Source organism: Xenopus laevis, chromosome 9_10L (genome assembly GCF_017654675.1).
Source record: "Xenopus laevis strain J_2021 chromosome 9_10L, Xenopus_laevis_v10.1, whole genome shotgun sequence".
NCBI lineage: Eukaryota > Metazoa > Chordata > Amphibia > Anura > Pipidae > Xenopus > Xenopus laevis.
Window position 1 is genome coordinate 43628816 of NC_054387.1, and position 60948 is coordinate 43689763.

A 60948-nucleotide genomic window follows, 5' to 3' on the forward strand; every position below is an offset into this window, starting at 1 on the left:
GGGCATTTTTTTAGCACTACGCTACCCGCCCCCAAGAGGGAGCTCCCGGTGCGAGCAGCCATGTCCATCATGCGCCCCAAATTGCTTGTTATACACATGCACTTGACATCACATGCGCGTTATGTGCATGCAAGTGACCAGACATGGTTGCGGGCACCGGGAGCTCCCTCCCGGTGCAGGTAGCGCACTGCTATCCCCAACCAGAATGAGGACTCTATTAGCCGGCACCTTTGGTTGGGGATAACATCCACATAGAGGCTACAAAATGGCCAATTTGGCATCCCTATGGACTATTTTCATGTTTGTGTTGCTCCCCGTTGGGGACCCCTGCTGCATCCAATGCTAGGAGCAGAGTGCAGGATCCGCAAGCACAAGGTAGCCTTGTAAATACAGCCTGGCACATGGTAGATGGAAAGTATAGGGCTCTGTTGTAGCCTGAAGCCATCAGTTCTCCCTAACTTGTGCATCTGAATGGTGGGCAAGTTAGGGAACTGAAGGGGAAAGTCACTATGCCCTTCCCCTGCTGGATGCAGGCAGCACTGTGTTGATGGGGTACACTCGGTTCTTTGTGCTATGGAGCTCAGGGACCTGCAGCATTTCAGATAAGTGCAGGGAGAAATGGAGGTAAGCAATTTGGGGCAATACAGGTAAGTTACATATTTACGTTGGGTTGAAAAAAATGGTGTACTTGTAAAGAGTAACCATGTCCTCTTGCAGCCATGACAGTCAACCCTCATCGTTTAAATCCCTTCCACCAGACGAGGTGAGGCCTTTACCAGGAAGATCAAAGAGGCAAAATTATGGCTGCACCCCTTAAATTAATGTTCCTTTTTATGCAAGTATTTTATATGCTTTAGTAGCCACTGACTGATGCTGCTTAGAATTGTTATTAACAAACATCCCCAACTTCTCTTCAATTAAAGATATCCCAACACACTACCATTTAGTATATAACTTGCAGTTTTCTTCATTATTAAATAACCCAGTGGCTTGCTCCCAATGTTTGTACTTTGCACCTGCCCTGCGGTCACGTTTGCACCCCACCCTCATGTTTGTGTCCCCTGTGTTTAAATTGTTTTGTATTTTAGTTATCCAAGTCTGCCCTTTCCCAGACTGATATGCCTGACATTGACCCCAGCAACCAATACACAGATCAGTTTCAATTATATTGTTGTTCTTATTTTTTATTGCTTCTTATTTATTTTCAGCCCCTCAACTAATTAACTTCCATTCTGAATTCCTAACTGCTGCCTGGTTGTTTGGGTAATTATTAAGTCTCAACTGAATGTTATTTAAAGATGTACTACCCTTAGGCACATATATGTAACTGGAAAGTATGGACATATGGCAAGTCGAATCCATTATGAAAGCATGTAAAACAGTGTGCTTGGCATTCCTTGTGTGTTTGTTCATGCGCTTGGAGGGCTCATATAAATGCGAGACTTTTGTTTTTACGTGTTTGCGTTACATTTGCTCTCCATCTGTTCTGGCTCAGAATTTATGAACATTTGAGGTGCATGTACAACGAATCTCCCGTCGGGAAACAATTGGTGCCAAATATAGTTTTTTGCTGCATCTAAAAAAACACCCAGTAATGTAGACACACTTGGAAATTGACTAAAACAGAATAACTACAGCGGCTATACAGAGTCCAGCCAATATTATCACAATACACATTTACTAATAACAGGAGAAATACCCCTTAAAGGGTTCTGGACTTAAAATGTAGTTGGGAGTTACAATATACTAGAGCCCCAGCTGTTGGTAAAGTAAATGTTATTGAACTGCAACTCCCAGCTGTCGTGAGATGGTTTAAATATTAGTTCAATAACAAAGAATGGGCTGCAAGATGAATATCCCTGAATAGGGGCCTGAATAGATGAGCAATAAAAAGCAATAACAATACATTTGTAGCCTTACAGAGCATTTGTTTTTGAGATGGGGTCCGTGACCCCCATTTGAAAGCTGAAATTAGTCAGAAGAAGAAGACCAATTATTAAAAAAATATAAAAAATAAATAATGACGGCCAATTGAAAAGTTGCTTATAATTAGCAATTCTATAATATACTAAAAGTTAACTTAAAGCTGGACCATTCCTTTAGTTATATAAATATATAATGATATTGGATTTGAGCTTTTGCCGGGAACATTTTCTATCTCAGGGCCGTCTTCATCTTCTTACCTGCTGTAGGTTATAAAATCGATTGCATTCCCTTAAAGGGCTCTTACAGATGAGCGTTTGAAGCTGCGCTCCCCTGCGTTCTGTTTTTATGCGTTCAGCCGCAGGGGAGCGCAGGAGTAGACGCATTCAGTTTTTTTCAATGGGGCTGTACTCACACAGGTGCATGTAGGCGCTGAACGCAGAAAAAATGCAGCATGTTGCTGCCCCACGCGCTCCCTTGCTGCTGGCCCTTGTCAGCGTGCATGGATGTGGGCCCGCTCCCTTGCTGCTGCGCCGGCGCGCATGCGCAGACGGTGCCTGCGCCAGCGCAGACAGCGAAGCGCGCCAGATAGTTTTTTTTTTTTTTAAATATCTCAGGACGGAAGGAGCTAGACTGCCGGCTTTGGTAAAGGAGATGGCGGGCGGTGCAGCCAATGGGTGGTAGGCGGCGCGGAGGCATAGGCAATAGATGTAGATGGATGTAGAGCGGGAAGGAGCTGGGTATATCACTGAGGGAGGTAGTGTGTGCCATTGGGGACAGCCAGATGGGAACGCTCTGGGGCCCGGGATTATCACTCTCCTTAAAGGGGGGCCCTGCTCTTTTGAAAAGTGCAGCACTGCCGGGCCCCCCTTCAGGCCCGGGCCCGGTACACTTGTACCCCCTGTGACCCCATGATGGCGGCCCTGTGTGTGAGTACAGCCCCATTGAAAAAAACTGAATGGTTCATAAGTATGGTTCCTCAACCCACCTTAATCCTACTGCAAACAATGCTGTTAGTAGTGCTTAGCAAATTGGAGACTCATGCTAGAATCAGCCAATTAGAGTAGATGAAATCTGTCAGTGACAGCATGAGTGTGTTGGCTGCAGCAGGAAACAAAAGGTTAGGTTGAAGAACTAAATACATGGACACATATAAAATTAAATGTAACAGAGGTTAATTAACACTTACTACAGTTTTTTTAAAGGCAACATTGAGAGGACATGTAACATACTTAGGGGGTTATTTATCAAAATCTGAATGTTTCTGAAAAAAGTTCAGACCAAACTAGAATCCACAACTTACCCTTATTTATCAATAAAAAAGTTTGTAAAAATATACTTTTTCGAATTGGCCCGCACAAATCCAGAAATTTTCAAGTTTGACGCCCGAAAACCACAAAAATTTTCAGCGTCAAACCCCCAAAAACTTCTAAAAACTTTTAGATGGAGTATTTTCAGATTCGGACTTGGAACAGCTTTAGGGCATAATAAATCATGAAAAACTCGTGTCTATTTTTCCAATACTTTTTAGAGTTTTTGGCATTAAAACTGACACTGCGAAAAAAAATCATGCCATAATAAATAACGGCCTTTATCTGCCCTAAAATTGTCTCCAAAGTTATATGCTGTAGTCTTATAGGAGACACCTGTATTTCTGCATCCTGTACATTCAGTAATAAAAATACCTTGTCAGATAAATGCCCCTGCTGTGCTTTTTATTAAATTAGTGACAGTGTGACAGGCAGCCTCCTCTATGAATATCCTTTGATATCTGAGTATTCTATTTTAGATTTAATCTGAAGCAAAACAGACCTAAAGCACCAGGATTAGAGTAACATTTTTGTGAGGCGCTGGGGCAGCACAATTAGTAGCACCTCTGTATACAGACAGCCCCTGGTATCCTATGCATGCTAATCTACAACAACTGTATCTTTTGTACTCATTTTACCACCGGCTTCAGGAATCTGGGCATGTGCTGCTGTTTGTCAAAATAACCCTTGGGAGACGGCAGGGGATTTAGCATCTCTGGCTGTGCCTCTGGAGACATTCAGCCCCACTGATTGGACACCCAGCCTAGAGATATAACCACAAGGTTCAGAGATTAGCCTTGTAGCAATTTGTCTTCAGAGGATTATTTGCAAGAAAGTGCCGGGATCCTGGTGTCAGGACTTTCAGCTCCATTCTAAAGGCCCCTATACATGGGCCGATAAAAGCTGCAGATAGACAGAGTCGGTCGCTTATTGGCCCAAGTGGGGCCATCCAATGGGCTTCCCCGATCGATATCTGGCCGAAAGCCAGCCAGATATCGATTTCGATCGGCAGGTTAAAAAATCCCGGCGGATTGCGGCCGCATCTGTGCATGTATCCGCTCGCCCGTATCGGACGCATTATGATCCGATCGTTGGGCCCTAGGGCCCATAATCGGATCAGCCGATATCGCCCACTTCAATGTGGGCATATCACATACCTCCCAACTGTCCCGTTTTTAGAGGGACAGTCCCTCTTTTGACAGCTCAACCTACAGTCCTTCATTTGTATCGGAAAGTCCCGTTTTTCGCTGCACTAAACAGCCAGAAAAAGAAACAAAGTTTCTAACTTAATTGGCTTTTGGCAGAGAGCCCAGAACAGCCACAGCTGCAGATAAGATAATTTTGTAACAATTTCTAGTTAAGCAAATAAGTAATTGTAACAATAAAGATAACAGGTCCCTTGGGAAAAGTTAGGCTCACAGCTTAAAGGGCAATTCACTTTCATTAGCAAAACTGTAATAACTGAAAAAAAACACAGAAATATGTTCATAACCTGCCAAATTTTGTGAAATGCTCGGCTTCATTTTTGTCCCTCTTTTTATTTACAAAATGTTGGGAGGTATGATATCGGGGAGAGATCCACTCGTTTGGCGACATCGCTAAACGAGCAGATCTCTACGTCTATGGCCACCTTTAGCTGCCAAATATTGAGAAATATCATCAAAACGTCTAGGAAATCCTTTTAGAAGGGCTGCTGTGATTTCATTTAAAAGACAAGGAAAACCATTTGTACCTCCTTTGTCCTCTGGAGAGGGACAGTCCACCTCCCAAACTACACAACCTATACTTCCCAATATTGTCCCTTTTAATAAAAGGCCAAGTTAATAGGCAGCAATCACTGACCAGGAGAATGTGGAGCTTGTCAGCACCAGATGCTTCTAGCTGCCGGAGGGGCTGGACAGCGAGTTAGAGTCTGGTTCTGGTCCAGGCTTAAAAACCCCAACCCAAACCTGCACCTGGATCTGCAACCTGCAGGATTTTTTTTATTGAAAAAATCCCACATTTAATAAAGAATTAGTGGTCTCATATTGCAAACAGGATACCACAGTGCGCTGACCAAGACATGTTGTTGGTGACTGCTTTCACCTCTGCGTTAACCTTGTGCCGCTACAATGTCCTTACCTAAACATTACTAATCCAGGATCACATTTCTAAGAACAAGCAGACAAAGCTATGACACCTGTTCAGGGAGAGACAGCTATAAAAACAGGGAGAATATATAATTGGGTATTTATTATCACATTTCAGTCATTGTCTATGAATCTGTGTTGCTAGAAAACAATTCTGCCTTTCATATGTCTTAGTAGCCTTAGTAATGTTCTCCACTACAGAAAGCCTTCTTATGCATAAAATCCTGGGTTGCAAGCATCATGTCTATAGATCCTACATATGTATGGATATGGGATCTATTATCAAGAAAGCACTGGACCTGGGGTCTTCCAGATAATGTAGAGCACTATACTTTATACATTCAAAATTCAGCTGGAGTGTTTTGCCATGATGCTAACTTAGTTAGTATATTTCCCGATTGTCATCTCATTCCCAACCCAAAGGGATTAATATGAGGTTTCTCCTCCCTTTGCTGCTACAACTGCCTCTACTCATCTGGGAAGGTTCCCACTAGATGTTGGACCATCGTTGCTGGGATTTGTTTACATTCAGCTACAAGAGATTTAATGAGGTTAGCAACTATTGTTGGGGATCATGCCTGGCTCACAGTCAGGGCTTCAGCTGGGTTGAGTTCAGGGCTCTGTACAGGCCAATCAAGTTCTTCCACTCCCATATCAGTAAACCCATTCTGTGCAGACCTCACTTCATGCACAGATATATGACCAGCTTTGGGAATTGTTGGGACTTGTGTGGCTGCACACCTGATTTGTTATTTTACTTTCTTAAACCAGTGATCCCCAACCATTAGCTCATCATCAACAAGTTGCTCTCCAACCCTTTAGACGTTGCTCTCAGTGGCCTCAAAGCAGGTGCTTTTTTATGAATTCCAAGCTTGGAGGCAAGTTTTGGTTGTATAAAAACCAGGTGCATTGCCAAACAGTGCCTCAATGTAGGTTGACAATCCAATCACAGCACTTATTTGGCACCACAGGTACTTTTTTCATGTTAGTGTTGCTCCCCAACTCCTTTTTCTTATGAATATTGCTCACGGGTTCAAAAGGTTGGGGATCCCTGCCTTAAATCCACAGATTATAGTAATGTATATTTTCTGTGCATTTCTGGCATCCACTAAAGACTCCATCAGACTACTAGGTAGTGAAGCACAATTTAACACTCCAGAGAATGTGCTTCCACTTCTACAAAGTCCAGTGGCAGCTTTCTTCCATTCATTTTAGCTGTTGCCCTTATAAGTGTTTCCTTCTCCTCTCCTTTGGTCCTCAGATCTTCCCCTAGTTGACCTTCATGGCTGTCCATATTAAAAGAAAACACCTGCTGAAGCATTATGATTACCATTACATGGTAGATCAACTATCAGCCAAAACAAATGAATCAAGAGTGGCCATGTCATGTCAAATGTTTTAGGAACACCCCATCTATGGCCAATTTAAATCTCAATCTGGCCAAAAAGATTGGCCTGAAGGCAGGTAATCCCCACAAATATGGTACCACTGCTTTAAAGCATATGGAAAATAAAACATTTCTATTACATAAACATGCATTGCTCCTGCATTGTGATATAAGCAAACAAAAGATTACTTGCATTCTTTTTTGGGCGAGACATAGGATCACAGGTCACATAGCTAGAACCTCATGACCGGAAACCAGTAGATAAGCAGGAAAATGGTGCAAGGGGAAATAAAGCTACTTTTGAGAAAGACAAATCTAATTCTGTGTATCCTTTTGCCATCCTCCTAGAGATAAACATAACACAATCCCTGAAGCAAACACAAAGTAATGGCAGTTGTCTGTACCATCTGGTGATTGACATGGGTCTTTAAACATGATTAGTGGAGTTTTTCCAACCCCCCTTGGCTTTCTTGTTCAAGTGTATTCTTAAAATATGAAGCCCTATACTTAGTGCAGGAATTCCTTTGCTGCTTCTCTAAGCCATGTCACAGTTCCTTGTAGTTACCCTCTACCAGCCTTCATCTACTGTATAGACACAGAACGTGGGCCTGGAAGCTTGTAGTTTAAAAATTAGACAAACGCACAGTGGCATAACTAATCAGAGCTGCTTATACCCCTTCAAAAACGTATTTGGGGGGCCGACTCGCAAATTTAAACATGAATTCCTTCCTCTTTGTTTCCGTCTCTCTTCCATCCACTTACTTGGCGCTCATAAATTTGTAGATGGTTGAGAAGATCAGAGGTAGGACATGTGGAGGAAGAACCATACAGCAGACCCTGCAACCATACGGGGACCCCTGTTTCCCGGACCCCAACCCCTTGGTTGCTGGGTCTGTTGTATGATAGTTATGCCACTGCTAAAGCCTAATTACTCTTTAGAAATCAGGGTGAATGTCCACCACCTGGAGTGCATCTTAGTAACGTAACTAAAGCCCTATGGGGCCGAGTCCAAAATTTACACCTGTATGTGCACCCACCACCCTCCTTACTTCGGTTTACAGCAAGCAGTCGTATTTTTGACAGGCCCTTTGGGAGAGGGGTTCATTCACACAATTTATCTGGTCTGGCTTTTTGGGGCAAAAACTAGAATTTGTCAAGGAAAAAAAAACTTAAATTTTTAGAGATGTATTATACCACGATGCTGCAAAAAGTCCCGAATTCGAAAATTCACCATCTCAGACCTGTCGAGGTCCTGTATAAATCATTGGGAGAGGTACCAATCTCAATTTGAAGTCATTGTGGTTTGCGCTGAATTTAGCCCGGTGGTTTTCAGATTTTTTTTTTTCCTGATCCGATTAATTTGAGTTATTTTATTAATAAATAAGGTCAAATCGGGCGTGGTAGTTTGGTTGTGGTTTTTTAAAATAAAATAATGAGATAGATTCGCAGTTTAGTAAGTAACCCCCCAAAAAGTCAGAAGACAGCAGCTGTGTGCAAAAAAAAAAATGACCCCTATGGTGTCAGAGTTGTCAAATACTGAACCAAGGAATCCATATGCATCCCTTATCTACCAGCCTTCTAGAACTCAGCCACTCCATATACATCAGCTTAAATCACAAACTGCTCTGTGTCGCCCAATGCTCTCTCCCCGTCCTGCTGTCCTTGTCTCTCATAATGTCATCATGGCTTCTCCCTCACTATGTCCTATCTGTGGAATTCCATGCCCTACTTAATTAGCTTCACTCAAAGATTTCAATGCTTTAAACTTTTATAGGTGTTTCCCCTTCCCAGGGCTTAAGGGCAGAGACACACGCTCAGATTCGGGGAGATTAGTCGCGCGGCAACAAATCTCCTCTTCTTCGGGGCGTCTAATCTCTCCGAACTGCCTCCCCGCCAGCTAGAATGGATGGCACTCAAAGCTCTTTGTTTTCCAAAGTTGCCCAAAGTAAGAAAACTAAGCACTCCGAGCGCCATCCAGCTGGCGATTTACATTCTAGCTGGCAAGGAGGCAGTTCAGAGAGATTAGTCGCCCCGAAGAAGAGGAGATTCGTCGCCGGGCAACTAATCTTCCCGAATCTGAGCGTGTGTCTCTGCCCTAAATAACCTGTCTTGTGAATCATTCTGCCAGCTGAAATAATATTCCCATTTTATAAAGGGACAAAATCCAAAGGGATTAAGGTTTAGTGCTGAGCCAGTGTTCAGGTGTCTAGTTGGACACTATGGCCCCACTATCAAACAGAGGTAGAACCTACTCATATTTCACAGCGAGCATCTGTTCCAGCAGGGGAGTCATTTTCCCAAACACTCGTTTAACTATATCCTTGATGCTGTGTCGGCAGGGTGCGGACAGACAGACTGCACTGTAGGCTATTTATAATAACAACAGATATGATTCTGGCTACGGAGTATCTGGAACAGTATTGGGCATTTATATAAAACAGTGAAAAAGACCATATATACAGTACCTATTCAGCTTTATCCACAAGTCAAGCACATTAACATATCTATCTGCTTCGTCAATTCATCAATACTTTCATGATTGTTGCTGGTTAAAGATTGAACTCCTGGTAATACTTCTTAATTCCCAAGTGGGTAGTCTACCTTTAAATTTTAGCATAATACAGTAATAATACAGTAATACAGTACAGTACAGTACAGTAATAATCAGACAATATGTAATTTTTCTTCATGTTGTAAATTTATATTTGCTTTAATGGTTTTTCAACAGCTTTTTAATTTAGATAGCTTTTATTTCAACAGCTATCTGGTTGCTAGAATCAGGGCCACCCCTACCATGAGGCAAGGGGTATCTTTTTTTAAACGGAAATTCGGCTCTGCTAGTACAGAGATGGTCACCCTTGGCTCACTCCAACATCAAGGGGCAGATTTATCAAGGGTCGAAGTGAAAATTCAAATTTAGAATTCAAATTTAGAGGGGTTTTTTTATAAGTGAAATTCAACTAGGGAATAGTTAAAATTCGATTGAAAATGAAAAAATTTGATTGTTTAAGTTTTTATTAAAAATTTAATTCGATTTTTGAACTGGGCCTTTAAGAATTTAACAATTCGACTATTCCCCAGCTTAAACCTGGTGAACTGCTGTTTTATCCTATGGGGGACATCCTGGGATCAATTTGTAGTTGAAAAAAATTTGAATTCGATTCGAATTATATTCAAAATTTGATTTGAGTTTGCCGGTTGATCCTATTCACCCGAGTTTGAAAAATTTATATTTTTTTCATATATTGCAGTTGGTCAACTTTTGGTCAAATTTCGAGTTCATGGTAGTTTATGGGAGTTTAAAAAACCTCCCATGAACTCTAAATTCGCCCCTTGATAAATCTGCCCCCAAGAGATAAGCATGGAGTGGGTGGTAAGGATGCATTTGGGCTGCTGCCTCAGGATCGGCGCTGGCTAAAATTCCATTTATTATTGCAGCCAGGCAGTGGTTAGAATGAGAGACTAAAATATAATCAGCAGAGGGAATGGCCAGAGAGATAAAAGTAACACTAACAATAAAAGTGCAGCTCCGCAGAGGAGTAGTTTTTGGAAAAAAGCAGAAAAGGAAGACAAATAATAAAAAAACTATACAAAAGGACAAACTCAGAAGTTGCTAAAAATAGGACATTCTACAGCATACTTGCTCAAATGTACACTACCCCTTTAATAAATGTAGGCTGTGAGTGTAGATTAGGGTTATTCAGAGTTGTTTGTTTTTGGGGAATCTAGTCTAGTCTTTCTACTTTTTTAGGTTTTTTATTTTATATAAATAATTAAAAACATTCCTAACAAGTGCATATTCTATACGTTTTTTAAGCGTAACGAGTGTAACTAATAAATACCAACCTTCCTATGTCGGTTAGCTTTCCTGGGGATTGTGCAGTGATCACATTTTCCTGTGTGATATCCACTAGATCCAAAAATAAAAATATTTTTTGAAAAAAAGGGTAATGGTGAGCTGGAGTGGGGAGGTGGAATTGGAGCGGATCAGAAGCATAACAACTAGGGATTATAAATTTATGAGCAAGTACATTACCAGTTAATTTGTAATAGCAGTCCCAGCCCTAGCTGGTATCGTAGCCGGCTACGCCAGTGAAACACCAGGCAGGTGGCAACCCTATCTGCTTCCTCTGTAGTTACAACACTGCCTGGGTAACACAGTTGCCATATTGTACATCTTTCACTTACTAAAAGGATCAAAATGGCTCTTCTTTGATCCTATCTGCTACACTACGGTATATTCCCTGCATGATATAAATTAAATAGGCATCAATACCATAAATCCATGCGTCATAGACATTACAAGCCACTTCAAGTTAAATAATAAATCAATTGACATATAATTAAAAACAAATCTTGGTTCTTATACATTATATTAAATACATTTCCCCAGATTCTTCAATTATAATGAGAGTTTTAGTCAATCTATACCTTCATTTCTTACTATTAGTAGTACTAACTGCTATGCCTGCAAACAATATATATTGTGTAAAACAATAAAAAAAAAAGAATCATTTAAAAAAAGAATAAAAAAGATTTAAAAACATTAAAACAATAATACCATTCCTATGGTTGTGCCATTAGATTGTAAGCTCATGAGTTATAATATCTCTCATGCATGAACACTGTATATACTCTCTCTCTCTCTCTCTCTCTCTCTCTATATATATCTAAATAAAACAAAAAACTGTTTTTGTGCAGCAGGACTGATCCTTTATAGTTGGTGACATGTTACATGTTAGTCCCAGCCCCAGTGGAGCTTACAGTCTAAAGTCTCATAACTGAGGTTATACTGTAATATCTCTGATGCATGAAAACTGTAAATATATATATATATATATATATATATATATATATATATATATATATATATATATATATATAACGAAAACCAGCACCAAGGGTCTTGCTACTACAAAGTAATCATGTATTAGTATGTACAATGACCTTTTCGAACCCCGTTGGGACCTTTGAGAGAGAGAGAGAAAGAAAGAAAAATATGTAAAAAAAATAGCATTTCCTATAGTAGTGCCATTAGATCGTAAGCTCCTAATCCTTTATAGTTTATGAAATGTTACATGTTAGTCCCTGCCCCAGTGGAGCTTACAGTCTAAAGTCTCTTGTGTTTATAATATCTCTCATGCATGAACACTGTATCTCTCTCTCTCTTCCCCCCCCTCTCTCTCTCTCTCTCTCTCTCTCTCTCTCTCTCTCTCTCTCTCTCTCTCTATATATATATAGAAAGAGAGAGACACAAAAATATATAATGTATAATTTTCTAGACAATATATATATAGTGTGAGCGAGCCCATCCTTTAGTGTGGTGCCTTCTGTGCAGTTTGAGGAGTAAAAATAACTTGCACAGTTAGGAGATAACGTCGGAGTTTCCCTTTTGTGTCGCTCTGAACGGAGTGGCCAATGGAACTGTATGGATCTGACACATGGGAATTTCTGACATATCTGCCCTCTGCCATGACCTTCAGCTACACAATAAAAAGCGGCTTCTGTGTATCCCACCCACAGTTTCTCAGTCCTGTAGCAAGGTCGGTAGTGTTGTGTTTTGTCTGTATGTAACTTACTAACTCCAGCCAGCCCTTACCATAACCCCCAATATTAACCCAAGGATAGTACCCATAGAGTTCTTATACTGTATAAATGCAGTGTTATAAGTGGCATCACTTGTATCATGTATTCATTAGAGAAGGTTTCTCACGCTTTTTGTTTGTCAATATTTTATTCAATATAACCTGAAAACATTTTTGAAAAACGTACAGCTATTCCTTACCTTGTTTAGCCCTTTACTTTGTTACTTTTGACAATTTATTTCAATAGTGATAATATGTCCATATCCATAAATATCAGTGCTCCATAAATTCCCCATTATATTGCGCTATGAAACAATTCTGTTGGACAGCTTTTGTTTACCTATCTACCCTATCCTTTTGTTTCATACATCTCCTAATTGTCAGTATCCCCCCAATATAACTTCTCCTATGTCTTATTCTACTCATATTAACCTTTTTGATAATTCAACACCTTTTCTATAACCTGAACTGTACAGTTTTTTTTCCGTGTACCATTTTCTTCTAACTCTTCCTCCTCCTTCCTATTGCCCTCTGTAACCACTTTCTCCTATTCCATATCTATATTAGAAATAACATAGAAATAATATTGAAATGATTTATATTTAAGGTATAACATTGTTTGTATTTCTTTATATCTATAAAGGAGATAAAATGTTTGTTTTCATGGATTCTGGACATTCAGCTGCCTGGGAAACAATATCTTGCAGTTAATCTCCAGATTTCTCAAGAGATTTCACTTGTGAAAACAAGAGATCAGTTTTTTTTTCTCAGGCACTTGAATGGAGCTCTGTGTTTAAAAAGGATAAGTACCTTTCCTTGGGCGTGAAATGTCATCAAAGATATTGTAATTCTATGTGGCAGTGGTCAGCCCATTCGCAGACATGTGAAATTGTGAAACGTAAATATTTTATACATCAATATTAAATGGGAATATAAAATAGAGGGTAGAGAAAATAAATATAATAATAATTATAATTTAAAGTACAGAGTGAACATTGTTAAAGTCATTTCAAACCCTGAATGAGATGCTATTTAATGATCGTGACGTCAGTTTTATATATTTTTATAAGCAAAACTTGCAACTGAACTTACATTAGCCAACATGTTTAATAGTACAGGTATGGGATCTGTTATCCAGAAACCCATTATCCAGAAAGCCCAGAATTACGGAAAGGCTGTCTCCCTTATAAACAAATAATCGAGATTTTTTAAAATTAGTTTTCTTTCTCTCTGTAGTAATCAAACAGTATCTTGTACTTGATCCCAACTAAGATAGAATTAATCCTTATTGGAAGCAAAACCAGCCTATTGGGTTTATTTAATGTTTACATGATTTTCTAGTAGATTTAAAGAATGAGGATCGAAATTACAGAAAGATCCGTTATCCGGAAAACCCCAGGTCCCGAGCATTCTGGATAACAGGTCCCGTACCTGTATTTAGATGCAGTTTTAACACTAATATATTTCACAATGATTTTACGGAATAAAAAATGTAGCAATTATTTTCTTAAAAAGCAATATTACATTTGTTCTGTACTGTTAAATATTTGTTTGGGTCTGGTAATGATGAGCCTAGTGCTCTGGTTCTGTTTAATCCATGGAATAGAACTTATTCTTTCTAGAATAAGGTTTTTAAGCTTTGAAATGTGATAATAATCAGTATCCTTTCTCTTCAAGTCTTTGTTTTGAAAATAAGAATAACTTTTGAAATGTAATTGCATTAATTCTTTTTTTCAGCATTGTATTAAGTAAATCCAGGAATTTTTATTCCCATAAAAATAATATTATTGACATTATTCTGCAGATCAAATAAATCACACAGTGCAATATTTTCTTTCTAGGTATATTGATATTTTTATGCAGTAGTACAATACAGGTATGGGACCTGTTATCCAGAATGCTTGGGGCCTGGGGTTTCCATAATTTGGATCTATATACCTTAATTCAACAAAAAAAATCATTTTAACATTAAGGGGGTTATTTATTATAAGTCCAAATGCCAAAAACTAAAAAAAATATTTTTTTTACTAGAAAGCCCACATTTTTAGAGGACAAAAACCTCAAACTTTTCATGATTTATTATACCCGAGACCGAATTTGAAAAATACTCCATCTCCAAGCTGTCGGGGTCCTGTAGAATGGCAAAGGTCCCATTTCAAATTTTTGAAGATATCATGATCTGTGCTGAGTTTCGGTCAAAAATCTGAAACATTTGGGGGACTTTGAGCGACTTCATGAAAAATTTGAGCGTTTTGGGCATAAAACTCAAAAAATTCAGGGATTCTTTTTGTAAATGTTTTGGGGGTTTTTTTAACCGATTTTATCAAGTTTTTTCAATGATAAATAAGGTCAAATCATGGATTCTAGTTTGTTCAGACTTAATTTTACTGAAAAAATTGGATTTTGATAAATAAGCCCCTAAATAACCCCACTAGGATTGTTTTGCTTCCAGTAAGGATAAATTCTATCTTAGTTTGAAATATGTTTCAGAATGTCGAATGATATGCTTAAAATGGAGTCTATGGGAGATGACCTTCTCGTAATTCAGAGCTTTCTGGATAATAGGTTTCCAGCTAATGATCCCATACCTGTATAAATTCTTATTTTGAAAATATGACAAAACTTTATTTTTACAAAATACTGGTTTTTCTTCCTAAGATTCTATTGTGCTTAAAATTCTTACATTTTGCTGATTTAAAGCTCCCAATTCACTCCCAAGAAGATCTATCATTAACCATATATCCTGATTTGACATGAATAATTCAAACTTAGAAAGTCCAGAATTTCATTATCTTTTTCTTTATTTCTTTATTTTTTTTGGAACAGTCGCTCCAGGAAGGACAGATTGCATAGAAACTTACTTTCTATATTCTGTCATTTCAATTCAGTTATTCAACAATATGAAAGATATTACTGTGCATCTGGGAAATTATTTCATGGTTTTAAAAAAATCAATCCAAAGAAACTTGAATCAGAATTGTTGCAAGTTTTAGGAAGCAGACATTTGTCATCTTTTCTGTTTGTTTAAGTAGGATGTTTTAGGTAAACATGATTCACGGCTGCTTCCTAATGACTTAGATTTAGGGGCAAATTGACTTATGGTAGAATATCGAGGGTTAATTAACCCTCGATATTCGACTGTCGAAGTTAAATCCTTCGACTTCGAATATCGAAGTCAAAGGATTTACCGCAATTCGTTTGATCGAACGATTAAATCCTTCGAATCGTTCCATTCGAAGGATTTTAATCCATCGATTGAACGATTTTTCTTCGACCAAAAAAAGATTGCAATACCTTCCCCATAGGCTAACATTGACTTCGGTAGATTTTAGGTGGCGAACTAGGGGGTCGAAGTTTTTTTTAAAGAGACAGTACTTCGACTATCGAATGGTCGAATAGTTGAACGATTTTTAGTTTGAATCATTCGATTTGAAGTCAAAGTCGTAGTCGAAGGTCGAAGTAACCAATTCCTTCATTCGAACAAAGTAAATGGGCCCCTTAGTTTTGTAACATTTGATGGCTCTTTTTTAACCTAGCCTAGATATTCCGTTGTTCCTATTATTAGGAGGATAAAGGAACATGCAACTATGAAAAAATGATTAATACATGCAATTGAACTAAGCTTTTATGTCTTTCATCTGCTTTTCCATACACAAGCCCTGACATATTGTGAGCATTTTGTACAATTAGTGATGGGCGAATTTGGGGCGTCTCGGTTTGCTGAAAAATTTGTGAATTTCCCATGAAATTCGCGAAACGGCGAAAAATTAGCGAAACGGCACCGGCATCTCGTCTTTGACGCTGGCATCCGTTTTTTTTTATGCCAGCAGTTTCGCAAATTTATTGGCCGGCAGCGAATTGCGGGAATTCGCTGCAAATCCGCGCCTGGCGAATAAATTCGCCCAGCACTTTGTACAATCTTTGCAGTATTTTAAATAGCAATGGTAATATCTGTATGCGATGTCTAGGGGGTATTGTTGGATTGGAATCTATGGATTATACCAAGATTAATTTCATTTGAAATACAGGTATGGGACCTGTTATCCAGAATGCTCAGGATTTGGGGTATTCCGGATAAATCTATTAATTTGGACTACCTTACTTTTATGTCTACGAGTAAATAATTTAACCATTAAATACACCAAATGGGATTGTTTTGCTTCAAATGAGGATGGGGTCAAGTACAAAGCACTGTTTAATTAACACAGAGAAAAAGGAAATTGTTTTTAAAAATTTGGATTATTTGATTATAATGGAGTCTATGGGAGACAACCTTTCCATAATCCTGAGCTTTCTGTATAACGTGTTTCTAGATAACTGATCCCATACAGTACAGGTATGGGACCTGTTATCCAGAATGCTCGGGACCTGGGGCTTTCCAGAAAACAGATTTATCTTGAAAAAAAATAAAGTAGAGATAAATGTTATTTACTGTAACACAGTCTCCCCTCTGCAGTTGATGAAACACGATTCCTTCAGTTCTGCTTATTGCAGATTTATACAGTGGGTTACTTTGCTGAGCTCCGTACAATGAAATTCCCCTCGCTGAGCTTAAAGCCTTCTCTATTAATACTCAGCCCAGCCTTGCATGGCCACGCGCTTTCCTAGTGACATTGGTCATTCCATAAACATCTTTGAACTGTACATACCAAGCTGGGTTTAACACGAGTCAGTCTAGGGGCTGTTTGTAACCCGCTGCCCTTACTGAAGTTAACTTGTACTTGCACGCCCTTGTTTAATGGAATAAATCTGCTTTGTGACAGTATAAGGGCTCATTGCCCCCCAGTTGCTCTAGTTATTATTAGAAATAATGGGAATTGTTTACATTTTCGAGTCTTATTGAACCTGCCCTCTGCCAGACAGGGTTTGTAAAGAGAGGCAGCTGTCCCTAGCATTAAATGCGTGACATGGCGAAACCAATTATAGGCAAAGTAGTCCTTCATTTCAGTTTTTAAAACGAATCTCCCACTCACCCCGTATAATAGAGAATGAACACATTGTTATCTATCTTCAAATTTATATTTGTAAATAAAGGTCAAGCAGATGCAGTAGAAAGTGTGGGTTTGCCCAGCTTTTTTAGGCATGTCTTACTTGAAATCACAGTGTAAAGAAGTAGTTAACATATTCTTTGTACCTCTGTAGTCCAGAGTATGGACTCACACTTGCCTAAATCCTTATTTGTCAGCTGGACTGAGTTGGAAACCCTTCCTGACGTGTGACTTCAAAGTGCAGAATATATTGTTGTTTAAAGGTTATGTAGCCTTGCTAATTGTGATAACATTTAAATAAAGACAGGTGGGTTGAGGGGAATTGTTTGTAAGTAATTTTGACTTAAGCTCCCCATAGACGCGATGATTCTTTTTGCAGAACGACCGATTTTAGGGAAGTCCGACCAATCCTTCGAAATTATCGTGCGGTTAGTGGGATTCGAACGATCGTACATCTTATGATTTTTCGGCCGACATCTGTCAGGAAATTGATCAGCCAGGTCAAAAAATCTTTGTCGGTCCCAGTGCAATCTATCCATGTTTTCAGGGCCAAGCAGGCAGCTCCCCTTTGTTTTCCTGGCAAATTGGTCTTTTTAGTTGATGGTAAATACGTAAGATCGTACGATCGTTCCGAGAAGATCATGGTCTCACGATCAGGATCTGATCTTTTAAAAATCTCAACATCTATGGCCAGCTTTAGCCAATTGCAAAGTATATGATAAAGTGCATTTCTAAAGGCCCCCATACACGGGCTGATAAAAGACCGATGTCGGTCAGATGTCAACCGGGCAGGGTAAAAAATCCTGTTGGATCATGGCTGCATCTGTTCCTTGATGAAGTCCCGCGATCTGACCGCCCGTATTGCCTCCATTCTGATCCGATCGTTGGACCCTAAGGCCCACGATCGGATCAGCCCACCTCAATGTGGGCATATCGAGGAGAGATCCACCAAACAAGTGTATATCTCCCTGTTTATGGCCACCTTAAGCCGTATTTTTAATTCAAGCTTTCCAAATTGACCTCTTACTGAATGGAAAGCTTGGTCATTGACATCCCCTAAGGAATATATTTAGGACAGGGTGAGAGAGCACCTGTTGGGTGCAGCCCAGTGTCACACACAACAGTCTGTGTAAAGCTAAGACGAGGTCAGGCCAAGAATGAGCAGAATCTGTGGTGGACACAAACAATGAGTTTAACCTCAGGGCAATGCGTGGTTAGCTTTGCAAACGGCAGGTCACATTACATTATTAAGAACCTGTCAAGGGTAACAGGTCCTTTAAGAGGTTGTTGGTTTAAATGGTAGAATTTACAGGCTTTACATAAACTATCTATCATTATTGAATTTGTTTTCTAACTTGTTTGCTTTGATTTAGTCTTAAAAGCCTGAAAAGACAAAAAACTGTAAATAATTTTATATTGATGTAAACATTAGATCTGCTCTACCAAGATATGCAAATAAAATAAACGTTCTGCTTTGATAAAGAAAGGTTTTCATCAGGGGTGTAACTATAGAGGAAGCAGACCCCGCGGCTGCAGGGGGGACCCAGGAGGTATGGGAGCCCCATGAGGCCCTAATTTATATACAGTTTCAATAAATATTGGTAAAACAAGTCAATCACTAAACATTTTGGTTACGCCACTCGTTTTCATCCTTTGGGTGTGTTGAGTCCACAAATAACTTGGACGACCATCTATCACAACTGAAAAGCCAGCTGAGCATTTCTACTTATAATTTTTAAGTCAACCCAAACATACTCCCTATTCCTGTATTTTACTGACATCAATAGAAAGAATGATGATTGTGTGCTCTCTTAAATGGTATCAGCCTCCCAATAACCTGCTATTTGCTACCAGTTTAAGCATAGCCTCTATGATAAAATGGCATGGTCATCGCAGATGTCATTTATTTTGAGCACCCTTTTCAGACATCAGCAATTGCTTCTGCCCTTAGGAGGACTGAAATGCATTTGTGCAGGTCAATCAACTTAAAAACCTGGATTATTTCCTGGGACAGAAAGTCAAATATAGGCATCTTCCCTGGCAATTACTGGCTGTTGGTCTGTACGCACTGAAGGGAACATAAATAGAAGCATAATGTTATTTTTAAATGCTAGACATCATTTCGGTATGTCATGTCAACTGCACTACTGAATACCTGGTCTGTTAAGTTGGAGTCTACCTTAACATATGACCTGACTGTTTTATTTAAATTGCACAAAACATGTAAACTGAAATAAAATGTATGTAAAATAATGAATTTTCCCTGGAACAGCACATTGTGATAGTGCCCTCAACCCAAAAACTCCACTTTAGAAACTGATTATAACTTTTTTTCCCCATTTTTATAGAGTTCACAAGTTTCCTGGGCAACTTTGGTCCTTGCTGTTGGCTTACATCTAGTAAGCTGCCACCATGAGTTCTCTTTTGGACATGACTGAATTTGGGGAGGCTGCTGATTATCTGCGGAAAAGTGCTCATGAGATTATGAAGTTGCAGACCATCGCCTTTGATGGTAAGCTTCCCACTTTCCTAGCCTAAGATTCCAAAAAGATAAGGCACACTCTGATATCGAGTCCAGTAAAACGAATTTTTTGATTGTTGTCTCACCTGAGTGCGTGCACCTCTAGCATGAAGGTAACCTGGGAATCAAGTCATTATTAGTCTTCAGTGTTTTAGCTCCATAGATAGCAATGCAGATGGCAGTTCCTACAAGTTAGCCAAAGCATTCACTCACTAACAAATTTATTATGTTAAACCAGCTGAATGTGAATCCAGAGTTCATTGTAATCCTAAATAATCGGCCTCTATACATTTCCAAGATGATTTGTTTTTTTCTTGAAGGCAAGAAAAAAGCCTGGATTCCAGATGATAAGGAAGCTTACATTGAAATAGAAATCAAGGACTCGAATGGTGGCCAAGTCAACGTGGAGACTAAAGATAAAAAGGTATAGACACTGTTTCAACCCCTTATTTTATTTGTATTTTTCACCTCAACTAAACATATTAAAAAACTTGAATGTCTACTTATTAAAAGATCCAAATATAAAAAGCACAAAGTAATAGAAATGAGGAAAGAATCTGAATAAGTAGAATAAGTAGAACATTAAGTTCTATATGACTTTGCCAACTTTTAGATGGCATCGTTTTACATGAGAGTTTTTCATGGGTTTTTGCACTTAATAAATATAGAAAATGTTGTGTTTTAAAACCATTTTTCACAAGCAAGATTTTTAGAGCTAAAAAGTTTGAATTGTGAAAAAAAAGTACATTTATAAATTGCCCCCCTAATATACAGAAGTACAGAATACATTGCAAAGCTGGAATGGTTAATAGGAATCAGCCCTTGAGTACAAATGTAATATTTGCACAATAGTGATGTTGACCCGAAACTCATGGTGACTCAAGGGTTGACCATCAGTTCGAGTTGGTTTGGGTTACGGTTAAAATTGGGCCATCCATTGGGGGTAAGGTATGGGTCAGACTGGGGAAGTATACTCCTCCACTGCACCTGAAGATTTCTGATGAAGTCTTGGAACCAGCGGTGGGCACAGAAGTAAAATATAAAGAGAACAGATGAGGGTACAGCTTGGGAGCAGTTCCTACAATGGCAACATATTGCGAGTTAGGGTCGGCAGGGCCCACACTAACCAATTATAAAGGAGACAGTGGCAAATGGCATAGAGAATAGGTCTGTTTATGTTGGCAATACAAAAAGGCTGATGGGGTTTGTCTATACTGGGGCTTACTAGGGCCTGTGCCCACTAGAAGATACTCTGGCAGGTCAATCCGACCCTAAACCAGTTCGCCAGGACAACGTTCTTGTTTAATTACTCAATAAACTATTTCAGAGTTGATGACTTTCTGAATTATTTCTTGTCAGTTACTTACTGTAAAGGAAGATGACCTCCAGCCGATGAACCCCCCAAAATTCGATATGCTTGAAGATATGGCCATGCTAACTCATCTGAACGAAGCGTCTGTTCTTTCCAATCTGAAAAGACGTTATGCAAACTGGATGATTTATGTGAGTGGGCTATTTGTGCTTGGGCTCTGGTATTGTCCTCTGTTGTTACTGAAACTTCCTCTCTGAATCTGAATGGTAACATATACTGTCATGGAATAGTTCAAAAAAACAAAATGTAGGGGGACTTTCAAATATTATTTGAACTTAGTTACAGTGTGAATAATGACTTATCTTCAATTGTTTTGTTCTTAAATCAAGAACAGTAAAAATTACCGATAGTGCTTATTTGGAGATTAGAAGTCTCCACATATCCAATCATGGTAGCCATTTTTGAAGGTTTAGATTATAAGGATAATGATGTTTAAATGGGTGCTATAAATTATAAAATCGAGGGTGTTAGCTCTATACCAAGTTCGATCTTACATTTCCAGGTTTCCCTTTTATCTATGTTTAGCAGATGTGATGAAGGATTAAGGCAAGACGTGTAATAATAATTACTGTTTAAACTATTTTATTTTATCTTTAAGCCCAAGATACGTTGTCTGTTTGTACTAGCTGAGAATGATATGCAGTAGATACCTTTATATGAAATAGTAAAAAGTAATTTGCATTTTTGCATTTCTTTTCCAATTGACAGACCTACTCTGGTTTGTTTTGTGTTACCGTCAACCCCTACAAATGGCTGCCAGTCTACACAGCAACTGTCGTAGCTGCCTACAAGGGCAAGAGGCGCTCAGAAGCTCCACCCCATATCTACTCAATTGCGGACAATGCATATAATGACATGGTGCGCAGTAAGTATCCATAGAATGCTAAGGACAAGATGAAACAGTTGCTCCTTAAAAGTCAAGGAAAGGCTTATGGCCTAACTAAGCACCTCACCATTATATTCATGCTCCATAGAGTTCAAATGGGGAAATTCAATTAGAAGAAGAATATTAGACTTTTTCATTGAATGTAATCTCTCTTATGGTGTTATACACACGGACAGCAAAATACTACTGTCCCATTATCACAGATTTTTAGCCCTCATCATACCTGAGAGGAATTGAGGAGAAACTACTTCTTCCACCAGTGCACCAAAATTTTAGTTTGCAGAGACAATTGTGATCCAATAGGATTGAACTATGGTCTGTCAAAATTTCCCCCCATGTTTCGCAAATCTGGATTGCATGGCCAGTTTAAAGTCCATTCTTGGACAAAGGACTGGTAATTAATTAAACAATATTTTCAGGTTAACCAGAGGTTTCACTGAGAAGCAAGCAGAGTTGTAGATTAGTCCCATGCAGCCTGACGCTACCCTCATACTCAATACTGATTTTGCTTCTTAAAGATACTTATGGGGACTTTTTGTCACCCCTGGTAAAGTTTCACTCATTGTTGCCTAAGGCATGGATCTCACGGTGCCTCATTGCAGAAATGTTAACGCAAGCAAAACCTGATTGACGTGTTTACTTATATAATCCTTTGTGTTCCTAAGTGCCTCTTTCATTTCCTTTCTTATAGATCGGGAAAATCAATCAATGCTTATCACGTAAGTAACCTTTAAGGTTTTGCTTGGTAACTGTTGATATTGTCATTGTAATGCCATGTTTCTAATAGCTTGATTAGCTTGTAAAGGTGGCCATCCATGGGCAGATTTAATCTGCTGACTCTGGCCCGATTCCGATAGATTTGGCAGTTTATCAGCCAGATATTGATTGGGCAGGTTTGATATACCAGACTGCATTGGTTAATTGAAGCATTGATGGCTCAATGGAAAGATCTGCTCATTTGATGACCTCACTAAACGAGCAGATATTATAGTGTGTGGCCACCTTAAGATCTTTTTCCGGGTGCTTTGTACCAATTATTTATGGCTGGATTCAAGTCATTTGCCACTTATTTGGTTCATTCCATATAAAAATTATGTAATAATCAGAACCAGTTGCATGAGGGCATTTTTTTTAAAAGTCCTCATGCATCAATACAAATCTTTTCCAGGCATTTCAGGTGCAGTCACTACATTGGCATCTAGCGTCAGTGTTTGGCAACTGCTGCTCTTAGGGAGTAATTAGGTGCCAACAACCATTACAATTACCTTAATCCTTTCGGAGACTAGTGCATGGCCTGTTAGCATTATATTTCACGCGTCTTTTAGAAGGCATTATAGTAAGTGTGTCAAGAAGTATATTCACTTGCAAATCATCAATTCTTCCTCTTGCTTATTTGCAGTGGATAACAGGCTGTAAAATAAACCTAGCTAGCTAGCTATATTCCCCATATTATTTAATGCCTTATGAAGAGACCTTGGCACTGATATATTACATGGTCCAACATAAGGTTATATACGGTATACTGTAGAAATGACTGTATATAAATTCAGTCATCAGCTCCAGCACTTTATGGTTTTACCTTCTGTCATTTTCCAAAAGCTTTCCTCCGTTGCAAAGAAACTGTATGATGCTATGACTGATTGTCTGCACAGTCAGGAGGCTGATGTTTAGATGAGCAATTCATTCATCGTGATCCTCATGTATATAATGTAAATATCAGTTGTCTGTATTGGCCACATTCCTAAATAAAAATATGTTAATAGACTTTGAAGAAGAGTAGATCATCTTAGTTACCAGGATCAGAAGAAGACTGTGTCTCTGGCTACAAATATGCATATCCTGGCCTATTATAAAGATTGCAGACCATATTCCTATCATCATCTCAAAAAATAACCTAACTAAGAAGGTGGATTTGCCCTAAAACGCCAGGGAGACTACAGCTAAATTAAGAATTCAGGTCTCATTTAGTTTCCAGCCTTATTAGGTAAAGCAGGGGGTACGGAATTAAAACGCTTGGCTATTATCGTTCTACAGCTATTTCCCTATCAATGTCTGTGCCCTTTGTTATCTGGGATTGGTGTGCAATGTCTGCTATGCTATTTTTAGGGGTGAAATCACCCAGGAACAATGGGCAGACAGGGTTGGGATATAGAGCCCTATGGTTTATCTTCATTGTCAGTGGCAGTAACTCTACACTCACATAGAGCTTTGTCTGCAGAGTGTCAGTGCATTTTCCAGACGCATTAGAGCAGACGCCCAATCTAGAAGATTAGTGGATTATTTTGGCAACATGTCGCTACTGTGAAAGTGTTTTTTTAATCCTGTTGCTATAGTATATGTGGTCATATTGTTTATTATATTTATATACACTGGGGTGATATTCTGTGTAGGAGACTCTTTATGAATAGTGATGTCTGCCTGCCCAAGGAATTATACATTAAGGGGGTTATTTACTTGGGCTTTTTGGGGCAAATTTTTGTTTTGTTTTTTTTAAACTAAAATTTTTTGAGATTTATTAAAGGAGAATTCAACCCCTTATTAAAAAAAACCCTACCCCCATCCCTATATAGACCCCCCTCCCTCCTCCCCCCAGCCTAGCTGCTATCCCTGGTAAATGCCCCTAAATTTTTACTTACTCCTCAGTGCAAATTCAGGGCATCGGAGTTTACGGCAGCCATCTTCTTCAGTAATCATCAGGTCTTCTTGTGCCAATTCGGCAATTTCCGTGACTTTCGGTGCATGCGCAGTTGTTCGGGACAGGCAGACAGCTCCAACTGTGCATGCACTGATACGGCACTTACTTCCCGAAGATTACTGACGAGAAGAAGATGATACCCGTGAACTCCGCTGGACAGAATCTGCACAGAGGGGTAAGTAAAAATTAAGGGGCATTTACAGGGGGTAGCAGCTAAGCTGGAGGGGAGGAGGTCTATGTAGGGGAGGGGGTAGGGGTTTTTCTAATAAAGGGTTGAATTCTCCTATAAAGCATGATGCAGCAAAAAGCCAGAATCCTAAAATCCGCCCTCTCAGACCTGCTGAGGTTGTGTATAAGTCAATGGCAGAGGGGTCCCTATCCTATTTTGAAGTGTCTGCGGTCTATGCTGGAATTAAAAAAAATTCCAGCTGAAAAAGGTCCAAAAATTCAAACAATTCTGGCAAAAACTGTCTCAATTTTAATTGAGTTTTTACCGGAACAGATTAAATCAAGCTTTTTTAATAATAAATAAGGTCAAATCGGGTATTAGAGTTTGGTCGTGTTTTTTTTATTTAAAAAATTAGATAAATTCGGATTTTAGTGAAAAACCTCACCATATTTTTTTTACGCTTCCGACACAATTTCATATATTGTTTAAACAACTCTTCCCTAGGAGATAATTTTATCCAGTATCCCCTAAGGCTAAAACATATATATTAAGGGACACTGGATTCCACCATAAAAAAAATGACAATACCTAATTTGGGTGGAAAACCACTTTCAGTAATAGTGCTGCTGAATTGCTGGGATTTTCATTGTTCAGTGGGTGTTGAAGGTGTTGAAAAAGCTCTTGGGAACAGACCGAAACATTGACCCTCTTTTTAAATATATTAAATAAAAATTATGTATTTTATGTAAAGGTTCCCTGAGAGCACCTTAATTTTAAGGTGTGTATATATATATATATATATATATATATATATATATATATATATATATATATATATATATATTTGTCTGAAATAGTAAACCAATTTATTCACAAACAACAGTGAGTGCTGATCCTCCATTGAAGTATTACAATACCATTGATCTTGCACCGCTGGTTTCACTGGTTCGAGTGCGGGCACTTTTTCTTTTAATGTCATTTGCAACTTTGTAGTAAATAATATGATGAAATGCTGCTATTGCACATTGGAAAAGGAGAGCTATGACTAAAATGAGCCTTAAACATTTATTTATAGTATACACCTATATTAGCAGGGATGAATCAGAAAAGATTTGGGGCAGGGCAATGCAGGGATTCTTATGAACCCAACTTTAGATAATATCTATTAAGCTTCACTCATTGTGTTTCCTTATATATATTAAGGTGAATAAGTTATGGCCCTATTCTTCCCATGATGCCTACATTTTGTTTGGCTACTTAGATGCCCATCGATGCAGGTTACATTACATGCATGCCCATAGTCAGACCTTCCTGGCAACCCAAAATACTGCCCACTTCCCAACCACTTCCCCCAGATTCAGATTATGCACATGAGTGAGCCAAAAAGTATGTGGGAGAGAATGGCCAGGTCCATATAGTCATTATGCTACTGAAGCTGGGAAGCAACACCATAGTCTAATGCCATGTAGCAATTATATTGGAGCAAACATTGTTGGGGGTAATATTTCTGATTAAAATCAGGGATGTCCAACTTGCAGCACACCTTATACACAGTATCGGACTGAGACACCAGGGGCCCACCAATTAATCTTAGACAAAGGGCCCACTTTTAGTATTATTATTCTTCCTCTCCTATTCTCTTAGTCTCTTTTCTTTACATACTATAATCTGTTATTCCATCTATTTAGCCACTTTGTTCTCATAGAAATAAGGAATGGCCATGAAATAGGCTAAATGTTTAGCAGCATGAGGGCCACCTGGACTTTTCCTGGTATCCCAGTGGGCCAGTCCGACACTGCATATACACAGATAAAAAAATAATTTGCAACAATGTGATACTGATGTAATTCCCAGTTTGAATCCAGTCCTGTACATGTGAATGACTACATACACACAAGTCTCTTTTGCATAATGTGCCTGTCTTTCCTTCACTCCACTCATCGTCTTCTGTGGCCCCAAGCGGAGAATCCGGCGCGGGCAAAACTGTAAACACGAAACGTGTTATTCAGTACTTTGCTATTGTGGCTGCTCTTGGGGAAGGGCCCGGGAAGAAGAGCGTAAGAACCAACGTTGCCCTTGCCGTGACTCTTTTTGATTTCAGCTTTTTTCCCTTCAAAAATCCAGAAGCATACCCATGGCTTTTTTTCTTGTTTTTACTTCTTTTCTTCCTTCTTTTAATGTGTTTTTTTCCCCTTTTTAACTTTTACTTGTTTTGTTGCGCTATAACATTCCAGCTGGTATATGGGGCCTGGTTATTTATTAAATATTTTCTTTCTTTCCATAAAATACGATTTCCACCTCTTTTTCTTACTGAATAATTGGGACATTTTTTTCTAAAACTCACTGAGGCCAATGTACCTATTAGTGTGTGGCATAAGAAACACAATATTGTCCCAATTCATATAGATATTTTATTCACCAGCACAACAGCATTTTACATTCACTGAACTAAAAAAAATACAAATTAAAAAAAATCTGATAGTATTCCAGAAATTTCCCCAATTGTACTTACTCCCCCTACATTATTATCATCATTATTATTATTAATAATAATAATAATAATAATAATAATAATAATTATTATTATTATTATTATTATTATTATTATTGTTGTTGCTGTTATTATTATTATTATTATTACGATTTTCACTTTTGGTCTATATTATACTGTCCAAATATTTTTGGGTGACTAAACTCATGGTCCAGTGTGGATCAGTACTGAATTTAGATGAACCCTGGCACTTAATGCTGGATTTCAATCAGGCCCAATCCCAAGGAGCTTATTTACTATTATTATTATTATTAATCAATTGTTGGATAGGGTAATTTTATTTGTAATTGAGTGCAATTTTCCCTGCAATCACAGAGCTTTTTATTTTTTTTTATTTTTTTTGAAGGAAAAATGCAAGCAATTTAAACAAACACAACTGTGATAACGAGCATGCTTTCATTCTCAATAATAAACATTATTGAGCAAATGGAGCATACTTGTATTTGTTTTTTGGAAAAAAATATCAGTTAACATCATTATTCAATTTAAAAAAAGCATGGAAGCTTTTTTTTCTGGATTTTTATGAAGAAAAAAGAGATAATGGAAAAAATGCAAAAAGCAATGTAAACAAACACGAAGAAGAAAAAAGATCACGTATTTCTTTTAAGCATTACCCCACCCTTAGAGTCTATTAATAATAAATTGTCCACCTTAGTATTCAATTGAAAGAAATCGGAATCCTTGTCATGTGAATGGAGCAAAATTATTGTTCACAAATCATGGATTTTTTTTTTAATTTGCAAATTTGAATATAAATATTAGAGTCCAGATTCAGTATAGTGTTTGTGGGGCGTTTAGTATACAGATGAATTAAACAGTTAGGGATTTGGTACATCCCTTGTTTACAGTGGAGAACCAAACCCTTTTTATTAAAATCCTTACCCCAGGCCATTGCCCTACATAGACCCCCTCCCTGCTTTCCCCCCAGCCTAGGTGTTACCCTGGTTAAATGCCCCAAACTCTTTACTTACCCCTTGTTGCAGATTCAGGGCATCGAAGTTCAGGGGCACCATATTCTTCTCTTCGGTAATCTTCGGATCTTCTTCCGGCACTTCATCAATTTCCATGGTTTTCGGCATATGCAAAGTTGTTTGGGACTGGCAGATTACCAAAGAGAAGAAGAACTCCGATGCCCTGAATCTGCAACGTGGAGTAAGTAAAGAGTTAGGGGCATTTACCGAGGTAACACCTAGGCTGGGGGGGAGCAGGGAGGGGGGTCTATGTAGGTTAGGGGGTAGGGGATTTAAATAAAGGGGCAATATTATTACTATATATTAATATTCTTTGGGGCATGCAATAACCCTTCTGGTTCCTTATTCACCAGTATTACAATTGCCATTTAGAAGGAGTTTTAGATGGCTTTTTCGTCTTCCTTTAAAACCTAAATTTGAGTGCAGCCTTGAACCTGCTGGACGTGAATATTTTATGCCCAGTCCATGTTACTATATTTAGGTAGTGGGGTTAGTACAGTGTGGGCAGGAGGCCTTTATGTAAATGTTGTCATGGATATATATAGACTATAGATATGTTTGAAAACATCTGATCTAACTGACTGGGTTACATTTACCTTTCAATAAACCAGAATCATAGATGTGTAGATCTTCCCATCATATTAACTGCATTTACAAAATGGTGTCAAATTTGGTTGCCTGGCTGCAGCCCAGAGGAACATTGCCAGGAGATTTTCAATTGGAACATAAAGGGACACCAACGACATTTTGAAAATTCTGAAGCTTCTTGAAACTTTTATTCAGAGTGTCCTGTTTTGAGTACAACAGTCGCTTCCCCTCAAATTTCTAGGCCTCAGCCAGTAAAACTGTCCATAGACATGAGAGTGAGTTTGGCAAGGGATTTGGGCTGTTGTTGCCCTCAAATTATGACATTTTGGAAAATTCTGTTTTTGTGGATGGCAGAGAAAAAAAATCTATTCAAATTCAAGAAAGTTCATATGGCCCTGAAAGAGTTTAAGACACATTACATTATAGTGAGATTTCTTTTGTCCCACACCAAAAGTACACAGAATACCAGTTTTTTTTTTTTTACTTAAATACACTAAACTCTATTTTTAAATTTTTTTTCTTTGTTTTCTTTTTTTTCTTGCAACCATTCTTGATTAATTTGTAATTTCTCCATTGTGCAAATCCTAATTTCATCCACCACATGCGTTTTCCATTGTTTTTAACTGAAGATACATCCATTTTCCCCTTGTCGTTCTTTTTCATATTTAATAAGCACCCTCTGCGCTAGCTATTTTATGAATTATTCCATTAACAGTTTTAATTTTGCGGATACAGCTTTTCTTTTTTGCTTAGTGGTACTAAGGGCTGTTTTTATATCATTTTCTTGCAGTAAATGCTTTTTTTCCCTTTGAAATAACTGTTTTTTTTATTAAATCATTGAATCATACTTGCTTTCCTTTTACCAATATTTATTTTCCTATCATAATGTGCATTTTATAAAACTTTGCTTTTTTTGCAGTTTTCATTTTACCCTCTTTTAAAGTGCTTTAATAAAATTCTATTGTGCTTTTGGCCATATTATTTTGACTTACTTTAAAACATTGTATACATATATTTGTTGCTTATATCCTTGCTATATTTTTATTCCTTGCTATTTTATATTATTTACTGGCATATTTATCCTTCATTTAACTTTCCCCTTTTGTGACAGCTTTAAAAACAATGGCTTGGAATTTGAACTTGGAATGGGCATTTTAAACTTAATGCAGCTTTTTGGATTTTAATAAATTAATTAGTGTTATGAAATGAAATTCTGACAACTAATTATCTTTCCTGTTTGTTTACAGCTAGCCCCTGCTACAAAAACTGGGGTAAGTTGTTTAGTAGTAATGTTTATTTTCTATTGGCTGGATATAGGGTAGGGTATCTCACAGGGGCGTAACTATAGAGGAAGCAGACCCTGTGGCTGCAGGGGGGCCCAGGAGATATAGGGGCCCCACCAGGCCCTAATTCATATACAATTTCAATAAATATTGGAGAAACAAGTCAACCTCTAAACATATTGGAAGCCTGAAAAATAATTTGCTGTGGGGCCCAGTAATATCTAGTTACGTCACTGGTATCTCACCAGAGAAATCAATAAATTCTAGCCTCCAGCCCCCTGGCTGTTGCTGAAGTGCCAAATCTCTTTTGGTTCTCATGCTGGCAGTTGAATGTCAACAACTAGAACAACTAGAACCTCCAACAACTAGAAGTTTCAAGTTGGGCATCTGTGACTTATGTACTTTTCCCCCCTTTAGACTTAGGCCACGGCCTTCGTGTGTTGCCAGATGCCCTCTCTTGCCTAACCATAGCCAACCAATAGAATCAATTTTCCCACAAAGTACGTTAATTCATCTGCATAATACCAGCTGCCAGATACATAAAAGTTAATGCAGCTCTCTCTTTCCAACTCCCTTGGCTTTTATTCTGGGAGCTGTATGTTAACAACAGCTAGAGGGTGCAGGTTGGGCATCTGTGATTTACATACTTTATCACCCTTCAGATATGGCCACAGCCTTCCTCAAGCCCTCTCTTGTGTTCATTTCCAGGGCACCTTAGAAGACCAAATCATTGAAGCTAATCCAGCTATGGAATCATTCGGCAATGCCAAAACATTGAGGAATGATAATTCTTCTCGTTTTGTAAGTAGGCTATGTATTCATTTTAAAATGCAGTCATGGGAACATATTCCTGTTAAATAATGTTTATAATAATTAAAGTTAACGTAACTAGCTCAAAGACAGAATGGTCACACAACCCTTCTAACGTCTGAAATTGGACTTAAGACTTGTTTCTGATTTCCAGGGAAAATTTATACGAATCCATTTTGGACCAACTGGCAAACTGGCTTCTGCCGACATTGACATCTGTAAGTAACCAGGCAAGGTTGATCCATGCAGTTTCTGCAAGGATGGAAACACAACCATTTTACTTTTTGCTGTATTTCAGACCTCTTGGAAAAATCAAGAGTGATTTTCCAACAACCAGGGGAGAGAAGTTACCATATCTACTACCAAATTCTTTCTGGGAAGAAGCCAGAACTTCAAGGTGAGTCAAAATGATTAGCACATTATTATACGAAGCAGATGCACTGATTTGCAAACTGAACATATTTCAGCCAGTGACTATTAATCTAAGACAGAGATGTCCAACTGGAGGAGAGACCTCTAGCTGGATGTGGTCCCCAGACTGCTCCATTGACCTCTCTGGATGGCATAATTTTTATATAATATAGCCCCTGAATATGTTGTACGTCTATATGGAGACCTTAAGACAGCACTGATCTAAGAGATCAATATTTAATAATAATGTGCACAATTTATATAATTAAAATAAATCTATGAAATTTATGTTTAATGAACAAATATTATAAACATTTGGGGGGTTATTTACTAAAATCCGATTTTATCTCATTGTCCCAATAAGAAAAAGTTCTGCCAAACTCCTATCCCCGATTTTGTTTTATTTATTAATAAAAAACCTTGAATAAATCGGATTGGTAAAAAACACACAATAAACTCAAGCAAAAACCTAAATCATATGATTTTTTTTCCTGAATCACTTGATTTTTTTCGGATTATTGTCCGAAAACCCTGTGTTTTTCGCATTATCAGGCTAAACCCAGCGCAGACCACAATATCTTCAAATTGGGATGGGGATATCTCCCATTAACTTATACATGACCTCAACAGGTTTGAGATGTTGGGTTTTTGAATTTGGACTTTCTGCAGCATTGGGATAATACATTTTGAAAAATTCGAGTTGAGTTTTTGCCCCAAAAAAACAGACCAGAAAAAAACAAGGTTTAGTATATAACTTCCTTAGATGCAGAAATTAAGGGGATAATTTATCAAAGGTCAAGTTGTTTTTTCCCAAAAAATTCTAGTTTTTCAAGGCTTGTTTTCAGTTAAAACTCAAATTTGTGGATTAAAATAAACTAGATTGTTTTGGGGTTTTATAAAAAAAAACTAAAAATGTTTTCAAGTTTTGATAAAAAAAACTCTACATTTTTGACATTTATTATACCCTGAAGCTGAAAATAGCACAACTCTGAAAATACTCCAGCTAAAACCTGTTGAGGCCATGACAATGGATTCAATGACAGAGCTCCCTTGAACAAGTTTGAAGATGTTCATAGTCTTTTTGATGTTCGGCTTCAGTGGGCTTCACTTGAAAATTTGATTAATTCGAGCGATTCAAGTTTTTTCCAGTGGAAAACTCGATTAATCCGAGTTTTTGTCTTTTTAACCCTGAATTCACTGATTCAAGTTTTTTTCCATTCAAGTTTTTTTTCAAATTAGAAAACATTCGAGTTCTGTCTTTGGTACTTTTTATATTCAGAAAGGATTCTGTGCAACCAATCTCTTGAGTGAAAGAACAGTTCAATCAAATGTCACCCATGGAACAAGCCAATTAACTAATAGACCATTCGTCTATTGGCTAGGTTATGAAAATTATACTGCATTAAAATATATGGAGTTGTTTAGCTAACTCGGGCCACAGGGAATGTATTTGGCTTGTGGATCTTCAGTTAAACAAGTTTGTAGTAGAAGCTCGTTTGCAAAACCAATTATTTTAAAAGACAATTTTGCTAGGACATTTACTGCACTTTAAACTGGCGGTGTTGCAAGGGCATTCACAGAACTCAACTTCCAGGCCCGGATTTCCTTATTTGGCCCCACTAGGCCACCATGTTGTATAGCCCGCCAGCTTTCACGCCCCCCCCCCCCCGCAAGCACTCATGCATGTGCTGGATCGCTGGGGAACTCCCCAAATGGCAGGGTGTCATGCGGCCCCTGAAATTTTGCTGCCCTAGGCCCGGGCCTTTCTGTCCTTGCCACAAATCCGGGCCTGTCAACATCATAAGCCTCCATATATATTAATATATAATGTGCACTATAATGTATACTATATATCAGGGTTCCCCAACTTTTTTACCTGTGAGCCACATTCAAATGTATAAAGAGTTGGGGAGCAACACAAGCATGAAAAAGTCCCTTGGGGTGCCAAATAAGGACCGTGATTGGCTCTTTGGTAGCCCCTATGTGGACTGGCAGCATGCAGGAGGCTCTGCTTGGCACTATACTTAGTTTTTATGCAATTAAATCTTGCCTCCAAGCCTGGAATTCAAAAATAATCACCTGGTTTGAGGACACTGAGAGCAACATCCAAGGGGTTGGAGAGCAACATGTTGCTCATGACTACTGGTTGGGGATCACTGCTATAGATGTATTTAATTCCTCTTAATAGTCACCTATTTCCAACTAGTTCTTCAGCTTAAAACTACACATAAAAGGCATGAAAATTGAAATAAAGAGCCATAAATATGGCTTTGCCAGGCTGTTGACAGCTGCTCGTATAATTACAAAAGGCTAAACAATCTACGGTGTTCACACCTGTTCTACTTATGAATGTAATTAATGGACATTTTGTAGACTAATTTAAAAAATCAGTTAACATGTTGTTTGAATTTCGATTACTGAAGTTTAACACTTGAGTTTGGAATGCTCCATTACAGATATGCTGTTACTGTCCACCAACCCGTACGATTATCACTTCTGCTCGCAAGGCGTGACCACCGTAGACAACTTGGATGATGGTGAAGAACTCATGGCAACAGATGTATGAGTTATTTATTGACGCAAAATTAAATAACTATATGTTTGACCATGCTTATATGTACAGTATCATATGATAACGTGGCTAAAGTTGGGGTGTACTGTAGATCTGCTGGTTAAGAAATCGACTGTTCTATTCCCATGCTATTTCCTTGTATCATTATTTCCATCTGATACATTAAGCAGTGTGTTTTTCTCTTTGTGAAATGTGCGGCTTTATGTAAAAATAAAGATCTCTTGATATGATAGGGGGTATTTGTAAAAAAAGAAAGTAGGTGATAAAGGTGGCCATAGACGCAAAGATCCGCTTGTTTGGTGACATCGCCAAACGAGCCAGTCTTTCCCCGATATGCCACTAACGGGCATGGCTATATCGGGGGTAATTACGATGAGAGCGCAATGGTCTCCAGCGGGACGGTCTGGACAAAACCAAACCTGTCCGAACAACCTATCTCCACCGGACAAAAAATGTCGGGACTTTCCACACAAGATAGGATCTTTGCGTCTATGGCCACCTTAAGACTCTAATGATTTATGGTCCAGATAAAATGGCATTGTAGTATAATCATAAACTCATAGTACAAAGACCAGTGAGACAATCGAATGTTTGTTTAAATTGGATTAACCACACCAGATTAAGCTATTTACCGATTGCTCACAATAGAATTGAAATCCCGTCATTATATAGAATAAACTTGCAGGAGTCACTCAACAAGCCACACATGATGTGGGTGATATCATGGAGGAAAATGAATTAAACACAGAGGAACCCTATTTCTTTTGTGATCCTTCTTTATATGTTATTCAACTACATTTCATTTAAATATATATGATGGTATCGTCTAATTGCTTGCGCTTTGTTCTACAGCATGCCATGGACATTCTTGGCTTTAGTCAAGAAGAGAAGACGGGCAGCTATAAAATAGTTGGAGCCGTCATGCACTTTGGAAACATGAAATTCAAGCAAAAGCAGCGAGAGGAGCAGGCCGAGACGGATGGCACTGAAAGTAAGCAAGTCCCACTAAACCGGTGCTGTTGGGACCATTGCAGTTTATGCCTTTTGTTTTTATTGGCTGCTGGTTGTGATCAAATAATGATCATTTTTAAGGAAAGAACAATTGGTAGGAAGGATATTAGCATTTCTCTTTGTAGAAAAAGGAGGAGGAAAGATCCACCACAAGACGTTAAATATACTGGAAACCATAACCAAAGGCATGAAAACTGTGGATAGGATAGAAATGTTATTAAAAGATATGCAATAAAATGTGCGGCATTCTAGTATAATGAAATGGATCTATTCCAGATGAATACGAATCACAACAGCAATGGGCAATAAAGTTTAGAAGGGAGGCTTAAGAGTAAAGAATAATTCTTTACTAATAGATAAGGGGATGTTTGGGACTCGGTTTCCCCATTGGCAGTGGATCAAGATTTGCAAGTAAATGTAAACATTTTAAAGGGGAAGTAAAGTCTAAAATAGAACAAGGCTAGAAATGCTGTGTTTTGTATACTAAACATAAACATGAACTTACTGCACCACAAGCCTAATCAAACAAATGATTTATGCTTTCAAAGTTGGCCACAGGGGATCACCATCTTGTAACTTTGTTAAACATCTTTGCAAGACCAAGACTGTGCACATGCTCAGTGCGGTCTGGGCTGCTTAGGGATCGTCATAAATTATCAAAACAGCACAAGTCAAATAATATCTGCCAGAAGCCGATGCAGCAAGACTGATTAATAATCAGAATATACAGACTGCACTGGGCCCTGTGTTGTCATGTAATCTAATGTGGATTTTATAGTTTTTGTATTGTTTAATACAAACTTTCTACAATTCTGTAGAACCAGTGGCTGCAGCAAAATAATCCTCCAAATAGAATCCCAGTTTATCTGTTTAACTCTGGCTCCATGATCTTTGTCCCTGCTGCTGGAGTTGGAAACAGTAAAGGGGATGTAAAGGGAAAAATAAAATCCAATACAAATCTCTATACAGTCGCCGACTGCTCTACAGGGAAACAAACAAAGTTGCTTGAGTTCTCTATGGCTGGGGAGTAACGTGAGGGCTCCCCCTGCTGTTCATAAGTATGATTGTTTCCCTGAAGAGCAGTTAGGGACCGTCTGACAATTTCTATCCACAGCAGTAAATGAAGGGAGAATTTCACTGCATACAGTCAGGTTTCTTATAAAAACGGTACACATTTTTTTTATTAAAGTATATTAGAGATAGGTTTCTTTTTCATTAAAGAAAGTAAAAATGGGATTTTATTTGTTTGCCTTTTAAGCGTTTTCTAAGAGTTCACAAGGGTTTTTTTTACAGTGAGAGCTGTGAAGATGTGGAATTCCCTCCCTTAATCAGTAGTACAGGCTGATACATTAGATAGCTTTAAGAAGGGGTTGGATGACTTTTTAGCAAGAGAGGGAATACAGGGTTATGGAAGATAGTAGTACAAGTTGATCCAGGGACTAGTCTAATTGCCATTTTGGAGTCAGGAAGGAATTTTTTCCCCCTCTGAAGCAAATTGGAGAGACTTCAAATGTTTTTTTTTTGCCTTCCTCTGGATCAACTGACAGTTAGGCAGGTTAAAAAAAAGTTAAAAGGTTGAACTTGATGGATGTGTGTCTTTTTTCAACCTAACTTACTATGTTACTATGTTACATGAACAAACAATGAAGTTGTTTTTAAAACACATACGTTTGTAGCTTTCTGTGCTCCTTGCGTGTGTTTGTTGATGACTTCCTGATATCTACAGGTGCGGACAAGTCTGCCTACCTGATGGGAATCAGCTCAGCAGATCTCATTAAAGGTTTACTCCACCCCAGGGTCAAGGTCGGGAATGAATATGTGACCAAAGGTCAAAATGTGGAGCAGGTACGTCCTCACAGCTGCAGGTTCCCCAGTGGAAAATAAATATTTTTTTGCTAACAAATACATATTGTGGATCATTAACTAAACTAATCAGTAATAGGTTTGCTATCAATGCCACAGTAATAGGTTTGCTATCAAAAACAGTTATAGTTCACTGGGTGGTACCAAAACTCAGCAGTCAACATTCACAAGCTTGTGCTTGGCAAAAGTGTTATTGGGGCACCATGTTTTGGGCTTCTTAAAAAGGCAGTGCTCAAAACCCCCATAAGTTGCATTTGCCGGATCAAATCCTTACAATTTCATAGAATAAAATGCAATGTTACATGTCTGATAATTTTCATTAAAATAGTTCAACCAAATACACACAGATTTTTTCCCTTATTTATCAATCCATTTTTCCGAAAAATTTCCTGTGCGGGAAAAAATTCTATAAAATCGTGTAGAAAATCGAATCGTACACATTTGTGTGAATTAGACACCGGAAAACGTCGATTTTTTCGTATTTTTGCCCAGGGCCAGATTTACATAACAGGTGCCCCTAGGCCTGCTGCCGTTCATTGCCCCCATCCCGTCCCCTTCCTTTGAGTACATGTGCAAAATTTGCAGGCTCAGGTTCGGAGTACTGGGGATTGGTGCACAGGAATTTTTAAAAAACGATTGTATCTTTTGTGAATACTCAGTGCTTTCGAACCAATGCCGGTGTGGTTGAACAGCAGGCCGCCCCCCTAAAATCCTGCCACCCTAGGCCCGGGCCTTTGTGGCCTTTCCACAAATCCGGGCCTGTTTTTGCCTGAAAAACACAAAATCTTCAAAACCCAATGCAGATCAGGATATGTTCAAGACTTCTCCCATTGACTTCTACATTTGGACTTTTAACACGCTTGGGGTTAAATCAGTTCTGAAAAAATTTTAGGTTTTTTTCCCCAGTAAAAATTCGGATTTTATAGTTAAAGAAACTCGAATTCTAAGAGTTTTTTGCATTCGGACTTTGATAAATAACCCCCTTACTGTTGCACCTTCCCCATGTGACATTACTTTAATAAAATCCCAATCTCACTACCCAAAGAAGAGTTTATAATTGTGTTTTCTTCATGCGTTGTTGGACAGGTGGTATTTGCTGTTGGTGCACTGGCCAAAGCAACTTACGATCGAATGTTCAAGTGGCTCGTTAGCCGAATCAACAAGACACTGGACACTAAATTGGCAAGACAGTTCTTCATAGGAGTCCTGGATATTGCTGGATTTGAAATATTTGAGGTAAATTCACAGCAGAGCATTTTTTATGTTTTTATAGGGCTGGAATCAAAATGTATACAAGACAATTAATCAAGACAAAAAGAGTAGTAATATTGTAGTGCTACACAATCTTATTGGTGTGTGTATGACCACCTCACCTTAGCTTTCAGTTTTACTGATGTTTAAGCTGCTATTGTCTTAGGCTGACTGGTTACAGCCTTTCCTACCACTCTCCTTAGTTCCCCATACAGTAAACTGTATTGATCACTAACCCCCCCAACAAATACATGAGTAATGCCCACAACTTTGTGTGTTTTCTCTCTTGCAGTACAATAGTTTTGAGCAACTTTGCATTAACTTTACCAATGAGAAACTGCAACAGTTTTTCAACCACCACATGTTCGTCCTGGAACAGGAAGAATACAAGAAAGAAGGGATTGAGTGGGTGTTTATTGACTTTGGCCTAGATCTTCAGCCTTGTATTGACCTGATTGAAAAGGTAAAGATTTGTAAAGAAAAATGAATGGTGCAGTTTGCCATTTTAATGACAGGGTAAAATTAGGATTAAAAGCTTTAATAACCCTATTCATGCAAAGCCCAGTGCAAAGCAGATTTTGTGGGATCCCGGTAAGCAAGATTGTGCAAACTCTGACCCTTTATCTGTTATTGCACTAGACTATAGTTGTAGCTCAGCAATGGCTAAAGGGTTGACGTTACTATAGACACCATCTCTCCCTACTATACCTGCTATCCCACAGTCACACTCCCTTCCCAGAGACTATTATCCCACTGTTACTATAGACACCATCTCTCCCTACTATACCTGCTATCCTACAGTCACACTCCCTTCCCAGAGACTATTATCCCACTTTACTATAGACACCATCTCTCCCTACGTATACCTGCTATCCCACAGTCACAGTCCCTTCCCCAGAGACTATTATCCCACTGTTACTATAGGCACTATTCTCTCCCTACTATACCTGCTATCCCACAGTCACAGTCCCTTCCAGAGACTATTATCCCACTGTTACTATAGGCACCATCTCTCCCTACTATACCTGCTATCCCACAGTCACAGTCCCTTCCCAGAGACTATTATCCCACTGTTACTATAGGCACTATCTCTCCCTACTATACCTGCTATCCCACAGTCACACTCCCTTCCCAGAGACTATTATCCCACTGTTACTATAGACACCATCTCTCCCTACTATACCTGCTATCCCACAGTTACACTCCATTCCCAGAGACTATTATTCCACTGCTACTATAGGCACCATCTCTCCCTACTATACCTGCTATCCCACAGTCACAATCCCTTCCCAGAGACTATTATCCCACTGTTACTATAGGCACCATCTCTCCCTACTATACCTGCTATCCCACAACCACAGTCCCTTCCCAGAGACTATTATCCCACTGTTACTATAGGCACCATCTCTCCCTACCATACCTGCTATCCCACAGTTACACTCCGTTCCCAGAGACTATTATTCCACTGCTACTATAGGTACCATCTCTCCCTACTATACCTGCTATCCCACAGTCACAGTCCCTTCCCAGAGACTATTATCCCACTGCTACTATAGGCACCATCCTCCCACTATACCTGCTATCCCACAGCCACAAGTCCCTTACCAAGAGCGAAGATCCCACTGTTACTATAGGCACCATCTCCTCCCTACGTATACCTGCTATCCCAAGCCACGTCCCTTCCAGAGACTATTATCCCACTGTTACTATAGGCACCATCTCTCCCTACTATACCTGCTATCCCAGTCACAGTCCCTTCCCAGAGACTATTATCCCACTGTTACTATAGGCACCATCTCTCCCTACTATACCTGCTATCCCACAGCCACAGAGACTATTATCCCACTGTTACTATAGGCACCATCTCTCCCTACTATACCTGCTATCCCACAGCCACAGAGACTATTATCCCACTGTTACTATAGGCACCATCTCTCCCTACTATACCTGCTATCCCACAGTCACACTCCCTTCCCAGAGACTATTATCCCACTGTTACTATAGGCACCATCTCTCCCTACTATACCTGCTATCCCACAGTCACACTCCCTTCCCAGAGACTATTATCCACTGTTACTATAGGCACCATCTCTCCCTACTATACCTGCTATCCCACAGTCAGACTCCCTTCCAGAGACTATTATCATACTGTTACTTTAGACACCATCTCTCCCTACTATACCTGCTATCCCACAGTCACACTCCATTCCCAGAGACTATTATTCCACTGCTACTATAGGCACCATCTCTCCCTACTATACCTGCTATCTCACAATCACAGTTCCTTCCCAGAGACTATTATCCCACTGTTACTATAGGCACCATCTCTCCCTACTATACCTGCTATCCCACAGCCACAGTCCCTTCCCAGAGACTATTATCCCACTGTTACTATAGGCACCATCTCTCCCTACTATACCTGCTATCCCACAGTTACACTCCATTCCCAGAGACTATTATTCCACTGCTACTATAGGCACCATCTCTCCCTACTATACCTGCTATCCCACAGTCACAGTCCCTTCCCAGAGACTATTATCCCACTGCTACTATAGGCACCATCTCTCCCTACTATACCTGCTATCCCACAGCCACAGTCCCTTCCCAGAGACGAAGATCCCACTGTTACTATAGGCACCATCTCTCCCTACTATACCTGCTATCCCAGTCACAGTCCCTCCAGAAGGAACTTATATCCCACTGTTACTATAGGCACCATCTTTCCCCCTACTTTACCTGCTATCCCACAGTCACACTCCCTTCCAGAGACTATTATCCCACTGTACTATAGGCACCATTCTCCCCCTACTATACCTGCTATCCCACAGTCACAGTCCCTTCCCAGAGACTATTATTCCACTGTTACTATAGGCACCATCTCTCCCTACTATACCTGCTATCCCACAGTCACACTCCCTTCCCAGAGACTAATATCCCACTGTTACTATAGGCACCATCTCTCCCTACTATACCTGCTATCCCACAGTCACACTCCCTTCCCAGAGACTATTATCCACTGTTACTATAGGCACCATCTCTCCCTACTATACCTGCTATCCCACAGTCAGACTCCCTTCCCAGAGACTATTATCCCACTGTTACTATAGACACCATCTCTCCCTACTATACCTGCTATCCCACAGTCACACTCCCTTCCCAGAGACTATTATCCCACTGTTACTATAGACACCATCTCTCCCTACTATACCTGCTATCCCACAGTTACACTCCATTCCCAGAGACTATTATTCCACTGCTACTATAGGCACCATCTCTCCCTACTATACCTGCTATCCCACAGTCACAGTCCCTTCCCAGAGACTATTATTCCACTGCTTCTATAGGCACCATCTCTCCCTACTATACCTGCTATCTCACAATCACAGTTCCTTCCCAGAGACTATTATCCCACTGTTACTATAGGCACCATCTCTCCCTACTATACCTGCTATCCCAGAGCCACAGTCCCTTCCCAGAGACTATTATCCCACTGTTACTATAGGCACCATCTCTCCCTACTATACCTGCTATCCCAAGTTACACTCCATGCCCAGAGACTATTATTCCACTGCTACTATAGGCACCATCTCTTCCTACTATACCTGCTATCCCACAGTCACAGTCCCTTCCCAGAGACTATTATTCCACTGCTTCTATAGGCACCATCTCTCTCTACTATACCTGCTATCTCACAATCACAGTTCCTTCCCAGAGACTATTATCCCACTGTTACTATAGGCACCATCTCTCCCTACTATACCTGCTATCCCACAGCCACAGTCCCTTCCCAGAGACTATTTATCCCACGTTACTATAGGCACCATCTCTCCCTACTATACCTGCTATCCCACAGTTACATTCTATTCCCAGAGACTATTATTCCACTGCTACTATAGGCACCATCTCTCCCTACTATACCTGCTATCCCACAGTCACAGTCCCTTCCCAGAGACTATTATCCCACTGCTACTATAGGCACCATCTCTCCCTACTATACCTGCTATCCCACAGTCACAGTCCCTTCCCAGAGACTATTATCCCACTGCTTACTATAGGCACCATCTCTCCCTACTATACCTGCTATCCCACAGCCACAGTCCCTTCCCAGAGACTATTATCCCACTGTACTATAGGCACCATCTCTCCCTACTATACCTGCTATCCCAGTCACAGTCCCTTCCCAGAGACTATTATCCCACTGTTACTATAGCACCATCTCTCCCTACTATACCTGCTATCCCCACAGTCACAGTCCCTTCCCAGAGGACTATTATTTCACTGCTTCTATAGGCACCATCTCTCCCTACATAACCTGCTATCTCACAATCACAGTATCTTCCAGAGACTATTATCCCATGTTACTATAGGCACCATCTCTCCCTTACTATACCTGCTATCCCACAGCCACAGTCCTTCCAGAGACTATTATCCCACTGTTACGTATAGGCACCATCTCTCCCTACTATACCTGCTATTCCCAAGTTACACTCCATTCCAGGAGACTATTATTCCACTGCTACTATAGGCACCATCTCTTCCTACTATACCTGCTATCCCACAGTCACAGTCCCTTCCCAGAGACTATTATTCCACTGCTTCTATAGGCACCATCTCTCCCTACTATACCTGCTATCTCACAATCACAGTTCCTTCCCAGAGACTATTATCCCACTGTTACTATAGGCACCATCTCTCCCTACTATACCTGCTATCCCACAGCCACAGTCCCTTCCCAGAGACTATTATCCCACTGTTACTATAGGCACCATCTCTCCCTACTATACCTGCTATCCCAAGTTACACTCCATTCCCAGAGACTATTATTCCACTGCTACTATAGGCACCATCTCTTCCTACTATACCTGCTATCCCACAGTCACAGTCCCTTCCCAGAGACTATTATTCCACTGCTTCTATAGGCACCATCTCTCCCTACTATACCTGCTATCTCACAATCACAGTTCCTTCCCAGAGACTATTATCCCACTGTTACTATAGGCACCATCTCTCCCTACTATACCTGCTATCCCACAGCCACAGTCCCTTCCCAGAGACTATTATCCCACTGTTACTATAGGCACCATCTCTCCCTACTATACCTGCTATCCCACAGTTACACTCTATTCCCAGAGACTATTATTCCACTGCTACTATAGGCACCATCTCTCCCTACTATACCTGCTATCCCACAGTCACAGTCCCTTCCCAGAGACTATTATCCCACTGCTACTATAGGCACCATCTCTCCCTACTATACCTGCTATCCCACAGTCACAGTCCCTTCCCAGAGACTATTATCCCACTGTTACTATAGGCACCATCTCCCCCTACTATACCTGCTATCCCACAGTCACAGTCCCTTCCCAGAGACTATTATCCCACTGCTACTATAGGCACCATCTCTCCCTACTATACCTGCTATCCCACAGCCACAGTCCCTTCCCAGAGACTATTATCCCACTGTTACTATAGGCACCATCTCCCCCTACTATACCTGCTATCCCACAGTCACAGTCCCTTCCCAGAGACTATTATCCTACTGTTACTATAGGCACCATCTCTCCCTACTATACCTGCTATCCCACAGTCACACTCCCTTCCCAGAGACTATTATCCCACTGTTACTATAGGCATCATCTCTCCCTACTGTACCTGCTATCCCACAGTCACAGTCCCTTCCCAGAGACTATTATCCCACTGTTACTATAGGCACCATCTCCTGATTTCCGGATTACAACAGCTATTTTCCTCCTATGTTTGCCTGGACTCCCAAAACATAAGGTTGATACATAAAGAAAAAAATGTATTAAAATTCATTTGAATTACTATCATCATCATCATTTATTTATAAAGCACCTACAAGACACTATATATTTGTCTTCTAGCCATTGGGTATACTGTCCATCTTGGAAGAAGAATGCATGTTTCCCAAGGCGTCAGACATGAGCTTTAAAGCCAAACTCTATGACAACCACTTGGGAAAGTCTCCTAATTTTCAGAAGCCAAAACTGGACAAGAAGCGGAGATATGAGCCACACTTTGAGTTGATGCATTATGCAGGAGTGGTAAGAAATGCTCGTTAAAATTAAGGAGATTCTTAAGTCCTCATAAATGGAATGAAAGAATTCATATGAAAACAGGGTCAGACTGGGTTGGCAGGACACCAGAAAGAAACCCGGTGGGCCCTGGTTCTCTTGCAGGCTCCTGCTCCCTGTCCAAGTCCGCTGTCCCTGCTGCCGACCTCCCTTCTCCAGGCTGTTGGTGGCAAAATACAGGTGCCAGTGTGCGCACGTCGGTAGAAGGGGCTGGTTTCTAAAAGTGGGTTGCGGCAGGAGCGGGGGCCACAGGGGGGCACTGAGACAGCAGCACCAGGCCTCCCAGTCCTACCCTGTATGAAAAGGATGTTTGCTACCTAAGTACTGCAGTCATAAGAAATGTGCATGTGTTATGGAATGTGTAATACTATCACACCCACTATTGCAGAATTCAAGGACTTGGGATTTGGTCCCGGAATTTTTGCAGACAAATCCTACATTTCCCTTGACTTAAAAGCTCTAAACAACTGAATACAACAATTTTTCTTCACACATGGTTTTAATTTTTTCAGATATTAATATGCACATTATTTACCAAATCTTTGTGGAAAATCTGCTTTGGCCAAATACTGAATTCTCCACAAACATTCAGTCAGGGCCGTTTCAGGCTGTTATGCCACCCGAGGCAGCGTCCAAAATGCAGACGGCTACGGGGGGTGGAAAAAGCCAAATGGTGGAAAAAGCTAAAAAAGCCAAATTTCCGGTTTAACTGGAAATTTGGCTCTTAAAGTTACCAGGAACTGCTTTATACCGTCCCTGGTAACTTTGGGGGAGGCTCAGATATTCCTAGGTAATTGGGCTACTCTTGACTGAGTTGGCAACCTCTTGGCCTATGGACCTAAAATGATACATATATTGATATGCACCTTTAAATACAGATTGGGATTGGTGAAAAATCCCATGGGCCATGCATTGAATTAGCTTGTGAATTTGGTTTGCTACTGAAGGGTTTGCACATGCTCCATATTGGATCCAAACTATAGGACCATGCGGGTATCAACTTGTGAAATATCTGCCAATTTTCCACCCCAAGTGGATATTTATGTGTATGTCTAGGCTTGAAGACTGGTTATAATCTGAAACTGAATCTTTTGCAGGTTCCCTATAACATAATTGGGTGGCTGGATAAAAACAAAGACCCGTTGAATGAAACGGTGGTGGCAGTGTTCCAGAAAGCATCCAATAAACTTCTGGCTAGTTTGTATGAGAACTACATAAGCTCTTACTCAGGTAATACGACGTGCAACGAATGTGCAACATGTCTGACAGTAAGGTGGCCACACACGCTTAGATTTGGTATGGCAGGACCAGTTTTAACCTTACTGGTCTTCTTTACATTGTTTCCACATTAAAAAGTGAATACGACTTCCAATACCTTAGGTCCAGTAAATGTTTCTGATTTAATTTGAGTATTTATATATTGGAGTGTTTTTTTATTCAAGCTTTTAATCTTAGACATTTAGGAATGTTCCAGACCTTTAAAAACTGGTTGGACCAGACAACACTTGTCAAGACCAATCAGTGAGTGTGTTTGATCACTCCAATGCAATCCCCCACACTACCCCTGGCTGCAACACCTTAGCTCAGATCCACATCACTTGATTCCCCCCACCCCATATAGCACGGTGCATTGAATCCCTATAAAAAAAGAGCTAACAGTGCATCTCAGCACAAGAAGAGCCCAACCTTGAAGACAGAAGAGGTACATGCCCTGCACCCCCTTTCATTGAGCCTGTGTCTCTCCTGCCTACCCCTAGTTCCGGCCCTGAGACCAAGCCAGCTGTATAGATATTATGTTTTCATTATTACATGTATGAATTCTCACCTCCTTCCAATGGCAGGAAACCTATAAAGAGGTTAAAGTAACAGTATTTCTCTTTTAGCTGAACATCAGAGACCTGGAGTGAAGGAAAAACGCAAGAAAGCAGCTTCATTCCAGACGGTGTCTCAGCTTCATAAGGTAAAGGGCAGTAGCAAGTCGGAATTGTTGTAAAAGTTAATGAATGTGATTCCCTCCATTTTGTGCATTCCAAAAATAGTTTTCATGGTTAGTAGTTAGAATCTATAAATTCAGCAATTATACTTTACATTTAGATTCCAGATATTCAATGTTTGCAGAATGCTGTCCCAGGTAGATCCAGTGAGGTCTCAGACATATAACGTAGACCAACCAAGGTCATCCTTCATAAACAAAGTACGCCAACTAATGAGACATATCAGAAGCATTTGATAGTTAGGTCCAATACATGCAACATATACTAAACAAAGAGATTAAAGTGGAACTATCGCGAAAATGAAATATAAGCTTCCGCATACTGAAATTAGAAGCTTTCTAAATACAATTAATTAAAAATTCTGCATCCGCATCTGAAATAATCAAGTTTATGTTCACTATCCCTCTCTCAGCATCTGTTTCTCTTTTTTCTCTCTTCATGCAGCAGTTGGGTGTCAGGTATTCATCAACAGTTATATCCAATATATCTTATAGGGGGCTCCTTTTGCCTAGAAGATGTATTAGAGCTCACTCTATTAAAATCACCAGACATCATGTCTCTCTACATGCAGGATTTGTGCAACAGGCAGTTATTTTGCTAGATTTTGTTTGTGGCAGAATTAGTTATTTGAGTGAGCTCTAATACATCTGATCGGAAAGGAAGTCCCCCCTATAAGATATATTGGATCTAACTGTCAATGACAGTCTGACACCCAACGTCTGCATGAAGAGAAAATTAAGAGAAACATATGATGAGAGTGAAGATAAACTTGATTATTTCAGAAACAGTACAGAATATTTAATTGATTGTATTTAGAAAGTTCCTCATTTCAGTATGTTAAAGCTTATATAAAATTTTCCTTTTCACTATAGCTCCCCTTAAAAAATGAGGCTCCTGATTCAGACTTACCAAAGTTCTTCTGATATAGAACATACACCAAACAGTCAGGCCCCCAACCAATAAAATCTTAAACATCTTACACTCTAAGGTCATAGAGAAGCATCAGGCTCCAGCCAATATCAGCTGAAACGGTTTGATTTAATGTGAAACTGATCACTGTGGACATCTTAGTATAAGTGGAATAACTACTGTACAAATACATATGTATGATATATGGATCCCGATAATGGAGCGTCTTCTATATGAGAGCGAGGCAGTTAAGACTTGCAGTGATGTTTAGTTAAAATCTTTTCATGAACATCACTTTAAGTCTGTACTGCTTCTCCCTCTTTTCCACTCGTCAAGGCTCGGGCCAGGAGGACCGGCTTTCACTGAAGAATGGTTATTTTAGCATGATCTAGTAGACATTCTAGTCTCATCATAGTGAAATATGAAAGGGTCATTATGGTAAGGGTAATAGGGTCGATAGGGTATAGGTCATGTTCTGCGTTGACTAAAACTGTAGTTGTAGCTGTGAACAAAAGGAATTTCGACTTGTAGCCTTTGGCAGCTATTTTTTACCAAAACTTCTTCTTGTGAGCACTGGTTACATGGGATTTCAGCACCGTCCCAAGTTGTTTTGAAGCAGAACATTCTACATTTGATATACGTTTGTTTGTAAGTGTCTTTGCTTCTGCTGAAGTCTGTCTAGGCGGTATTAAACCAGTTTTTAAAAACTGATTTTTTTTATTGTACAGGAGAATCTAAATAAATTGATGACAAATCTTCGCTCAACACAACCCCATTTTGTGAGATGCATCATTCCCAACGAAAGCAAGACTCCAGGTAGGGACTTTATTCCATGCCTTTATCTGGGAACTTTGATTTGCTTGGTTGGAGAGGAGCTAAAATGCAATGACTTCAAAATCTCTGCTGTATTTGTAAACCACTGACTTTTAAAAACAAAGACACCATCTTATTTCTACAGGAGTAATGGATCCATTCATGGTGCTCCATCAGCTGAGATGCAATGGTGTCCTCGAGGGGATTAGAATTTGCCGCAAAGGGTACCCCAACAGGCTTCTTTATGCCGACTTCAAACAACGGTAACTGATGCAGCCTTTCCATCTATTTTTACATAGTGCTGTTAATAATAATAATAATAATGTTCATACTTCGTATATCTTTGTAGATACCGAATTCTCAACCCTAATGCAATCCCGGATGATAAATTTGTAGACAGCAGAAAAGCAACTGAAAAATTATTGGGCTCTCTAGACATAGATCACACACAGTATAAATTCGGACATACAAAGGTAAAACTATAGACCATGCAAATTTAGCATTTTTATTGTGTCTTTAACCACATTAGTAGGTTTGATTTATTTTTGCTTTGTTCAAAGGCATCCAACTCTTATTTGTTTTGCTAGTACAGGTATAGGCTCTTTTATTCAAAATGTTTTGAGTCTGCGGTTTTCACGGATAAGGGATCGTATTTGTTTAAAATGGACTACATGGTAGATGGTCTTCCTGTTTTCTGGAGGACATGTTTCTTCATAAGCGATCCCATACCTGTACAAGGCCCATATGGAGAGAATATAGTTAAATCCTTCTATTAATGAATGTCCTCAGAAAATATATGTTTTTTAATAGGAATCCAGAGTTGTGTATAATCCCCTTATACAGGATATTTATTGTATGATGCACCTATTGAACGACAAATTCATTTCCATACCCATAGCAGAATTGTGTACTAGCAGTTTCAGTGTTACATTCAATAATAGTACCTATAAAAATGTATTCCTCCTTTAGGTCTTCTTCAAAGCTGGGCTTCTTGGGCAGCTTGAAGAGATGCGAGATGAGCGACTGGCCAAGATCATAACTATGCTACAGGCCAGAAGCCGAGGCAGGATAATGAGGATTGAATATCATAAAATAATTGCTAGAAAGTAAGTGTCATAATCATTACTAGTAATAATAATAGTCTTGAATTCACGTGCAAAACTAGATTTGTAAATGTTGATAACACCGTAAATTGTAATAATGTTAATGGCTGTCATTGTAGGGATGCTCTGATGGTAATCCAGTGGAATATCCGGGCTTTCAATGCTGTCAAGAACTGGTCTTGGATGAAGCTTTTCTTCAAGATAAAACCTTTGTTAAAATCGGCCCAAACAGAAAAGGAGATGGCCAACATGAAGGAAGAATTCCTAAAGTTGAAAGAAGCTCTGGAGAAGTCTGAGGCCAAACGGAAAGAGTTGGAAGAAAGACAGGTCGCTTTAGTACAGGAAAAGAACGACCTGGGCCTACAGCTCCAGGCAGTAAGTCATCGTAAAATCTTGCTAAATTTACATTTTAACATAGGTTAAAGGCAACAGTGTCCAACCAAGTTCTTACTTTCCAATATCATATTAGAATATCTCCATCCAACATTCTAAAACCATATATACCACAATGTTCTCTGGCAGGAACAGGACAATCTTGCAGATGCTGAGGAGCGTTGTGATCTCTTAATCAAAACAAAAATCCAGCTAGAGGCTAAGGTGAAGGAGTTGACTGAGAGGCTGGAGGATGAGGAGGAAATGAACTCTGACTTAACGTCCAAGAAAAGGAAGTTGGAAGATGAATGTGCTGAGCTGAAGAAAGATATTGATGACCTGGAGATCACTCTGGCCAAAGTAGAGAAGGAGAAACATGCTACAGAAAACAAGGTGAATATTTGTTGCAGCTGGGTCTGTTACATGGAGCTACTAACGTATTTACTGACTGATTTGTATATTTCTGTTTATGTAGGTGAAGAACCTGATAGAGGAGATGGCTGCTCTGGATGAGATTATTGTCAGATTAACCAAAGAGAAAAAAGCCCTACAGGAAGCTCACCAGCAAGCTCTGGATGACTTGCAAGCTGAGGAAGACAAAGTCAACACTCTTACTAAAGCCAAAGCTAAACTTGAACAACAAGTGGATGATGTACGTTGATATAAACTTTTTGGAGTAGAAAACAATGAAGCAAGACTTTGTTACTTCATTATGGTACCTGACATTATAGGCTATACAATAAAACCCAAAGTAAGCAGCAATGTATTTAATCTCTCCACTGCAGCTGGAAGGTTCCTTGGAGCAGGAGAAAAAGCTGAGGATGGATCTAGAGCGATCAAAACGAAAGCTGGAAGGAGATTTGAAACTCACTCAGGAGTCTGTCATGGATTTAGAAAATGACAAGCAGCAACTGGAGGAGAAGCTGAAAAAGTAATAGCAACTATAACCAGAGTAGATTAGAATTATGCTTTCATAGAATGGTGCAGGTGACAAAAGGGCATTTAATGAGACTAGGTTAAACGTAATTTCACTACCAGCACCAAGAGAATCAATGTGTTGTGTCTCCATTAATATAACGAAGGTAGAAAAGTTCACAGCTTCAAATGAAACATCAGAAAAGGGGCACTCAACTCCTTTAATCAATCTTTAATAACTTTAATATCCATATCTACATATGCTTATTTCTAAGAAAGTAGTGTCTACTTGAGTAGATCTATTATTGAACTATTCCTTGGCCACAGTAAAGAAATCCTTTCTGCTGAAGGTGAAAACTCTTTTCCTTGAGTCTCCAGAAATGGCCTTCTTGTCAACATTGTCTTCCTGAAAAGGTTAATTAGACTTTATTATTGACTCTACACATTGAATCCATCCCATCTAAACCACTTGTTTTCTTTATCATTTGGTTACATAATCCAGTCCCTTAATTAGTCTGTCTGCCCTCTTTGGACCATTTTCACTTCTAACATTTGTAGATGAATACTCAAAACAGCATATTTTTAGACATATTTATCACAGGTTGAAGACAAATCTGCACATCATTCAGTGGCCAAGTCACTTATAAACGTCCCTCTTTTTTCCTTTAGGAAGGACTTTGAGATGAGCCAGCTCAATTCAAGGATTGAAGATGAACAAATGATGTGTGCTCAGCTGCAAAAGAAAATTAAAGAGTTGCAGGTAAAAGTGACCTTGCAATATTTACACCTTAATGCTTAATGGCACTTGTTTTGGGAAATTAAATTTAATGTGCAGCCTAGTGATTACGTTAATGGACCATACAGCAATATGCTGACAATCCTTCAGTTTACTTTGGATAATTTTGTGCATGGGAAACATAAGTGGCCTCTTGCAGCCTCTGGTAACACAAGTTGCCATGATCGAACAGTAACACATTTACATTCTTCATCTTAGAATATATAGTCAGATAACTGGAAACAGGATTATTGTTCTACTTGACTCTATTACTTTAGGCACGTATAGAGGAACTAGAGGAAGAGCTTGAGGCTGAACGTGCCACACGGGCTAAAGTGGAAAAACAAAGAGCAGAAGTAACAAAAGAACTTGAGGAACTGAGTGAGAGGTTGGAAGAGGCAGGTGGAGCCACTTCTGTGCAGATAGAGATGAATAAAAAGAGGGAAGCAGAGTTCCTCAAACTGCGGCGAGATCTGGAAGAAGCCACCCTGCACCATGAAGCAACAGCCGCAGGCCTGCGCAAGAAACATGCTGACACAGTGGCTGAGCTTGGGGAACAGATTGACAGCCTACAGCGGGTCAAGCAAAAGTTGGAAAAAGAAAAGAGCGAGATGAAGATGGAACTCGATGACTTCACCTCCAATATTGAACAACTCACTAAAAATAAGGTACGGCTGCTTCTATGAATTTGGCTAAGATATGGCTACAAGGAGACTGCACTGTCCCTTCAAAGCACAAATTCATTATAGGCAACTGCTAACCCTCTGGAGGGTATTTTGCAGTGCTGACATGGCTAAGGGTTGCCCAGGCCTGGCTTAAAAAAAATGACCACATTTAATAAACACATCCAGTGTACTATTATGTACATCAGACTTTTTGTCAGGGCCAGTCTTAGGCTGACTGAAGCAATGGGAGCCCTGCACAGTGACATACCTCAAAGTGCTGACAGATCCTCCCAGAGTAGGGCATTTTTTTACTACATAAGGCTCGGGGTTCAAAGAGATACTGAAATTGTAGCACTAGTTCTAAAGTCTATCGTTTCACATTGGAAAGCTGTTGAGCTTTGTCTTGCGTTACAGGCAAATGCAGAAAAACTTTGTAGGACATATGAGGATCAGCTGAGTGAGGCAAAAAGTAAGGTGGATGAACTTCAACGCCAGTTAGCAGATATCTCCCTGCACAGAGCCAGGCTTCAGACAGAGAATGGTAAGATGATTATTTTGACTTGCACAAATTAAGAAAAATGTTTATGCGCTTTAATATCAGAAATAGAGTAAATATAAGGGAATGGATAACCACCTTTCAGCCTTGACCAATCAGAACACTATTTTATCCCAAATAAAATCTGAAGGCTTAGGGCCTAAATTCTTTCCTTGCACCACAATGAACACATGCTGCTTGTAATTCTCTTCTAATGTCTAATGTGATCTTTACTGTATTTGTTAGTGTTTCAGACTATTGTTTAGAATCAAACTGTGTACTTTTTTTTTCTAAGGTGTAGATTTCTTTTTTTTTTGATGTCAATGACATTATGTTATGCAGCTCTTCAACTTGGAGTTTCAAATACTATCTCTTTGCTTTACTTAACAACAAGGCAGTGGTTACAATGGAAGATGAATACTAGAAAGTCTCAAGGTTAAAACCAAAAATAGAAGACATATAGTAAGAGTAGAAATGTAGTAAACTGTAGTACTATACTATGCTACCTGCAAATAAAATATTCCTAATTTGGCTGATTAGGAGAACTATCCCGGCTCTTGGAAGAGAAGGAATCTCTTGTGAATCAGCTAAGCCGTGGGAAAGCTTCCTTTACTCAGACTATTGAAGAACTAAAGAGGCAGTTAGAGGAAGAAACCAAGGTGAGTTAAAGGGTTTAACAAACCATATTTGTTTTGACTACAGCCTACTGCAATTTGATGATTACATATCCAAACTGAGGAGAAATGCTGAAGGGTAACTTTGCAGCTGATGAAGAAATAAAAGCAACTAAAACATAAGCAAGGAAAGTAGTAGTATTCCTACATCAGAACATGTCTATGCACATAAATGATGGTCTTGTTAGGACAAGGAAGACAGTAGTTTTCCCTTTTCAAGCTAAGCTGCTTCAGCATTTTATTTCCTTAGTAGTTGGTTAATATAAGGGTGCTGGTCCATCCAATTTAATCCATGCAGGTTTCTAGTATGCATCATTCAGCTAGAAAACTTAAATTCCCTTTCGTACTTTAATGGACATAGAACACATTGTGATTGGCACAGATGCTATAAGTGTTTGAAAGTCCTTTATTTCCTACCTAAACTTAAAGTGATCTCCTGAAGGTAGAGACCTGTGCGGGTCCATTTTTGTTAGACCCATACCCAACCCATACGCGCAACACGTGACCCGCAACCCAGACCTGTAACCTGCAAATTTCTCCCACTACTGCTACCCAACCCAATCCCCAATAGTCCAACTTACCCTCCGACCCGGGGCCAGCAGAACTGGAAGTAGTGCCAGATTGGCCCAGAAGTGACATCACCCTGGCACCAGAAATGCAATAAAATGGAAGAAACCTACTGAGACCACAGGGGAGGGATCCAGCCTGCACCATTGCTGGGTACACAGTCAGGTTATCCATGGACTACCTGCATGGCTAGGGAACTGGGGACCTTTTGTCCAAAACCCAAATATTTTGTGGGTATTCCACGGGTACCCGAACTGAAGCAGGACTCTACCTCAAGAAACAGTACCAACAGAGGAAGTCTTAGAGCCTTTGTTCTCTTGCAGGCAAAAAATGCTCTGGCTCATGCTCTACAAGCCTCCCGTCATGACTGTGACCTCATGCGGGAGCAATATGAAGAAGAGCAGGAGGCCAAAGGAGAACTGCAGAGGTCTTTGTCCAAAGCAAATGCTGAGGTGGCCCAGTGGAGGAACAAATATGAAACTGATGCCATCCAGAGAACAGAAGAACTGGAAGAAGCCAAGTATGTTTATATAGAAAGCTAAATTCTTTATAATCCCTTAAACGCTTGAGAGATTTCAGAATGTTACTTTTAGATAAAGCTATTTTGCTGGTGCCTAAATTACACATTTGAAAGAAACTTAGTTTGTCACGGGTCAGCAGAAATGATGGTAACAAATATACAATTTCTGCTCCAGGAAGAAACTGGCTGCACGTCTGCAGGATGCTGAAGAAGCAGTGGAAGTAGCGAATGCTAAGTGCTCTTCCCTAGAGAAGACCAAACATCGCCTGCAGACTGAGATTGAAGACCTGGTCATTGACCTAGAGAGAGCCAACTCTGCTGCTGCTGCCCTAGACAAGAAGCAGAGGAACTTTGACAGGATCCTGGGTGAATGGAAGCAGAAGTACGAGGAGGCCCAGACTGAGCTTGAAGCCTCACAAAAGGAGTCTCGCAGCCTAAGCACTGAGCTCTTTAAGCTGAAGAATGCATATGAAGAGTCTCTGGACAATCTGGAGACCATGAAGAGGGAAAATAAAAACCTGCAAGGTAAGCAAACACAAGCCTTAGTCTCTATTACATTTTTCCTGCTGCAAACAGTGCAGGCTTAACTGTATATAGTTGCAATGATATTTGATATTTGTCTCTCTTATAAATACAGAGGAGATTGCAGATCTCACTGATCAAATCAGTGCAAGTGGCAAAATGATTCATGAGTTGGAAAAGGTCAAGAAGGCTCTGGAGAGTGAGAAGAGTGACATCCAGGCAGCTTTGGAGGAGGCTGAAGTGAGTATACCAGAGATGAATAGTCGGAATAGTTTGAAAGACAGCTGCTTGAATTTTAGGGCATATCTGTAATTTCAGGCATAAGACAATATGCTTATCATTGACCATTCTATTTCTATCGATTTAGGGTGCTCTGGAGCATGAAGAGAGCAAGACTTTAAGAATCCAGCTTGAGCTCTCCCAGATAAAAGCAGATGTGGACAGAAAGATAGCAGAAAAAGATGAGGAGATTGAGAACCTAAGGTGAGGGCAATGAAAGAACTTTAAAATTAAAATAAGCAGACCAGGGGTGTAACTTTAGGGTCATGGGTCGTGTCCTACGATGCATGCACACCAGCAGGGTTACCTGCGACCCCCGCCAGCTATATACACACCTGCTTTACCTATAGTTATGCCACTGAAGAAGAACTGAAGAAGAAATGGCCAGTCTTCATAAAGATACCAAAATGTTATCAATATTTGATTTGTGTAGACGTAACCACCAACGTGCTATGGAGTCTATGCAAGCAAGTTTAGATGCAGAGGCCAAAGCCAGAAATGAGGCCATTAGGCTCAAAAAGAAGATGGAAGGAGATCTCAATGAAATGGAGATCCAACTCAATCATGCCAACAGGCAGGCGGCAGAGTCCCAGAAAATGGTCCGTCACCTGCAGTCTCATATCAAGGTTTGTTATAGTATTTTCTGGCCAGTTAAGAAAAAAGCTATAGCATTTCAAGTGAGTTTTAATTTGTGACATCTGTTTTAGGACTTGCAGATTGAGCTTGATGACACTCTCAGACACAATGATGACCTGAAAGAACAAGCAGCCGCCTTGGAGAGGCGCAATAATCTACTGCTGGCTGAGGTGGAGGAATTACGAGCTGCCTTGGAACAAGCAGAGAGAGGAAGAAAGCTTGCAGAGCAGGAGCTGCTAGAGGCCACTGAAAGGGTTAACCTTCTGCACTCCCAGGTATGTGGGCAAACACAAAAGCCTACTGGTTACTCAATCATCTCTTACTTTTACTAATAGTGTGCCACATTAATATGGCGACTTTACCCGACTGTCTGCCTCATTTACTGTGCTTGAATGTCTTCAGCTGATCAGTAAACATCAAAAAATATTTTTTTCCAGAACACTGGCCTTATCAATCAAAAGAAAAAGCTAGATGCAGACATCTCTCAACTGACCACAGAGGTTGAAGAATCAGTCCAGGAATGTCGTAATGCAGAGGAGAAAGCCAAGAAAGCCATCACAGATGTAAGGAAACTCATTATGATGATAAATTGTATCTGGGGCAGATTGTAATTACTTTTCTCTAAATTCTTATAAACAAATAAATGTATAATAATCAGCATTTCAACCCATTCTACAGGCAGCGATGATGGCAGAAGAGCTGAAAAAGGAGCAGGACACCACTGCTCACCTGGAAAGAATGAAGAAGAACATGGAGCAAACCATCAAAGACCTGCAGATGCGTCTTGATGAAGCCGAGCAGATCGCTTTGAAAGGTGGAAAGAAGCAGATCCAGAAACTGGAAGCTAAGGTGTGTATTCTAAATACTCAGAATATATCTAACAACCTTGGCTTGATGCTCAAGCCTTCAGAGTACAGTTTGACGAAACTCTCACTGATGATCAAAGAGGACAGGTTAAGGCAGCTTTCCTGAATGGACTTCCCCAAAGAAATTCCGCTTAACCAGAGTAAATAAGAAAGAAGCGCCTATTCTCCATTGGGAGACATTGAATAAAAACTGGTGGGAGGACAAAGTAGGAAAGCAATAAGGCTCAGCAACAGGATTTGTCACCTTTTACTTATTAGCATCCATCCTCTTGATTGGCCATTATATTTCCACGGACTGGTGGTTGGGAGAATTTTTTATGAAAAGCTCAGTTTCTAGTATGGGCAGTATACAGGTAGGCAGTGTCGGACTGGCCCATCGGATACCAGGAAAACTCCCGGTGGGCCCAGGTATCAGGGGGCCCTTGTGCTGCTAAAGATTTAGCCTATTCCATGGTCATTCCCTATTTCTATGAGAACAAAGAGGCTAAATAGATGGAATAATAGATTATAGTATGTAAAGAATAGAGACTAGGAGAACAGAGGTTGAGTCAGTAGAAGAAGAATAATAGTACTGAGAGTGGGCCCCTGGTCTACAGTTCTTTGGTGGGCCCCTGGTCTAAGGTTTTTGGGTGGGCCCCTGGTGTCCCAGTCTGACACTGCAGGTAGGCAGTGCAGTTTTTAAAAATAACACCCTATCTTCAATGCTATTTCATCCTCTAGGTGAGGGAGTTGGAAGGCGAGCTGGAGATTGAGCAGAAGAAGAATGCTGAAACCCAGAAGGGAATCCGGAAGTATGAGAGGAGAATAAAGGAGCTCACTTATCAGGTACCCCTTGTTAGGATGAGATATTCTAATCACTCGTTTTGTCCAGATCACTTTCCAAACAACTAAACCAGTCCAATCACTATGTTGCTCATTATGGGACGACAGTCAACAAACACAATTTTACAATCTTCCTCCTTTTTTTGTTACAGACAGAGGAAGACAGGAAAAACCTTGCCCGCATGCAGGACCTGATTGATAAGCTGCAAATGAAAGTCAAGAGCTACAAGCGGCAGTCAGAAGAGGCTGTGAGTAAAGTACTCATACATTACATGCATGGATATTGAAACATGCTCAGGATACACATCGTTGCATTGATTGCGCCCTGATATCTATACCCATCTCTATCTTTAGATTTGCTAAGAGTCCGTTTAGTACTACATCTACCCATGAGTGTTTCTTACAGGTTATGCTGGATCGATTCCCAAATCAATGGTACCTCTCATAAATGATTCCCTTCTTTCATGCAGGAGACCCAAGCCAACTCCAACCTTGTGAAATACAGGAAAATCCAGCACGAACTGGACGATGCAGAGGAACGAGCTGATGTGGCAGAATCTCAAGTCAATAAAATCCGTGCTCGCACTAGAGAAGCTGCATCTTCCAAGGTAAGCCAAACGATCTACTACCTGCTTTGGGGAACAGGGCACTCAAGCCTTTCCTACAGTTAGACCCAACAGAATTGATATCCAGAGGGTGCAGTGAAGACAACTGAGAAGGAAGCAAACTTAGTCACTGCACGTACAATTGAAAAAGATAAGGCAAAAGGGAGGGACTCTGGGCTAACAAAGTAATAAGGCAGGGAGAAACTGTCTGGCATTAAGGTGTGCATGGCTTGAGGTAGAGAGTGATGATTAACTGAATGCACAGCATGGATACAGGAAAGACCCTGTGTAGTTTGCTTTAAATAGGGAATAAAGTCCCTCCTACTGTGCAATATAAAAATATTAGTAGTCACCAAAAAGGCACAAACCCGCAGGCTCAAGTTTCAATAGCTAATGTGACATCAGAAGAATATATATTGCATCACACGTATACGTTGTCATGCATTCTAATGAACCACACACAAATACTGAGGATTTTCAGATGGAGCACAAACTAAGCTTAGGCTTTCACTTGGACTTGGTTCACCAATACTGCCAATATTATATTTATCTTTTGTTTTTTTGGGCAGCATGAAGAATAAGGAATGTTGGAGACCAGTCTCACTGTGATCACCCCCAAATAACAGCTGTCACTCTGCTTGCTGCCATATGTATGTTTCTATAAAGAACATTCTTCCAGCCCTGTGCAAGCAAATAAAGGGAATGAACTCAAACTGAGCTTTTGTCTGTGTTGTGTTTTTGGAAATCTATCACGTATAACAACTACCATATCATGACATTTTTTACGTTTGAGTATATTGGATTCTCTTTCTCCACCACCTTCTTTTTATTTTATGTCCTAAGCTTATTATTGGCTTCTGGGGGTTGGCTCTCCTTTGGTGAGTCCTCACTGTTTCTGAATTCATGTAATACAATCTTTTATATAGAGGCAATGAAAATCTCATATGAAATAAATTGAATAAACAAACAAGAACACTTGGGCTCCTTCCACCCTAAAGAATTAGGTCTGTGTTACCTCCTGCCTCTTTATTAGCTTAAGATCTACTGGTAGATCATCATATACCTGCTGGCAGCCCCGGACTGGCAATCTGTGGGTTCTGGCAAATGCCAGAGGGGCTGCTCTAAGATGCCATATGAATTATTTATTGGGCTGGTGGGGACTGTGTGGGCCTGTGTGGACCTGAAATGCCAGGGCATATTTTAATTCTCAGTCCAGACCTGCCTGCTGGACACCCCATGTAAAGGGATGGTAGACACGAGAGAGAAATCCTGAGTTCTTCTCTGTGGCTAATTTCTATTCACACACAACTCACAAATATATATCTATGCCTAAACTGAAATCTTATAAATCATTGGTGAAGGATATTCAAAGACACGGATGGAGCCAGAATGCTAAGCTACACCTACTTCTCCTTCCCTTCTAAGACTGAATCTCTTTTCCATAACAAACAAAAATAAGCTAAAAGATTGCGCACACTCAATTTTCAAAAAAGCAAAAAAAATATTTATTACATCAAAAGAAAAAGGTAACAAAAAATACAGAAAATAACAAAAAATACCAAAATAAGTAGTGAGCCTATAAGATCATTTTTGGAGTGGGGGGTAAGGGGAAACTTCCATTTTGGAAGTGGAAGTAATTGCTTTAGAGGATCAGACTAGATGAGGTGATAGAGCTGACCCTTTACAAATAAAACTGTCTCCAGGGGGTCAGGATTTGCAGCTCACTCTCTGGCAAAGAGAAATTGGGTTAAGGCGGCCATAGACCAATTTCCAAGTGATTTCCAAGATGGCCATAGACACACAGATAATATCGTATGAAAGGGATATTCGTACGCATAGCGTACGTTTCAATAAACACTTCTAGAGCTGAACTGTCTATATACAAGTAGAAACAATAGAATTTTACCTGTATCTGACAATTCAGCACTAACAATGGCCGACCGTCGGGTGCCTTCAAAGACGCCCAATCAAAATTTTCCATCCAGCCCGATCGATGAGCCGACCGATATCCAAGTCTTCTGCTGATATTGGTCAGCTCTTTCCCCACCATATATGCACCAAATATCGTACGAATAACCCTTTCATACAATATTATCTGTGTGTCTATGGCCACTTTTAGGCAGTAATGAAGATTTGTTCCAAAAAGCGATACTAACTGCACCGAAATAACTGTAGGAAATACTAAATTCTATGGTTAGCTCTGGACTTGAGCTTAGTCTAAAGTCACACACTGCGATTAACCGTCATGATGTTGATCTGTGACAGTGCCAGCGACAACACAATATGGGGGTCTATTTACTAAAAGTATAATGAAATTCTCACTCATTAACCAAAATTTCTTTTTTTTTTTTTTCTACCCTTCCATTTTTTTCATCCTGAAGTTCTAACCGTTGCCCCCCAGTCTGGCCGAGGATGGTACAGGGGCCCCATACTGCTGATCATTGTTAATTTCTACTATGGGAAGATTGCTGCAAGGTTTCCATGCTTTCTACTCCCAGAAAAGTAGACCAGTGGTTTTAACCTGCCAAGACAGACTCAACTAATACTCCATCTCCCCCATGTTCATGTAATGTGACTGATTTGACATAACAAGACACATTCTATTTTACAATGCAACAATTTCATGTTTACCTTATTGTAGCACAGGTTTATGTGCAAAATATATTTTTCAATATTCACCCGACCCATTATACCTGCAGGTGAAATGCTTAATATTCCTGCCCCTCACTCTCTATGCAGCATGGAGTAATGGGTCGGTATAATGTGGGGTTTTCAGGGTTGCATGGCACTGGAGACCCTTTTACTTACTGCATATATTAGGGATGCACTGAATCCACTATTTTGGATTCGGCCGAACCCCCGAATCTGATGTGAAAGATTTGGCCGAATACCGAACCGAATCCGAACCCTAATTTGCATATGCAAATTAGGGGTGGGAAGGGGAAAAACATTTTACTTCCTTGTTTTGTGACAAAAAGTCCCGTAATTTACCTCCCTACCCCTAA

At 39.8% G+C, this 60948-nt stretch overlaps 1 protein-coding gene across 1 annotated transcript; it reads left to right on the top strand.

The window, feature by feature from the left end:
- The first annotated feature begins 19648 nt into the window (after nucleotides 1-19648).
- Nucleotides 19649-58656, top strand: LOC108701067 (myosin-7B). Its single transcript, XM_018235218.2, has 42 exons — nucleotides 19649-19834; nucleotides 20164-20267; nucleotides 21203-21346; nucleotides 21924-22080; nucleotides 22793-22820; nucleotides 26926-27022; nucleotides 30323-30346; nucleotides 31067-31159; nucleotides 31323-31386; nucleotides 31467-31565; nucleotides 34036-34139; nucleotides 35004-35142; nucleotides 36889-37007; nucleotides 38112-38261; nucleotides 38569-38739; nucleotides 44162-44341; nucleotides 45469-45601; nucleotides 46255-46331; nucleotides 48003-48090; nucleotides 48233-48350; nucleotides 48437-48560; nucleotides 49057-49193; nucleotides 49310-49565; nucleotides 49713-49955; nucleotides 50038-50214; nucleotides 50348-50493; nucleotides 51147-51237; nucleotides 51531-51920; nucleotides 52332-52458; nucleotides 52993-53111; nucleotides 54017-54213; nucleotides 54389-54738; nucleotides 54851-54975; nucleotides 55103-55218; nucleotides 55448-55640; nucleotides 55722-55925; nucleotides 56088-56213; nucleotides 56329-56499; nucleotides 57237-57341; nucleotides 57491-57586; nucleotides 57809-57946; nucleotides 58513-58656. Exons 1-42 carry the CDS (start codon nucleotides 19735-19737, stop codon nucleotides 58522-58524), a joined length of 5832 nt encoding a protein of 1943 aa, XP_018090707.2. The 5' UTR covers nucleotides 19649-19734; the 3' UTR covers nucleotides 58525-58656.
- The last annotated feature ends 2292 nt before the right edge of the window (nucleotides 58657-60948 follow it).

Excerpts from the sequence above, each read along its gene's own strand:
- LOC108701067 (XM_018235218.2), top strand. The coding sequence starts at position 19,735 with ATGAGTTCTCTTTTGGACATGACTGAATTTGGGGAGGCTGCTGATTAT. Across the intron at positions 22,821-26,925 it reads AATCAATCAATGCTTATCAC|CGGAGAATCCGGCGCGGGCA; the intron begins GTAAGTAACCTT and ends TGTGGCCCCAAG. Across the intron at positions 30,347-31,066 it reads CCCCTGCTACAAAAACTGGG|GGCACCTTAGAAGACCAAAT; the intron begins GTAAGTTGTTTA and ends GTTCATTTCCAG.